Raw genomic sequence first — 72,089 nt, forward strand, 5'->3', positions numbered from 1 at the left:
CCACAACTTCTCCATGGTCAGAGCAGGTCTCATTTTGGTATTCTTGCATTCCAAGGCAGGGGAAAGCCATCACAAAGTTCCAAAAAAAGTGGCCTTGTGCATTTGGAAGTTTTGTAGCCACTGCTGATCGTCCCATCCCTGCATTACAATGCAGTCCCACCAGTCTGTGATTGTCTCACAGCACCAGAACTGGCATTTCACTGTGACAATAGGACCAAATGCCAGCTGTGGTTCCATTTTATTCAATGCAAGAGCTTGCCTGTACATCATGCCCCTTGGACCTCAAGGTGGAGGAGATTCCTCCTCCTCGTCATCTTCTTCCTGCAGTGCCATGCTAACACTCTTGAAATACTGCACCATTAGGTGCACCAAGGCAGATATCACCATTACAATGGTTTGATGTGAATTCACGCTTACGCTGCTGTGGCAGCTGCGTGGGCAGCCAGGGCCAAAATGGGTGCAAAAAGACTGTTTCTCACTCAAGGGTGAGGGAATAGATAAGCACGTTTTGGGACACTGACTATATGAACCCATAACCACCCACTGCACAGTTATGGTCCCAGCATGCACTGGGAACATAACCCAGAATACAAAGAAGCACAGGCACTGTGGGATAGCCACCCACTGTGCATTGCTCTCAAAGTAGATGATAGTCTCCCTAGTAGGGAAGCACTACTTCAAACTACATTGAATTCTTCCCTGCAACAGGGACACTCAAAATTGGGTGACCAGAAATCAACCATAATAGACTCAACTTCATCTCATAGTGTAGATATGGCTTAAATAGAACTTCTCTAAGCCCCACAATTCACTGGCACTTCAGTAAGGGTGTATCTACACAGCACCCTAAACTCAAAATAAGATAAGCAATTACGCTACGCTTATTTTGAAATTTGGCGTATCCACACAATGCCAAATTTCAAAATAATGTGCTATTTCAAGCCATTCCTTAACCATCTTGCAACGAGGTTTACCAGGATGGTGAAATAGCGCACCCATTATTTCAAAAAATATTTTGAAATAACAGGCAACTTGTTTAGACTCGGTGTAGCTATTTTGGGATACCTCCAGTATCCCGAAATAGCTGTGCAGTGTAGACATATACTAAATGACTAACTTTAAGCCTAATTAATGCAGAAAATCTGGAATTTAGAACAAGAAGTTCACTGAAGAAAGGCATAGAGTTTCTGAAGAGGGTTTAATATAGCCAGGGGAAAAGCTCTGACTTAACAGTAGTCCAATCAGCAGAAGAAAAGCAAGGAAAAACTTCAAAATGAATCAATGTAGGCAAAAAACAGGCAGAGGAGGAATGTAAAATGGCAGCTGCAGAGAAAGGTGGTGGTGGGATAAATTACAAACTGCTATTATGATAAATTACAAACTGGTTATGATAAATTCTCCATACAGCTGTTGCATGTGGTCTATTTGCACCTTGCAGCTATATCAAGGATCGGAACATATTTACAAAATGATATACTTTATCTTCACAAATTAATGGCATTACCTTAAACAACCTCTGTAAATGCACCATTTGACAAAATTACACAACTTACATAGGAAACCAGGATTTGACATGTCAAGTGATATGTATATATATCTGATATAATTTCATTTTTTAAAGATGCATTTTTATCATAATTTCATTTTTTAAATATATGCATAAAAAAAGCTCAGGAAACTGAAACAAAAAAAGTTAAGTAAAAAAAGTATATAAAATATAATGATCTGTGTGTGCTATTCTGAAATTGTTATATATACTTGGATCTAAGTTACTGATGCTTCAATCATTTCTGTATGGACCCAAAGGTCTGCTTTCATGAAGTGCCTTGCCAGCATAGAGACTAAATAAGTATGTTAATCCATGGGTAGATATTTGTACTATGTTCCTTTTAAACCATCCTGTGATTTGCATCCTTTCCTATTTATGATCTATTAAAAAACAGTAGATTAGTAAAAGTTTTGGCACTAGTCTCACAAACCCAAGCTAAAACACTTATGATTAAAAAATAAGGGCCACATATGCCAAACAGCTCTCCAGGTAAAATTTTCAAAAGTGTTTAAGTGACTTAAGACTCTTTTTCTTCAAATGTGACATAGGCACTTAGGAGCCTGAGTCTTATTGAAGTGTCTGTCAGATTTGAAAGATGTGACTCAGGCTCCTAAATCACTTAGGCTCTTCTGATGCCACTCCCATGATTTGTACGCCTTCTTTTTATTTATAATGAGGCAGATAAATCTTGTGATCTGCAAAAAGCCAGGACCAGCCACGATACAGAAAGATTAGTCCGAGTCCATCTAGTCCAGTAGTCTGTTTCTAACGGTGGCCAGCACCAGACGTAAGAAACCCATAATTGCAGATGTGAGATAATTTGCATGCCACGTGGGCCTCATCTTGATGTCTAGACATCAATATGAGTTAGAGCTTGACTTAGACTCCAAGGCTACGTCTACACTGAAAGGTTTTTGGACAAAAATGGCCGGTTTTGCGCAAAAACCTGCGGAGCATCTACACCTCAAATGTGCTTTTGCGCAAGTAAATCATCAGTAAAAAGGCAGAATAGAGGGCATTTGCTGGGTGTAGTAAACCTCCTTCTATGAGGCATAACTCCCTTTTGCGCTAAAGCTATTGTGCAAAAAGGCAAGTGTGGATGCTCCAGAGGGGTTTCTTGTTAAAAAAGCACAGGTGCTCTGATGGCCATTCTGTGAAAGAGCTTTTGTGATGCTCTTTGAGGTGTGGACGTGCTCTTGTGCAAGAAGTTTTTGCACAAAAACTCTTATGCAAAAAGCCTGCAGTGTATACGTAGCCTGAGACAAAAAGTTTATTATAATTTCCACAACATTTTTGTTGTAAATTATGATAACTCAGGGTAGTCTTTGGTGCTCATATAAATGTTCAGTCTCTATTTGAAACTAGTCACATTCTTGGCCTCTACGGTCTCTAAATAATTCATTATTGTATATACTTTTATCATCACACCTTGTCATAGGATCATGGCTCCTGCCACTGTGCCCCCCCCCCCCTTTGGTTACAGCTGCCTATTCCCTGCCTCAGTTTCTTTTCCCAGCACTGGTTTTCTCAGCTCTTTACATATCCCAGTCTACACGGGAACTGTGGATTAGGCCTTTGCCCAAATCACAACTTATATCACCTCTTCCGGGGTAGATCCATAGATTTCAAAGCCAGAAGAGACCATTGTTATCATCTTGATTGAACAAAATCAGTGGTGGAGCAGGGAATTGAACCTAGATGTCCCACTTTCTATGCCAGTAGCCTAACCAATGGATTATTCTTCCTTTCCCAAATTTTTCATTCTTTTCTTTAGATGAGTATTCCAAGCACCGGATCATTCTTGTCACTCTTCTCTGAAGCCCCTGTACTACTTCCATCTCTTTCTGGAGATGGGATGACCAGTATTGTACACAATATTCCACCTGGAGCTGCACCATTGGTTTTAGAAAGTCATCATCTTCTGTAATATTCACCATCCCATTCTTTATGCAGCCTCATGAATTGTTTGCTTTTCTGACTATAGGGACATATGAAGAAGAGACTGAGCTAACTACAATAATTCCCAGACCCCTTTCTTGGGTTGTTAATTTAGTACCCTGTAAAATGTATGGAGCTTCCCTCCAGCGTACACTATTTTGCATTTGTAATACAATATAATACTATTTATAATATAACCTCACTCTCACTTTCTCATTGTTCTATCAGGTAGAACTTTGGTTCAGTTGAAGCCAATTGCAAAACTTCCTTTTGACTTCAGTGAGGACAAGATTTCACCCTTGGCTGGTTGGTTGATTGTATAATCCCCTCCACACACACCCTTTCTTTAAGTAGCATAATGAATGTCAGAGAACTGGATTCTCTATTTCCTTACACAGATTTTAGGTTATTGCAGCTCCACTGATTTAAATGAATTTAAGTTGGTTTTATGCCACTGTAACAGAATCAAGAATCAGACCCAAAATGCATGGTGTTAAATATTTTATACCCAGCAATAGCTTCTGGGATATTAGAGCTTGAATATATTAAAGTATTCTGGAAATATTTTAATAGATTGTACCAGAAAATAACACAAAGGTTTTGTAAGTTTTTATAAATTTGCTTTGAGACAAATAACATAAAAAAACACCATCTCCCCCCTGTGAAATAAAGAGATACCAAAATCTTTTCTTCTGATGAAATCTAATGGAGAATAACATACTGATTCACAAATGACTTTGAGATCTTTTCATCCACTGAAATCTGACACACTTACATTTGAAATGTTGATTAATTTTTGCAGTGGCCAATCCAACAAGAGACCTTTGGCAGGTTTGAAATACTGCAGCAGCCTTTAATTTAGAGAAATTATTAGCAGGAGGGAAAGCAGTTTTGCATTATGCATAACTCAAACTTATGAAAAGAAACAAAGAAAATAAAAATCAAGATACTTACTACTGAGTGGGCTTACTCCTGAATTGATTTGCACCTCACAGCAGCTCTTCAAATAATTAATTGTCCTGAGGAAGTTTATATACAAATGTATCTGCCATTTTCTTTCTCCAAGCTTCTAACCTAAACACTAGCTAGAATATATGGAGATATATACCTATCTCATAGAACAGGAGGGACCTTGAGAGGTCATTGAGTCCAGTCCCCTGCCCTCACGGTAGGACCAAGTACCATCCCTGACATATTTACCCCATCTAGATCCCTAAATGGCCCCCTTAAGGATTGAATTCACATCCCTCAATTTAGCAGGCCAATGCTCAAACCACTGAGCTAGCCCTCCCCCCACAACTGCAGGTGCTTTAGGATGGATCATAATTATAATTATTGGAAAACAGTTATTCAAGTGTGAAGAGTGGCAAGTGAGAGCAATATTAGAAGTATTGACAAGTTGTTTGTGAGTTTGAAACATGAGTTTTCAGATCAGTGGCATCTTTGATGACTGCATATGTTACCCATTGTTTATATTAGTGCAGAAGCGAAAGAGAGTCTTTCTATTAAAGATCTTTAGATGCCACAGATGCAGCTTCTTATTTAGAACCATTTTTATGTTTACGTATGAGACATTTTCTGTATTTCAATTCCATCCATTATTTTTGAGATGTACATTTGCATGAAAATAGGAACTTAGTCCATCTTCTCTTACTTCTTAAAGTCATTAGTCCTCTCTGATTCCTAAATGGTTCTAGGAAAGTGGTTATGTCACAGTCTGATGAATAGGAAGGGCAAACTTCAATATCCATGCAACCTTATCAACTTCACTAGGGCAATTAACTTTAATGGAGTTGCTTGGCCATAGCTGAGGACTGGTTTTGTTAGTATTGCATATAGAGCAGACATGATGCATTCTTAAGAAACCAAGAATGAATATATTTGCATGTAAATTTTACTTGTAAGTACAAAATCAGGAAACACACATTGCCACTACATTCACACACATGCACCCCTAAAAATGTCAGAAGGGAAAAAATATTTGTGAATAGATTATTTTGGAAAAATTTCATGGGGGCCTCATGTTCCTTGGAATTCATTATAAATGCCCATATTCATTTCATATAAGAGTAATGAAGACCCTGGACACCAACTTCTCATCTAGCTGGAGGGTGCTCAACCCCCCCCCCCCACACACTTCCATTCCAGGCCCTGCCCCCATTCCAGCCTTTCCCCACCTCTGCTCCATTCCTACCCTGCCTCTTACTCACCTCCTCCCCTAAGTGCACTCCATCCCTGCTCCTCCTCCTCCTTCCTGGAGCTTGAACACTGTGAATCAGCTGTTTGCGGTCTCCAGAAGCTGTGGGAGGGAGGGGGAGAGTTGGTCAGTGGGGCCTCTGGTGTGTAAGAGGTGTGAGGGGAGGGTGGCAGGAGAGAGAGCTTGGCAGCAATGGGCGCTCCACACATACTAATTTTCCCCCATGAGTACTCCACAAACAGAAGCTGTGATTCTATTAAACCTGCTTGAAGACAAAATAACTTGTTCTGTCTGTTCTTTCCATCTCACTACAACCAATTGCCACGTTAACTAGGAAGACTTGTCTTACCACAGCAGATAGTTCCGTTTATGATACATTTTTGCTTCAAATAGGCACATTATTATCATCTTTAATGCAGAGATGTAGTAACTTTACTGAAGTATTAGACATATGCAGTACCACAGGGCTGGATTCTTGTTTGGTTTCCAGGGAGAATACAAGAGCATGCTCAGTGGTTCTTCTTGTATTCTATTTAAGCCAATACAGGGCTATTTTTGTTCTATTTGTGTACTGACTATAAGTATGCTTTCTACAGGATCTCAAAGGACTGTATTTATTGGGACATATATACTCATCTGATGTAAATCAGTGTAGCTCACTTCAGTTCAAGGGAGCTATGATGATTTACACTAGCTGAGATCTGAATAATTAACAGCATTTAAATACATTCCATAGCTCTTAGCGCCAAAACCAAGTAAATGGGTGGTGTGCTCTGCAGCTCCATGGGAAATAGGGGAAGGAATGGTGAGGAAAATAGCCCTTGTGACTCCTGCTGTCTCTACTCCCAGTGCAAGTGCATAGCAACAGATTCCTCTTCTCTGACCCATTCTAGTAAGGTGAGGTGACCTCCTTCTGAACTGGGCAGGATGGAACCTCTACATGCCCCCTGTGGGTGGAGAAAAAACAGCCTCGCTCCTGTGCTGGATGCACAAGGGTGGGACAGGATGTATAAAAAGTGGGACCTTTAACTCAGGGTATGTCTACACTACCACCCTAGTTCGAACTAGGGTGATTAATGTAGGCAACGAGGAGTAACGGTAGTTCAGAATAGGAAGCCTAATCCGAACTACCTAGTTCGTGCCGCGTGTAGCCGCGGGCACGGAGTCCGAACTAGCAGACATTTAAAAATGGCGGCGCCCGGCAATATGCAAATGAAGCCCGGGAAATTCAAATCCCGGGCTTCATTTGCAACTCCAGTTGCCTACATTACCACCCTAGTTCGAACTCGGGTGGTAGTGTAGACATACCCTCAGTTAGATGGGAGCTAGGGAAGGAGGTTGATGTCTCCAGTCTGCTGCAGAGCTCTGGAGCTGAAACTGCATGGTGTAGCACCCTGTCTCTAGAGGAGACAGACTGTCGAGAGGAGATGCCAGGACTGCCATCAGCAGTGTGCTCTGAGGAGACAGAGCACCGTTGGACTACTGAGACCTACACCTAAACTGTCGGAGGAAATAATTCAGGGAAACCAAATGTTAGTCTGGTTGTGTTGCTGGAGAGTAAGTCAGTGTGTTTTGATGGGATCCCCTCTAATCATCTGCCATTGTTACGACCCTTTTTTGGGACCCTGTGAAGCAGGGTGGCCTCAAGTCCACCTAGCTCATACTGTCCCCCCTCTTCACCTCTGAGATGGAAGCCTACTTCCCCTTGTCCAAAAGGCCTGTCACATGGTTTTGACTTGCCACAGATGGTATTTGCTGGCTGCATTATCCAGGAGGCCTAGGCTAATGCGGGGGAAGGGGGGAACCTCAGGCCCAGGAGCCGGATGTGGCCCTCAGCTTTCTGGGATGTGGCCTCTGAGGCTCATGTCCCCTCCCTCTCCCCCCAGCATTGGGGAGCCCACACTGGTGCTCCAGTCCCCTGCTACCTGATCACAGGGCTGGAGCACACAAAATCGACTAGGCTAGGCCCCCCAGGTTCTGGAGTGCAAGGGGAATGTGAGGAGTGTCTTTCTCCTTCTCAGTCAGGGGCCACCTCAGTGAGGGTTTTGTTTTATTTTATGCTTCTCACTTGTGTGTGGCCCCCGACTGATTTTTCTGTGTGTGAGCGGCCCCCCAACTCAAAACAGGTTCCCAACCCTGAGACTAATGGCTGCTCCTTACTCTGCCCCAGCCAGAAGGCTGTGGGCCCTGACTGTATTTGCTCTCTGCTTCAGCATGAAGGCTGAAACTAGAGTCTGCTTGATACTCTGCCCTGCTCAGGCAGCCAGGACTTTAGACTGTAACTGCTATTTGCTCCAACATAGGCAGAAGCTAAAAACTGCTTATTGAGTGAGCTGCCCCACTCAGAGGACTGGCCGTGGTAGATTGCTCACTGCCATCTGCCCAGCCAAGAGGCTGAGGTTAAAACCACGTCATACACTGCCCCCTGGCAAGCCAGCGTGACACACTGGTGCAGGAGCATACTAGCAATCAAAACAGGCCTGGGAAATGGGTTGATAATAGCCCTCCCCATGACGTCACCCCTGCGTGCACCTCAAGCCCTGCCCCGTGTCATGTCTGAAACGCAGCAGAGGTGGCGGGTTGGGCTCTGCGTGCCACATACAGCGCCGACGCGGAGCCGCTCGGAGTGAGGGGCAACGGCGTGCGGACACAACAGCCCACCGGGAAATTCCCGGTATCCTGTCGGGCCAGTCCACCCCTGCACTGGTGGCTAATTGCTGTGGTGGTATGCCACAGTGACTTGAAGTGGCCTCCCTCCAAACTGGATAGGAAGGAATGACTACACTCACCTTCTAAAATACCAGCCCTCCCACACCGAGAATAACTGTGCTTTTCAGCATGAAGGGACTATGGGCATTTGCATGGGTTTCACATCTCCTCTTCCAGGCATATCCAATCAGTAGAACTACAACTCAGTATGCATTCAGGACCTTCTGCATCCACAAATGTGGAACAGGACTTTTCCCTTGTTGCCTAAGTGATCATCCCACTTACCTTGAAGATGCCATCAGCTAGTTCATTTTTCATGTTTTTTTCCCCCTTGCTAGTAGTAAGTGCTGCCTGAGAAACGGGGAAACAATTTCCTCCAATATTTTTGTCAAAATTCAATCAGATGCTCCTTTTGCCCCTTCTGTTGTGTTTATTTCTTTTACCCATTTTATGCCCTGATGGAATTGAATCCCTAGGACAAAATTTTTAAACCTGTATCTCTAAACTTAGGCCCCTAAACCTGTGTTTAGGAACCTAAAGTACTGGCCTGATTTGCACTGACTTTAACACTAGCTGTGGTTGTTGCTCAGACCTTTTATTTAGAGACACTAACATTTGAGAAATTGAGGCTTAGTCCTTTATAAGATGGGATCTTTGACTGTAAACATTTTAGTGGAGAAAAGATATTTACCATCCCTGCCACTGCAAGGTGTCAAGCGCCTTCTGTAAAGTGCCAAGGGCCTTCAACTTAACATTCGAGGGCATTCAGTGCCTGAAAGGATGAGGGTCAATATTTTGAAAGGACTATATAAGTGATGTCCAACAAGAAGTTGATTCTGGTAAACCTGATGATTTCATGTAGAACAAATTGTCATCAAACTCTGCATGAGCAAATCATCATTCTCTCAACTGTAGTTTTCAGTGGAACCTGCAAATGGTACTGAAAGCTCTGCATTTTGTTTAATATGCACGGATAAAAGACTCAAACACTTTTTGAAAAAGTACAAGGTTTCCAAGACAATATAGAATACAGTGGATACAAGAATTTTAAAATTCAGAATAAAAATGCTTTTATTTATTAGACTCTATAAAAAGAGATTTATTATGTTATAGAATGAATATTATAAAGATGTCCAGAAAAAATCTCTAATCATGCACTGGGAACAATGCAAATGCATCCTTGCAGAATTTTATTAACTCTAATCTGTGGGTTCTCAATACAGGATCAGAGCCAAGGATGGCAATCTGGCCTTGACTTGAGTAACTCTTAATTCACATAGATGCGAGAGATCAGTATCATGCACTTTCTGTATATTCACAGAGAAAAGCGCCAGAAGGATTTTATAACCTGGCATTTAATGAGGTACAAAGATAACAAAAACGATAGGAAAGTTCATTATTTTCAAACATAAAGATGACAGGAAAATGCATATACATGTACTGTACATATTATCCAGCACTTATTAGCACAATTCGTGGCATATGTAATATGTTTGAATAAGTAGATCTCCTCTGGAGTAAGGACACTAAGGTTCAGGTTTTCAGGAGCTCAGCACCCAGCAGCTTTCTTTGTTTTTAATGGAAGATGGTGGATGCTGAGCATTTCTGATAATTATAATCTGGTCATCTCACTCAGATGCCCAAGTGGGTGCTAAGTATTTTTGAAAATATGGCCCAAAACATATTATTTTTCTACCCAGACAAGTATAACTTCAAAACAGTTATAGCCAATTGAATATTGGAAAAAATAATTTATGAATAAAATTATTCAACAATTGATGGAAATAATTCGTCCAATAATTTTTTGCAATGACAATACTCTGCTTCTTTCTTACACAAATGGGTCATATGTTTACTTAGCCCTGGTCAGCTGCAATTTTTCTAGATATAAAAATCCAACTAACCCTTAGCACCTGCTTACACCTCAAATGTTGCCTTTCTGTAGTAATTTATTAATATAATTGAGGTTGGCTAGATCATCAAGAACAATCTTTAAAATGATTACCGAACCCTTTTAGATAAATGACTTTGGCATTATTTTGCAACATTTTGCACTATTCCACCTACTTCATTTGATATTCTGGCCGCTACTGCTTCTGCTTTGTTTCTCTGTTTGTGGTAATGCATATCTAGGCTTTGTGTAATCATGTGATGTGCTGGTGTCACAGTCACTGCTGAAAAATGCATTCTCTGTACCTAGGAAGAACCTGTATAAATATTCTCAATAAATAAATAACAGTTGTCATTTTCAAAATATGACAATCTCCAGTTGCCTGTGCTTAAATTGAACGGCATGTCATTTATCCTAATAGATGTGAATGCATGTATAGGACATATGAGTGAGTCACCTAATTCTTATTCACCTCAGCCTTGGTCTCAGTTGGGGGCAAGTGCCTCTAACAGGGTTTGGATGGATCAAATCACAAGCAGAAAAATCTTGGTCAATTATAGACGCATAAGGCTAAAAGGGAGGTGTCTTTTCTCTCTCTCTCATTTTTTTTTAACCTCACAAAACACAGAGTGACCCTCCTACTCCTAGGCTTACTGAAGAAGCAAGTCAATCTCCCATCTGTGGAATTTCTGGGAATATCTTTTCCCCCTGTAATTTAACATGACTCAATTCTCCATCCTGATAATACAAGTAGTGAGAAAGGCTCCTAATCCTTTTGGCATACCCTCTTGTCAGCACCTCTTTATTTCACTGTTTTACAGGCTCAACATGTTTTGATTTACAATAAGCACTAAGATAACTGCAGGTGCCCTCTCTAAAAGCAAGGTTAACTCACCTGAGATGAATTCTTTTATTGCAAACAAAAGCAGCACATGAGCAGGAAATACAATTATTACAGGTGCTTCCCTGAAACTTAGCAAATGCCTTGAAATGACATAAAGCCTCATTAAATAAACAGGCCCCAAGGGCCTGATTTGTATTATAGCTGTAGAGAAAGGATTTAAGTCAAAAATAAATTAGGAGGTGGGGGGAAGGGAAACCTAATACTTGTAAGATAATTTGTAAGTGTTCAGAGCCCTTGCTATTTATAGAGCAGTAACATTACTACTGTGTGATCTTTTAATATATTTAATATACAAATGCATAAATAGAAGCTAATAATGCTCTAGACAGGATTTTTGAGCTAACTGATTTGTTGATAATATGCAAGACCCCATATATTATGTAATATACAATTCAAACCCTTTGTCTTAGCATTTAAAGCTTGTAATGGTCTGGTGCTTAAGCCCGCTTAAGGCCCTATCCTGCCAGGTACAGGGTACTATCTGGGAAAGGCTAAAAATGAAATTACAGCTCAGTTGCTACCTAAGCTCATTTGACATCCAAGTTATTTGCCCCTGGGCATATGCACTGCAGCCTTTCTAGGCACCCAAGTCTCTATCTCCTGCCTGAGCATGCACATTACTACCTCATGATAGACATCAAGAGGCCTCAGCTCCAGAGCAGTCCACAAACTGGGGAAGATAGGTGTTAGACTGCCCAAGTAGCAAGTGAAGGTCTCAGTCTGGTAGGCAACCTCCAAGACTCTATTGGATCAGGCCTCTCAGGCAAGTTCACACAAAACTGCTGGGGATGAGGGCCTTCCTGTCACAGGCTATATGCTTTATGGAACTTTGCCTATGAATATGCAGAACTGGAAAATACTTTATGCAAAATGCTTAAAGTAAGGTACTTTTGAAAAGTTGTAATCTACTGACTATGATTTTCCCATTTGTATGCATGTATCACTCCTGTATTTGAAGCTAGAAATATGAAGTATAAACCTGTTTTATTAATACAGTCATGCTAAGTGAGAATCGTTAAGGGTATTTCAGAAACTTGATGGCTCATTGATAAGGTCAATGATGTGTAAATGGGTTTGTTTTTTCCTATGGACCTGTACTTAGGAGAGGCTGTGAGTCCCCACAAGAACATGTGTTGAGGTCACAGGATATGGGGGTCCATCATCAATTTTGTATCTTTTCATTTGGAGGGAGGAACAAAGCTTGCCAGCAAACAAAGCCTTTCCACCTCTTGCACAACCTTTTTAAAAGAGGATCCCCTAGAGGGGACGCTGCCAGTCCTGAGAACACCTCTGTTTACCAAGATGTCTGCTGGAAACAACTGAAACTGAACATTAAGAAGGATTTGGCCCAGACTGGATGCTTTCCAGTCTATGAAGACAACTAGAACTGCTGTTAGGGTAAGGTAATACTTGTAGCAAGTTTCTTAGTATATTAAGCTTCATTGGCATGTTTTATTTTGCTTAGCAATTTACTTTGTTCTGTGTGCTATTACTTATAACGGCTTAAATACTCCTTAATAAAATCACTTACACTGGGGTTATTAAGTATAAATAATTATTAACTGGGGAGGGACAACAGCTGTGCATATCTCTCTTTACATAAGAAAGGGGCAAACAACATTAGTTTACCCCATATAAAACTTTATACAAAGTAAGATGGAATAATCTGGGGTTCAGGTCCCACTGGGGCTGTGCACCTGGGTGCTGAGGCAAGACCCTTTTAACTGAGTCTTCTCAGAGCTGACGTGATAGCAGTGTAATACAGACACTACTAAGGGCTGTGACCCCGTCTCTGTGTCAGTGAGGGAGGAGGCTGGAGGGCCTGGCTCAGGAAGAGAAAGTAAAGGGGGCATCCAGGAATGCAGGGAGATTGGCTCAGGGGTATTTCAGCATATCAAATGGCAATCCCAAGGAGGTCTCTCTGACTGAACTGTCACACTCCATCCACCTTTAGCTTAGTGATTAGGGTCTTCATTCAGAATGTGGGGATCTCCCACTTACTTTGCCACCTTGTAGATGAGCATCCCAGTCACTGGGCTATGGAAAAAGGTAGATCGAGTGTATAATCTAGTGCTACCTGATAGGTAGCAGATTCATGTTCCCACATCCTAGGTGAGTGCCCTGTCCACTAGGTTATAAAGGAGATTCTTTTAACCTTCCCCCTGCTTGTTTTGTTTTGAGTCCTGCATGCAACTGAGGCAGCAAATCGCCTTTCCCCCCTAGTTTGTGCAGAACTGGGCTCCCCTGTACAGCCCTAACCTAAGCCCACACCTTTTTTGGAAATATGTGCTTAGCACACACATCCCTGGTTGGCACCTCTCATTGGCTTGCTTCATCCATTCTCTGTCTAGTATACTGGCTTTGTGGATTGCAAACTAAGGAGCCTGTTTCCCCCATTGATTGTGTAAAAAGTATAGGTACCTAACTCAGCTTGGTGGAATGTTATTCCTGTGATTTTTTTTTCTAGATGCTTAAAAGTTAGGCTATGTGGAACTCAGCATCACCACAGCTAAGGTCCTTCATGGATCCAACCCTGAGTGCTCTTAGCTCCCATTGAGACACTTGAAGGGTGCCCAGACTGCCTCACATAGGTCTCAGTGCCTCTCAGGACTCTGTTCTAAAAGCCTTATCCTGTGGCCCTTTGTCATGCCTGCATTCCAGCATGAAGACGAAGAGAACGAGGAAGGGTTTCTCACATGAGGATGGGTTGTAGCAGGGGGTCTCAAACTTCATTGTACTGCGACTCTGTTCTAATAACAAAATTTACTACACAACCATAGAAGGAACAAGTGAAGCTTGAGCACCACTGCCCAAAGCCTGAGCCCTGCTACCTAGGAACAAAGCCAAAAGGCTTTAGCCCCTAGGAGAGGACATACAGCCTGAGCCCCACTAGTCAGGGCTGAAGCCATTGACTTCAGCCCTCCATGTTGCGGCTTGGGCTTATGCTTTGGCCCCGAGCAGTGAGGTTAGGACTTTGGCTTCAGCCCAGGGCCCAGGAAAGTCTAACAGCAGCTCTGGTAACCCCATTAAAATGGGGTTGTGACCCACTTTGGGGTCCCAACCCACAGTTTGAGATCTGCTGGGTTATGGGATCAGGTAGCCTAAGACGACTTCTCTGTCTGCAAGCCACCAAGACAGCTGCACTCAGAAGGGATACTGCAGGTGTCAGCCCTAGGGCAAAACTTCCTAACACCAAGAGCATTGGCAGTAGGTAGCCCTCAGAGGTGGCATTCATTACCTCCAGAGACCAAGCAAAACCTGAGCCTGACCATTGTTAGAGCATGGAATTAGACCTGTCAATTAGCTTAAACCTGCCTTCAATAGCAAGGGCTGGAAAGCCACTGACCTGCCCTGATTTCTCTCAAGTGTGAGGTTAAGTTTCTGTCACAAGTATTTTAAGCGAATGTCAGGGACAACTTAGAGCAAGAAACAAAAATTCACAAAAACCTGTCCCTGATTTTTACTACAGATACTTGGCTGGGGAATCAATAGAGCACTGCAGGAGCTTGCAGCTGCTTCTTCTGCAGAGCTGATTGTTGCTGCTGCTCCAGCCCTCCGGGGCTGACCCTACCCCAGCTGTTGCTCTGGCTGGCCTGTGGTCAGCTGTTCCAGCAGCCCCAGGGTTGACTGCAGCTGCTGTTTGGCAGCCTGGCAGTGGCCAGCATTGAGATGTTCCAGTGGCCACCGCTCCAGCAGCCCCAGGGCTGACAGCTACTCCAGCCCTGGTCAGAAGACCCAGAATCTGTGACCCCCATGACAGAATCATCCTTACTCATGAAAGAAGATAAAGTACTGAGAGAACTCAGTAAGCCAATGACTGAATCCATGAGTGGTGGAGAATAAGGTCCAGTGTGACCAGAAATGATTAGGGTGGGCAGGAATGGTGTCCCTAGGCTCTGTTTGCAGAAGCTGGGAATGGGCAACAGGAGTTGGTTCACTTGATGATAGTCTGTTCTGTTCATTCCCTTCACGGTACCTGGCATTGGCTACTGTTGGAAGACAGGATACTGGGACCTTTAGTCTGACTCAGTATGGCCGTTCTTATGATTCTTAAATTGTAATTGATCTCTAGCTAAAATGGTGATGGGTGCATTATAAATGCTTTAAAAAATTAAGTTAGAATGAGACTTTGCAAGGGGGGGCAGTGTGGTTCAGTGGATAGAGCACAGGATGGGGAATCCAGAAATTTTGGTTCTCTTTCCAGCTATGCCTTTCTTTTATCATGTGACTGTTTATTTGCAGGTCACTTTGCCTCTTTTTTTCTCACCCTTTATCTAGTTTGTGTATGTAAATTATATATTCTTCAGGGCAAGAACTGTCTCTCACATTTGACTGTACAGTTCTACTCACAAAGGAACCCTAATTTTGATGGTGTACTCCAATTGCTACTGCAATATAAATAATAATTTCCACCATACAAAATTTTCTTAGAAGCTGGCATAGTTTTATTTTGAAATTAATACTGCAGATGCTTAGCGTACAAAGAGAATTGAAAGTAAAGGTTCAGGTAACACCTGATGTATTTTGCTGTCTTTTGCTGACAATGTTAAGCACTGATTTGAAAAAGACAACACAATTATTATTATTACAAAGCTTGTTTCTTCCCTAAGTCACATGCAACTGGTTAAAAATATATATTCCCAAATTAATTTTAAAATATACTTAACATGGGGAAAAACAGAGGAATTGTAACACTTAATGGTATGATCAGGCAAATAACTACAATTATGTTGACAAGTGTATTGCACTAGTTTAGATACTCTGCCATGTGATCACTGAATTCTCCATTTCCTCCATTTTCAGCCCAAAAGGTATGTTTTTCTCATGATTACCACTCCAGGGCTTTTAATAACAAAGGCCCCACTCCTGTACCTAGTTGCATTTAGAAGGACTCTTCCAGTTACAAGAAGCTGATTGACTTCAGTTTGACTTGAATTAGACTCCACCCAGCTACAGGAATCTACCTGAAAAGAGACAGCTGCAGCTTCAGAGCCAAAATTATGGTACCAATTTGGGACATTTTTTCCTAGATACATTCTCCCCAACCTATGAGACTTAATGTTAATAGATAAGGGGTCAAAATTGTTGCCTGATCCTGTAGTCTTTGCAGACCCCAAGTTTTTACTATAGTTGGGGCAACTGATGAAGAGGGACATGGGATGGGGGGGGGGGGGGCATTGACACCATGTGACTCCTCCTTGTGCCACCCCTACCCCAGGGGAGGGCTGGGATATTTCCCACTCTGCCCCAGGAGAGCAGAGTGACCTAGGGCCATGTCACTCTGCTTTCCCGCACTGCTGCCAGTGAGTGTGTGGCTGGGAATAACCCCTGCTGCTGGCACTAGTCCCCTGGGCTGCCTAGAGGCTCTGGCTCTGCTGGCTTCTGCCCCCCCCATCTCTCCCGCCCACAGCATGGGGCACATGGCCCCTTGTGCCCCACTGCACATTACCCCTGACAGTAGTCAAAGAGTTTCTGCAATTCAAGAAATGCAGGAGCAGTCCTTTTGTCCCCAAAACAGGTTTACTCACACAGCTATAGGAACATCTCTCCACCCTAATCCACAAAGTACCTGCTTGAGGACTGATAAGCTGACAAGGCTGTATGCTCAATTAAATCTGCTCATCTCTTTTTAACAAGTGCTTTAAAATACTAAATTACGTGCTAGTTTCTTCATGCACTTTAACAATATTAGACTGAAGATGCCAAACTTTAGTAGCTCATCAGATTCTGAAGTCAAATACAAAGTTGCTTAATGATTCTGCAGTTCGACAGAAACTATAACTCTTAACTTGTTTTCTGGAGTAAAATATCTAATATGTAAAAGGCAGAGAATATTAAGGGTTTGTTCTTTGGAAGTATAAAAACACCCCAGTTCCAGTTGTAATCCTTAGGTTCTGGTCCTGTATCTCCCATGTTAGGTCCTCATGTTCCACAAATCCTGCACCAAAACCTTTTCCCAACTGTTCCAATTACACTCAGGTGGCAATTATTGTATTTACTATTGAGGGTGCCAGGTATGTAATTACCTCTAAGTAAGTGGGCTCATGCTCCCATATGGAGGCTGCTGACATCCAGGGCCTAAAAATGAAGATCAGCATCATCTTTAGCTATGATTACACATATAGCTGATTAAGTTGTTTTTGGATGAAAAATGAGAGACACCAACTCTGAAACTAAATTTTTTCAGTAGTGACAAACTGATAGCTCTTTTGGTTTTTGAAATCTGAACAAAAATGTATTTTTCATTTTTGATATTCCATGGGGGGGAAAAATGCAAAATTGTCTTGCTAATTTTTTTTAAAACAAAATGAGAGATATGGGAAATTTAGTTTATTACACGTGAGGGGAAAACATTTTCAAAAGTACTTAAGTCCTATGGACTTGAAAGAGGGTTCTGGTGCCTAAGTCACTTAACATGGGAAATGTTATCCAGTGGGATTAAAGAGATGAAAACAATATGGCTGAATTCCTCATGCTTCTGCTTTGGCACCTCACTTTGGGTGGGCTCTGGCTCCAGTTCCACATTGTGGGGTCATATCATAATTTTTGTTGTTAGAAAGGGGTTGTGGCACATTGAAATTTGTGAAATCCTGGTCTAGAGTACTCCAGATATAGTCATGGGTGACAGGAGACGGTCTATCCGTGTACGGCAAACTGAAGCCCCGCCCCTTCCACTCAAAGCCCTGCCCCTTCATGCAGACCATGCCCCTTCAACAACCTCTCCCTCCCTCCCAGCCAAGCCCCATACCACCTCAGCTAAGGGCCAGGGCTGCCACACAGCGCCAGGCAGCTGAGCACTGTAGATAGTTCTGGGAAGGTAATGTCTTCCCTTGACTACATTACCTGCTTCCAATGGATTTATAGATTGAACCTCCCTTGTCTGGCACCCACAGGATTGGAATGGTCCCAAACAAGGGAACTTGCTGGACCAGGGAGGTCAGGCATTTGGGCTCTCCTGGGGCTCCTCGCCTGGCAGCTGCCCTGGGAGAATCCGGAGACCTGATCTTCTCTGACTCACCTACCAGTGTTTGCTGCCCCCAGCCCATTCATGGGGCTCTGCTCCCTGCCCTCAGTCCTGCACTGGGTGGCAGCTGCTTCAGAGGTTCCCCGGCCCTGTGTGGGGTAGTGACTACTCCCTGGGATCCCCGGCTCCATGCATGGCAGTGGCAGCAGCAGTTGCTCATGGGGTTCTCCAGCCCCACGCGCTGTGACAGCTGCTCCCAGGGTTTCTGGGGACTGTGCACAGCAGGGCAGCTGCTCCCAGGGCTCTCTACCCCCAGGTCACTGCCTCTTCAGGCTGCCATCAACCAAAATGGCTCTGCTGAGTCCCAGCTGCTCTCAACCTCTGCTGTCGGGGCTCTCTGGTCAAGCAACATCTGTGGGCCTGCTGGACCAGGGAGTCCTGGATGAGATAGGTTCAATCTGTAGTTACTCAAAGTCTGAGATGGTGTAGAGTGCTCAGCAGCAGGTTTCTGGTGGCCAGTCTTCCTCCTAGATGCTGGGGAGTTGGATGTCAGACTCCTAGCTTGTCAAAAACCTCTCTGAACTTCTCCAAATTGCACACTAATATCTTTGCTCAAAACAAAGCATATAATTTACAATCACCCCTAGTGAGCTAACTACTTCTGAAGCATCAGCAGAATAGTTCATAGTTCTGCTTATCAGCAAACTTCAACTCCCAGCCAAAACACTCGTGATCATTGACACCCAGATCCAAGTTCAGTTGTCCACACTCCCTCCCACTTTCATGAATCTATCACTTTATCTATCCTTATTTGCAACACTGAAGCTGGGCAGCTGTTTTGTCTGTGCAGATAAAGGCCAATTTTTTCCTGACTACAAGGTGTTCTTGCTCCCAGTTAATGGCTGCTGAAATTCTTGTGGCTATGTCAAGCCCAGTTCTGTCATAAGAGTGACCCCACCAAATGATCCACCGAAGGACTGATTAGAAAGCGAGGAGGAGAACCAAGTGAGGACAGAGTCAGGGAAGGCAAGGAAGGACTCAGTTTTGAGCAGAAGAATCTGACTGATGGTGTGAAAAGCAGCTGAATGGTCAATAAGCAGGGAGTGAAAGACCCATTTGGCTTAGAAGAGGTAATTAGAAAAGTTGGAAAGAATCACTTCAATGCACTAGAGAGAATGGAAGTTGGATTGGAGAGGATCTAGTGTGGAATTAGAGGGCAATAACATTTGGAGAGGGGTCTGTGTCGGTCATAATATTTAGAGAGTCTAATGTAGAAATGGAGGAGAGGAACATTTTGGACTCTAATTTACCAATTTGCAACATGAGTATAGTAAATGCTTACCTACTTCAGAGGCAAATAGGGAACATTATGTCTGCCAAGTACTTGAGTTTCTATAATGGAAGGCACTGTTTAATTGTGAAGCAGACTATTCTTTAGATATAAAATAGATTTTATTTTCAACTTGAGAGAGATTCTACTATTTTGGGATGGGATTTTCAAAAACTGCCTGGGTTGGCCTAATTGATCCCATTGATATCAGAGGGAATTTTGCCAGTTCTCTTCAGAAAACTCATTGTCTTGTATTTTATCATTTAAAAAAAAAAAAAAAGCTAAGTAGGAAGTTATATTGGTCTAGGGAAATGCCCCATCTACAATAAAAATAGCACAGATTAGACACAAATGTTCTGTGTGCTGGCAGATGTGCTGTACACAGATGCTTATTTGCAAACAAAAAGGTATTTGCATCACCAGGCACTGGTGCTATTGAGCTATAATGGCGGAGCTGGCAACCTTATATCACTTTTGCTTGAAAATCCAATTGTTTGCAATTGTTGTTCCTATTTAGCATTGCACAAAAGTCATATTGTTCTCCATGTTATACTAACAAATGTTTCTTGTACTGAAAGTAAATCCGTTTTTTTCTTCTAACAGTCTGTCTTCTGTCTGTCTCTTTCCCTTTCTTTCTTCTCCAGAGATCAGTGTCAAAATAAATGCCAGAAAAACAAAACGCTTGATTTTTGTCCCCTAATTTCTCAGTTTTGAAAATCATTTGAAACCTAATGTGACAGATTTCCTGCCCTGTTCTGCTTCCTTTGTGGCACTTAAAGGTATCTGCATATGGTTTCCACTCTCTATGGGGATTTTCCCAGTGCATGCGGGCAGTTGAGCCAGTGTTGATGGCAATTGTGTCTTCCTTCCTGCAGTCTCCAACACAATGTGAGGGAAGGGGAGAAGGCCAGAGTACAATAGACTCCATCAGTCCCCAGCTGTCATCAGGCCCATAGACAGGCTCATAGAAAGCCATAGACAGCAGGTGCAAGTTAAAACAGCACCCAAACTACTCTGACTTGCACCAGGCTGGAGCAAGAGGGGTCAATGTCTCTGCCCTGCAGAATCTAGGCACATAAAAAAAATCCATTCAATTAAAATTTGATTCCAAGTTTTATCTGAAAGTCAGAAGTGATGTGTTCCACAAGTCAGTTATATAAAACTGTTTGCTATCTTATTGTATTCATGGTATGTATTCTTCCTCTGCTTCTCCCTTTGACGATGTACATGCTTCCCCCAGACTTCGTGGTACGTAAAGGAGCAAAGAAGATGAAAAGGGGGATGAAATTCTCCTAATGCAGTGAAGGCGGTAGAATAGATGAAGCCAGCCCAGCACACATCTCATTCTCTGACAATCTGCAGAAACCTCACCAAACAACTGGTATGTGGCTGGAGTTTTGCACGTTGGGAAAGGGGTGTGTGTCTAGGATGAAACACGGAGCAACTCCCTTACATTGCATACTCCCTGCTGTCATGGGCCACCTCCATACTTTATGAAAGTTGGCTTAAGAATATGAATGTACAAAACAGGCCGTGTAACCTATCATTCAAGAGCCTGTGATCCCCTGAATCTGTTTATCCTATTTTTGTGCACATATCATTCTTGTATGTATAGCTAGAAATATGAATTGTGAATCTGTTTTTAATTCACAATGTGCTAATGAGGGCCATTAGTGATACTTTAGGAACTTAATGGCTCAGTGATCAAGTCAATGACCTGTGAATCCAAACTATAGTTGGCCCTAGAAAGACATGTGATCATACTACCTGTTACTGGAATCCATTTTGAATTTGAAGTTTTCCCATGAGGATGGGGTAATAAATGAAGAGTTCCTTCCCTAAAGAAAGTCTCATTAAGGAATGGGAAGCAATCGGTCTTCATCTAGCTTTGGAAATTGCCTCACCACCCTAACAGGATACACATTGAGGCTAAGTCTACACTCTGCTGGTTTTTAGGCATAAATACAAAGATTAAGGGGAAGACTACACAACACACAGGCCCCATTTAAGTCAGTTCTTCTGATATTAATAAAATAACATTTATCCGATTTCCACCCATATGACAGCACTTTTAATGAGCAATGACAGTCCAGGAATTGAACTACTAAAATGCATATCAACAGAAGACCATTATATTGACTACTTTTTTGTTTTGGCTCCCACCTGCAGGCCGCAAACAAACAGGCCGCTTGTTGAGTAGCCCTGATCTAGAAGGTGCTTGGTCCTTCCAATCCAGTCAGGGGACTGGATTCGATGATCTCTCTTCCACTTCTAGATTCTATGATTGCAGGTCGAAATCAACATTCTTCAGTGATGCCATTGATAACTGTCTTCCATGGTTACTATCTTTAGGTATGGGGTGTCATGCTCAGCTGTAAAGGAGAGAACAAGTATCTGCAGGGCTTGTGAGGAAGTTTTTGCTGCAAGGAAGGAGGCAGGCAGTAATGTGAAGAGACTGATTCTTCTCAAGCATAACTCCAGATCTGAGTTATGGGGCAGATATCCTCACTGATCATCTCATTTCATTGCTTATATAGCCATGCTCCCTGTCGTCCCTCCAATTTGATAATGTATCAGATTCCTCACAACTTGGGCAGCTGTGAAGATTTCACACTGTTTCAATATTGTTGTAGCCATGTTGGTTTTAGGTTATTACAGAGACAAGGCAGGAGAGGACCTGCATCTGTTGACAAAATGTACAAGCTTGCTTCCCCAGACCTGAACAAGGGCTTCATGTGACTCAAAAGCTTGTACCTTGCACCAATAAGAGAGATTTCCTCACCCACCTTGGCTTTCCCAACACTTCAGATTTACCTTTTCTCCTCCCTTGGTAAAATCCATAACTGGGCTACATATAGGCTATACCTTGCACTAAGTTTCCAAACTCTTATGCCAAACATTTGTAGTTAAATACTGTGGTGATAGATGCCACGTAAAAAACCTAGGGCAATACAGAAATTAGAAGGTAACATTAATTCACTGCTTGTAGCCAGAAAGAAGGGAGGGTCTAGCTGGCACTGTTTTTATAATTACAACTAAACAGGTTTTATCATCAACAAATCCACATAATCTAATATTGAAAATCTAATCAAAGCTTGTGAAATACAGATTCCATCTCCATATGATGATGTGATGACCTATATAATGATGACTGATGTTCCTACTAGCACTGGTAACTCGGAGGGAAAATAGGCTTATGTGCATCATATTAAGATGTAAATAGCAGTGAACTGACAATAATAAAACCTTCCTCTTCAGTTCTGATCTCTCCGCCCCCCCCCCCCCATCCAGAATATGCTGATGAGATCTAAATCTATATCTATTTCCAAGGTAGATATAGATAATTAAAAGCAAACTAATCCTAATACACTGTAAAAATACTAACCCATCAAACATGCAATGCATTACTTTGTGATACTAGCAAAAACAAGAAGTCCACAGATTAATTTGGTATCAGTGAGATTCACCAAGGATGAATGATAATAGAGTCTAGTAAGGAAGTCTGGCACAATGGGTATAACAAATCAGCCAAAATGTTTGAAGTGGCTAATAATAACTCACTATGCTTAGGCATGGCTAATAGTATTAAAATAATGACGGGGGGGGGGGGGGGGGGGAGAGTGGGGGAGCCATAGGATTTATAGGACTGTCCCAAACTCAATCAAGGTTTGGCTTAACCAAGGATGACTTTCAGTCCACCTTAAGGTATTGTAGGGCATTCAGATGCCAGTATAATTTAGGATACAGAATATTTCAGTGAGAGAGTTAAATCCTCTCCATTCTTCTTCCTCATCATACCCATGCTCTCTCTTTCAAAGAAAAATAGATCTTTAAGTTAAAGAAGAAATTCTTGCTATCCAGTAACCTGTAATTAGATGCATGATTATGGAATGAGTTCCCGCTGGCCTGGGCCACTGTTAATCCATATGGATGGAGTAGAAAACATGACATAACTGTTTGTCGAGTCCGGATATCTCAGTTTTACTTAAAATATTCAAATTATGTGTCCAATTCTGCATTTGTACATCACAAATGTCCTTTGACATTGTGGATACTTGGAATACACAAGGACTGCTGGAATATGCATATGAATAGAAACACTAAAAATAGACTCGAAATCAAATTAAGATTTTTATAAATAAAAATTCAGACCAAAGCCACTTTTTTTCTACATCCACTATTTGTTCTTTTAAATCTCTCACTTTCTGCAAACCACTGAGATAAACATTTCTTAATTTACAATTTTATATCTTTGCAAACCTCAGTCCCTCAAATTGAGTGTTCTGTCAGCATATATGGAAATTACCTTTAAGGCTGCTCTAAATTATCCCTAGCAGCTTCAGGGATTGAGATAGGTAATTCCAGCCACCTTTGTGCTTTGTCCTCACCCTACTCTTTCAATTTCCATTAAGCAGGAGTTCTACACTGACAAAGGGTCTCTTTTTAAACCCAGATGGCTATATCTATAAATCGTACACATCCATGAATAAAAATACCTTTAGTTCAAATACATTATAAAAAAAAAAAAAGTACAGCAGCGCACACTTTGAAGATGCAAATTGATGCACACAGGATGTGCTAAAATGTTTCTATACTGCTGAACAGAGCCCTAATACGGTGTCAGAATGCTATGCCGTGGACTGAATCAAAGGCACTCTTTTATGTAAAGCCCACTTACTGAAATTGTGGTTCACAGATTATTGACCTTTTAGACTCTAATGGCATCTTCTGAGCCATTATTTATAAAGAAGAATATGTGTGCCATCTTTCAACCTTTAAATAAATGTTTAAAACTTTTAAAAGTTTTAGAGCACAAAGCAACCCTTTAACTTTAAGTTCAGTTTTCTCACCATCCCCCCAAAAGCCATTAGTCCACTTTGGGGACTTGTAGGCTGTAAAATGTCATTCTAAAAGGCAAACACATTTTCGAGTTATTGGAGTTCAAAATATGTCATGAATGTATCATAGATAATAGGACTGGCAAAGACCTCCCAAGTCACTTAGGGTATGTCTACACTGCCACCCTAGTTCAAACTAGGGTGGCTAATGTAGGCATTCGAAGTTGCAAATGAAGCCCAGGATTTAAATATCCCGGGCTTCATTTGCATCTTGCCGGGCGCCACCATTTTTAAATCCCCCTTTGTGCGGACTCCATGCCTGCAGCGGCACGTGGCACGGAGTAGGTAGTGCAAATTAGACTTTCTAATTCGAACTACCGGTACACCTCGTAGAGAGCCTAATTTGAACTACCTATTCCATGCCGCGTGTAGCCACAGGCATGGAGTCCACACTAAGGGGGATTTAAAAATGGCGGCGTCCGGCAAGATTCAAATGAAGCCCGGGATATTTAAATCCCGGGCTGCATTTGCAGCTTCGAATGCCTACATTAGCCACCCTAGATCGAACTAGGGTGGCAGTGTAGACATACCCTTAGTTCAACCCCCTGCAAGGAACAGGACCATTCCCTGTACTAACCTCACTTGGAATTTTATCTTACCTTTATTAGAGGTATTCAGAAACAGGTAACTCAAATACATAACCAGTTAGTCAATTGCCTCGTTCTGCTTCCTCTTACAAATAAATGTTTTTCTGTATGTAAACAGATTTTTTCTATCTTCAGATTTTGCTCTTCTTTTTATCACCATTAACCATACACAAATGTTTCTTTCCATCCCTCATATTAAATCTTTTCAGTTATTTTTACTTTATTTTAGACAGCACTGGCACCATCACTTGCTATTTGGGTTGTCAAAAATTTCCCATTATTCCTGTTTTCAGTTGCTTATAACCTTGTCATATTTCAATCATTTGGGCTGACATTATCCATGTTGGGTGTCTATTTCTGGCTAAAAAAAAATTATTAAATTTAGCCATTTCATAGGACAAGACAAAAATTTTTTGCCTTGTTTCCATTTAAAAATCATTTTGAACAACTTTTTGAATAACTCTAGTGCCCGATTCTTAATGGCAGGAACTTGAAATTTGGTGATGAGCGGGTGACCTTCATACTAGGAATATGCCTTTTGCTGTCCCCGTGAATGTCTGGCCAAATTTGACAAATGTATAAGCCCTTGAAAACTTACATTTCACATGTTTCACAGAGACTTAATTTTAGCAGCCAAAATTTCTGAAGATCCTATCTGCACTGAGCATGATCCATCCCCTCACAACTCCTAGTGCTGGCTAGACTGAGGCTGCGTTCTCCCCACAGAGCCAGTGAGCATGCTCCACTGTGAAACTACTAGGGCAAAGGCAGATTTTCCCTGCAAGAGTTAAAGTAGACAGTGGATGGTCAAAGGCCCCACAATAGTCAGTTGAGGGACTCCCTGTGTACCCAATGTTGATTCTTATCTGAAATAACTTTTCATTTTATACTTCTGTTTCCCAGTATCCTTAGAGTTCATTCTGGTGTGTCACTAACAGAAGGGAGGCAGGTTTCATTTGAGTTGCAATTGACTATTTCCTTGTTTCTATGACAACCCACTGAAGTACATCAATACCTATATAATCCAACATAGCAGACCTAGTGAGTAGAGGTGTCACATGACTACTTAGTTCTTGGAATACCTGCTAGCAGTGCTTCTTTGGTCTTTAACTGTAGAAGGAGAAAGCGTCAACCTATTCATAAGATCACCCCATACAAAGCCTGGTGTGTACCAGAAAATATTAATATCTGGCAGATGAAATTGCTCATTCCATAGAGTGTGGGATACTAGTGTTGAAATATCCCAACAAATTTTGATTTCTATAGCATCTGTCTAAACAGTGGATGAAGTATTTAAAATAAGTGACTCTATCCTTACATTACTTGGATCTTTCACTGAGCAAACACATCCTTTTGTCATCCAGGTGGTCATCAATTGATTTCTTTTGTAATTTGATTTCCCTTTTCCCTCCCAAGATTCTGTAAAAATGATGTGTCATTCTTAGGTAATAGTCTCTCTTCTTCAAAAGTTTGGTTATATGTATTAATCTGTTGAAGCAAAAGTAGCATCTTTATTTCTTGGTATAAATAAGTATTTGGTGGTAGGAGAAGCTTAGTTTAGCACACAGTGATTCTTCAGTAATGTGCATTTTGTTCCATCTGCAGAACTTTGCCTTTCTAATTCAGTGAGTGATATCATTTCTGACTTTTTTTAATGTAGAGATGTGATTGCACATATCTATAAAGGGCTTTCCAAACATTAGTTATATAAATAAATGATTTTCTTATGCCGTGCTTACCTCATGCTTGTGTTAACAGTTCTCTTTTTTGCAGTGCTATAGCTGTGTTGGTCCCAGGATATGAGAGAGACAACAGGGATGAGGTAATATTTTTTACAAGAACCAGTTTCTGATGGTGAAAAAGACATGCTTTCAAACTCCACAGAGCTCTTCTTAGGTTTAGGAAAGGTCAAATAAGAGATCTGTGGAGCTTAAAAGGTTGTGTCTTTCACCAACAGATATGTTGGTCCAATAAATATTACCTCACCCACTTAGACTCATTCTCTTAACACAAATGTGTTGAATATTATAGATTTTCTGCTTATGCAGACAGACACTTCAAAGGTCCCTCCCTGGGTATATAGCATGCCTAACACACCAAATATTTTCCTGTATTCATCACACATCTTCCTCCCTGTTAACCAACTGCTTTTGAGATTTCACCTTTTGTGGCCCCATCACTGGATATGTTCCCTTTAATTATTTGCAAAGTACACACCAATGCAACATGTTAGAGAGACCAAGGTAGGGGAAACGGGATACAATGTCTTACTGAAATTGCCAGTGAAATGTCTTTCTAATATGTGTGTATACAGAGCCAACCACAATGGAATCCTGATCCTCAACTGTGTCTTCTAGACTACCTACTACAGGCAGTCCCTGGGTTACACGGATCCGACTTAAGTTGGATCCGTACTTACGAATGGGACTTTTCTCGCCCCCGGGGACGCGGGTGGCAGGACCGCCCAGACGCGCCGTGGTCCCGCTGCCCGCATCCTCCGGGACGAGAAAAGCTGCTCCGCGTCTCCCTGGTCTGCTGGCGGAGGGCGGGGGGGCGGCGGGACCCGGGCGGCGGGACCGCGGCGCATCTCAGTCCCGCCGCCCACGTCTCCCTGGTCTGCTGGGGGGGGTGCAGCTAGTGCGCCCCCCCCCCCCCCAGCAGACCAGGCTTTTCTTGGGATGCCTGTGGTAGAGCAGCTGGGGCGCTGCCGGTTAGTCCCGCAGCGCTGCTCTCGGCGCTACTGGACCAACCCGGCAGCACCCTAGCTGCTCTGCCCCAGGCGTCCCCAAGTCAGCGGCTGCTGAAACTGACCAGCGGCTGACTACGGGAAGCCCGAGGTACGGCGCTGCGGGGACCTACCGGGAAGCGCCCCAGCTGCTCTGTCCCAGGCATCCAGATTCAGCCGCTGTTGAAACTGATCAGCGGCTGATTCCAGGAATCCCGGGGCAGAGCAACTCTGCCTAGCGCTTCCTGTAGTCAGCCACTGGTCAGTTCCAGCAGCGGCTGAATCTGGACGCCAGTTCCAACATACATACAGATTCAACTTAAGAACAAACCTACAGTCCCTATCTTGTACGTAACCCGGGGACTGCCTGTATAATACAATTTGCCATCTTAATCTTATTATTTATTTTATTGTCCTTCAGTATTATAGTGGGGATTTTTTTTAAACAAGCAGCCTTCAAACATCCCAGTGCCCCATTTCTCCGTGAATTGCTGCAAGCAGAAAATGAACTTGGGAAGGACCTTGCGAATTTTCAGTGCAAAAATGTAAATTGCTTTTTGACAATCTACCCACAGTATCTCTAAATTTGAAGGGTCAGGGTTTATTTTTGCTGCTTCTGTGATCTTCCTGTTCAGCCAGAGGTCTTTTGTCTCTTTCATGTTCGCTATGTAGGCTATTCCCTTGTCTGATAGCACTCTCCAGGATCTTTTTCACTAGAATTGTCATTAGATGTTTTCACATGGATGGTAAATTGGTCTATCATTTATAAGAAGGCATTCTTTTTTATATGAGGATAGTTGTTCCTGGCACCATCAATCTTGGACATCCATTCTTCAAACATTTATTAAGGTGTTCAAGTAAACACCAGGGAAAGTGGTTGGATATTTCAGCCAGCATCCATGCATCCCATTTGGTCCAAGTGCTTTCTTATTTTTCATTCCTCTCAGGACCTAACCTATTTCTTTCATTTCTTTTCTTGTGTTGGCTTTTTTTTTTTTTTGCTCACATTTTTAACCCAGTCAGCTATGTAATTATGTTGTGCAGCGTCAGATTTCCATCCAGTAGCACTGAAACACTTCCATATTATTTATTGCCTTCCTGGTTTTTTTCTGTTCTCCTTTTAATGTCGATCTGATCAAAGAATTGCTCAGAGTCTCTCATTAAGAGTCTGTTCTCTTGATATTGACAGCTTTGTGCTGCAAGCCTATGACTCAATGTGATCAGCTTCCATTTGATTTGTTCCTTCACGGCTCTTACATTCCTTTCCTTCAGTTGCAGGACCATTTGATACAGTTTTCTCTTCCAGGGATATTTCTCATCCAATGCACTAATATCTCATTAAAAATGCATAATATTCTGGTTTTACCTATATTTCTATATGGGGTTTGTGGCAGGCCCCTCCCGCTTACCCTCTTAAGTCCAAGGTCCTCTGGCCTGAGTCCAAAACACAGTCCACGTCCGGTCCTTTAAGACAAGGCCAAAGCCAAGGCCCCTGGCCTGAGTCCACAACACAGTTTAAAGCTGGCACTTTAAGACAAGGCCAAGGCCCTCCAGCCAGAGTCCATAACACAGTTTAGGGTGTAGCAGGGATGCACCCTCAGGTAGGGGGACCCGGACCCACCCTACTCTACTGGGTCCCGGCCCAGGGCCTTGTAAGCAACCGGGTAGCGGGTCACTCCCTCAGCAGGGCAATCCGGCCAAAATTCACCAAGATTCTCTGGGTGGGAGAGGAGGCTCCTGCTCCTGTCCTGGGCCACTTCCTACCTGGTTCCCTGGTGTTCCTTCCCCTGTACTCCCCCAGCTTGCAGCAACCGCCAGGCCGGCGTCTCCTCGGCAGGCAGTACATGGGTCGCACCAGCTCACCTCCGCGTCCCCTCTGGCCTCCCCTGGAGTCTCTGGCAACAGCTGTGCAGAAGCCCATTTCACAGGTCCTTCTCCTCCAGCTGTCTCTCCAGACTGAGTCCTTCCCCTTTTATAGTGGAGCTACAGCCCGGGCATGCTTGGTAGGGCTGTGGGGAAGGGGCCTCTGCAGCCAGGTAACCCTGGCTGGGCCCTGCAGGTTCAGTGCAGGGCTGCCTCACCCCATCACAGGGTTCTTGTATATAGGGAACTTATTGGTGGTTCACATTCTCAGCAGGCATAGATGTTAAGCCAATGAGTTACTACTATTGCTAAAGCATAAATTAAATCATTCAGCTGACTCTACTCACTGGTTTTACAGATTCCTTGAACGCCTCATTAATCCAGTCTTTGCTGATCTACACATTTCATACTTGGTAGCACTAGTTGGTGCTCAATGTCTCTTAGATGCCGCATGATCCCAGTCAACAAATCATTCATATTTCCTGCAGATTTGTCCTTGATATTTCTCCCCTTTAGGGCTGCTGTTTATCCGGTATCATTCCTTCTGCTAATATGTTTCCATGTGGTACAAAACTACGAATCTCTCTCTTTTCAGGCTTTTGATCTCAGTTTGCACAAATTCTCCGCTTCCAGATAAAGCTCCCAGTTTCCCAGGAGTCTATGCTTGATCATTTCTTTCTAACTGTTGTTTCTCTCCTTCCATTGTTGGAAGATCCATTCCCTCCAGTCTCTCTCTTCCTGTTTGGGTAAAATCCAACATCAGATCACTTTGTGGTTTGCACTGTAAGTTCATTTCACTCTTTTGTCAACAATGATCCCTGAGTTTCTTGTTTGTTTGGACAATTGCATGATGTTGAATTGGGGTGTGCCTGCTTCCCCGAAGTATGAATTGTGCTGAATCTGCAGGGTTGGTGTTTCTAGAAATGCGGAATGAAGAGAAAACACACAGTAATAGGCAAGACTATGTCTATATCCCTAAAAAGGAAGAGACCCTTTCTGAGAGATACTGAGTGCCACTGACCTCAGAGGGAGTTGAAGGTATTTAGAACCTTGCAGGATTGGGCCCTAAACTGATCTTCTCCATAGCTGTTCTAGCTCTTGCTACTGAAAGGAAATATATTTCCATTTTGATGACATTTTACTTGTAAATGTCATCCTGAAAAAGCCTTCAAAGACAGATATGGATGTTCAACATTTCAGAGGCTTAGGTCCAATGTGTGAGTCCTGTCATGCACTCCTATCTTGGGCAAATATCCAAGGAACTTACATAAGAATGGCCATACTGGGTCAGACAAAAGGTCCAGAGAGAGTGAACAGAACAGGGAATCTTCAAGCAATCCCTCTCCTGTAACCCATTCCCAGCCTCTGATGAGGCTAAGGACACACAGTGATTCCTACCCATCCTGGTTAAGAGCCGTTGATGGAACTAACCTCCATGAATTTAACAGAGTTCAAGAAAGAACTAGATAAAGTCCTGGTCTTCACAACATCCTCTGGCAAGGAGTTCCATGGGCCCAACCATGCACTGTGTGGGGGAAAAAAAAGCTGCCGTTTGTTTGTTTTAAACCCACTATCAATTCACTTTCATGTGATGATCCCTATTTCTTATGTTATGGGAACAAGTAAATAACTTTTCCTTATTCATTTTTTCCACGCAAGTCATGATTTTCTAGACCTCTATCATATCCCCCCTTAGTCTCCCCTTTTCTAAACTGAAAAGTCCCAGTCTTTTTAATCTCTCTTCATATGGGATCCATTCCAAACCCCTAATAATTTTTGTTGCCCTTTTCTGAACCTTTTTCAATGCCAATATGTCTTTTTTGAGATGAGGCAACCACATCTGTATGCAGTATTCAAAATGTGGGCGTACCATGGTTTTATATAGAGGCAATAAGATATTTTATGTCGTCTGCTCTATCCCTTTAAAAATGATTCCTAACATTCTGTTTGCTTTTTTGACTTCCGCTGCACACTGAATGGATATTTTCAGAGAACTACCCATAACTATTCCAAGATCTCGGCCTTTCAGTAGTTGTAGCTAAATTAGTCCCCATAATATTGTATGTATAGTTGGGATTATTTTTCCAATGTGCATTACTTTACATTTACCAACATTAAATTTCATTTGCCATTTTGTTGCCCAATCACTTAGTTTTACGAGATCTTTTTGAAGTTCTTCACGAGTCTGCTTTGGTCTTATACATCTTGAGTAGTTTAGTATCAGCTGCCAATTTTGCAATCTCACTGTTTTTACCTCTTTCTCCAGATCATTTATAAATGGATCGGTCCCAATAAGGACCCTTCGGGGACACCACTAGTTACCTCTCTCCATTCTGAAAACTTGCTATTTATTCCAACCCTTTGTTTCCTGCCTTTTAACCAGTTATGAATCCATGAAAAGACCTTCCCTTTTATCCCATGACAACTTACTTAAGAGCCTTTGAGGAGGGACATTGTCAAACCTTCTGGAAGTCTAAGTACATTATATCACTGGATACCTCTTGTCCACATGTTTGTTGACCCTCTCAAAGAACAGTAGTAGATTAGTAAAGTATGATTTCCCTTTACCGAAGCCATGTTGACTTTTCCCCAACAAATTATGTTCATCTATGTCTGACAATTTTATTCTTTACTGTAGTTTCAACTAATTTGCCGGGTATTGACATTCAACTTACCAGTCTGTAATTGCCAGGATCACTTCTAGAGCCCTTTTTAAATATTGGCATCACATTAACTATCTTCCAGTCATTAGGTACAGAATCTGATGTAATGAATAGATTGAAAACCACAGTTAATAGTTCTGCAATTTCACATTTGAATTCTTTCAGAACTCTTGGATAGATGCCATATGGTCCCAGTGACTTGTTACTGTTAAATTAAATGGGAGTTTTGTGTAAGTGAGGACAATGGGTAAAAATTTCAAAAGCACCCTAGTGATTTAGAAGCCTAAATCCCAGTATCAAAATTGATTGAGGAATATAGGAGCCTAAGTTTCCTGGGTTTAGTTAGGAAAACAAAACAAGCAAATGCTGGCTGAAAATTTTGGCCACCAAGTTTTTGTATAAGTACTGGAGTAGAGGGGGTCTTAAATACTACATCATGTAGGCTGCAATGCCAAGGGTGAACAATGTAGGTTAAGGATGCCAAGGTAAACTAGAATTTCCTTGTTGCAATCAGTATATATGCCAGCTTTGACATTAGTTTGCAACAGCATGTCCTGTAAAACATAAATTTGCTATATACAGCCTATATAAATATCATAGTTTGAATCTGAAATTGAATTTTATGAATGGAAAACGAAACTTATGAGTGATAAATGTGGCATTAGAAAGTCTTAATTCACTTCAATCAAGTGATTAACTTCTGCCATTCCATAGTGCTCAATTATTGTAAAGTTCTTTGGTGACATTTAACAATTAAACCTTAGACCTGGGACTAATTTTCTAAATCTTTACAGCTCTATAAAATTCATTATTATTTTATATGCCTTCTCTGAAAAAATGGTATATAATCCCAGCTGTTTCCCTTAAAATAAACTCAGTCTCTGGGTACTAAAATGACAAGTTCTGGGCAAACTACCAATTCTTAGTCAGTCTAGATCTCCTGAATAGCTACTTTCTGCAGAGCAAAAAGTTTCTTTGTCTCTTACAGTGAAAAGGTCTTGGAAAATGGTTTCACTAGCAATGGTCAGGTCAAAGAAAGAACTGCCGTCAGTACTGTTTAGACACAATGCCAGCAGGGAATGTGTTCTTTATAGGCCAGATTCTCAGCCGGCATAAATCAGCTATGTGTATGTGCTTTTCAGAGATTGCAAAATATCCACAGAATCATAGAATACTAGAACTGGAGGGGAGCAAGAGGTCACTGAGTCCAGTCCCCTAACCCCATGGCAGGACTGAGTAACTTCTAGATCATCCCCGATAGATGTCTATTCAACCGGCTCTTAAATATCTCCAGTTATAGAGATTCCACAACCTCCTTAGGCAATTTATTCCAGTGTTTAACCACCCTGACATTTAGGAATTTTTTCCTAATGTCCAACCTAAACCTCCCTTGCTTCAGTTTAAGCCCTTTGCTTCCTGTCCTATCATCAGAGGCCAAGGAGAACAATTTTTCTCCCTCCTCCTTGCAACACCCTTTTAGATACTTGAAAACAGCTACCATGTCCCCGCTTGGTCTTCTCTTTTCTAAACTAAACAAGCCCAATTCTCTCACCCTACTCTTACAGGACATGTTTTCTAGACCTTTAATCATTTTTGTTTCTCTTCTCTGGACATTCTCCAATTTCTCCACATCTTTCCTGATATGTGGTACCCAGAACTGGACACAATACTCCAACTGAGCCCCCATCAGCACAGAGTAAAGCAAAAGAATGACTTCTCGTGTCTTGCTCACAACACTTCTGTTAATGCATCCCAGAATCATGTTTGCTTTTTTTGCATGTGTCACACTATTAACTCATAGGGTATGTCTACACTACCCTCCTAGTTCGAACTAGGAGGGTAATGTAGGCATACCGCACTTGCAAATGAAGCCCGGGATTTGAATTTCCCGGGCTTCATTTGCATAAACTGGGCGCCGCCATTTTTAAATCTCTGCTCGTTCGAACCCCGTGCCGCGCAGCTACACGCGGCACGAACTAGGTAGTTCGGACTAGGCTTCCTAGTCCGAACTACCGTTACTCCTCGTGGAATGAGGAGTAACGGTAGTTCGGACTAGGAAGCCTAGTCCGAACTACCTAGTTCGTGCCGCGTGTAGCTGCGCGGCACGGGGTTCGAACGAGCAGAGATTTAAAAATGGCGGCGCCCAGTTTATGCAAATGAAGCCCGGGAAATTCAAATCCCGGGCTTCATTTGCAAGTGCGGTATGCCTACATTACCCCGCTAGTTCGAACTAGTGGGGTAGTGTAGACATACCCATAGTTAGCTTGAGGTCCACTATGACCCATATATCCCTTTCTGCAGTACTCCTTCCTAGACAATCACTTCCCATTCTGTATGTGTGAAACTCATTGTTCCTTCCTAAGAGGAGTACTTTGCATTTGTCCTTATTAAACTTCATCCTATTTACCTCAGACCATTTATCCAGTTTGTCCAGATCATTTTGAATTATGACCATATCCTCCAAAGCACTTGCAACCCCTCCCAGCTTGGTATCATCTGCAAACTTAATGGCATAGAGAGTACGCTTATTATCTAAACTCATTGATAAAGATATTGAACAGAACCAGTCCCAAAACAGACTCCTGCAGATCCCAACTTGTTATGCCCTCCCAGCATGACTCCCAGTGAACCACTAATAAGTACTCTCTGAGAATGGTTGTATAGCCAGTTATGCACCCACCCTACAGTAGCCCCATTTAGGTTGCATTTCCATGGCTTATTGAAAGGAAGGTCATGCGAGATCATGTCAAATGCCTTACTAAAGTATAGTTATACCATATCCACTGCTTCTCCCTTATCCAATCAAAGAAAGCTATCAGATTGGTCTGACATGATTTGTTCTTCACAAATCCATGCTAGCTGTTTCCTATCACCTTATTATCTTCCAGATGTTTGCAGATGAATTCCTTAATTACTTGCTCCATTATCTTTCCTGGCACAGAAGTTAAACTGACTGGCCTGTAATTTCCTGGTTTGTTCTTATTTCCCTTTTTATAGATGGGCACTATATTTGCCCTTTTCCAGTCTTCTGGAATCTCTCCCGACTTCCATGATTTTTCAAAGCACTTGAAATGTGGGCAGTTTGCATTTCCCTGAAATGGGTTTCATTTTCATGACATTGTTCCTATTGCGATGAAAACATTTAAATTGCAAATGGCCCTATTTATGTGGAAAATTTTGTGAACTAAATTATTGCCCTACTGAGAACGCACATGAGATGCCATGATTTTCTGGTTTTTTAAGCAACCATGTTGCTATTTATTGACATGTCACAAAAACGCAACATACAAGAGCGTGAAAATGGGGGGAATAAAACAGTAGGAAATTCAGTGAATCGTTTCACTAACATTTTTCAGAAGTTTCTCATGACCCTAGTATTTTGGAATAGACTAGCTTTCATAATGACAAATAAATAATGTGTATTCTATTTTTAAATGATCTCTTTAAAACAAACGCTGTTAAATAATTTGGGCTTTGTGGTTGCTTTTTAAAAGCTGGGACTTTTTTTGTCTGCTTCAATTTTATTTTTAACAGAATTTTCATGGCCTCTAGCCACAGAGCCAGCACAGTGGGTATTGGGCCCAATTTTCTAGTGGTAGTCTAGAGGGAGAAAGGGCAGTAGGGATCTCTCTAAGGGCATATCTATCCTGACCAGAAGATCGATGCTCTAGACGTTGATCTTCTGGTGTTTGATTTAGCAAATTTAGTATTGGCCCCTAAATCAAATGCTGAGGGCAGCCCCTGCCAGAATCCAGTACTCCTCCTTCTGCAAGGAATAAGAGAAGCCCATGGGAGCATTTGTTCCAATCAGCCTCCCTCTGTGTGGGTGCTGACATGGCTCAGCTCAAGGTAAGCCGACGCCAGCTACGCATTTTGAGTAGCTGGAATTATGTACCTTAAGCCGACCTGCCTAGTCTAGTATACACTCCTGTACTGGACTGGGCAAAAACAGAGTCCTGTCATCCAATGTTACCGCTAATCCCATACATGTGCTGATTTTTTTCCCATCCATGTGTGGAATATTTTTTGTGCACCAAAGCATGTGTAAATGTGCACCACCAGTAGAAGCACAAAACCTAGCTATGGGCACTCTGCTAATCAGCTGGGTGGCATTTAAATCTCTGAGTGGCCGCACAAATGCACAGTTTACAGAGAACACTACTTTTACGCACGCACGCACACACACCCTGAGCAAGACAGGGAAGGCACAACTGGCTAGTTGCAAGTGATTGCATCCTGTAACAGGAACACAGCCACTGTGTTCCTCCTGTAACTTGCTGATACTGTGCCTAGTAGGGATTTAGGGCTAGATATTTAAAGGCACTTGGCTCTAAATACCACACCTCAGTGCTTCCCACTGGGACAGGACTGAGCGTTAAAGACATAGTGCAGGGGTGGCCAACCCGCGGCTCTTCAAAGAAAAAATTGCAGCACCCTCACCTCGTGGCTCTAAAAGGGGCAGCATGTTTCTGTCTGAAAGAGACAGCCGGAGTCGTGGCATCTCTACCATGCAGACTTCAAAATGGTCACCTTCAAAATGGCCATCTTAAAAAGGCAATGCCTGCTTGCTCTGTTCTTAAAAGGGAGGCAACCAGGGTGTGCTCTCTCTTTTTTTTTTTTTTTTTTTTTTTTTTTAAACTCAACAACTCTTTTCCCTCTGCTCTTTGTGCTATATCCACCACTATTTTGGCTCTCCGTCTGTAATGGGTTGACCACCCCTGGCATAGTGGATTTAAATGCTACCTCAGTCAAGGCCAGGAAGGATCACCACCAAGGATAAGAACCGGTTCATTCTCAGTAGCCATGGTTGTCTGGCCATACTGATAACAAGGGGGCCAATTGTGATGAAGCATTTTGTGATATGTCATCCACTAGGATCTGGAACGAGACAGCCGCCAACTCATTTCATGTAGACAATAAATAGTCAGAAAGAGCCTTTGCAGTCAGCAGCAAACAAACCTTCATTCTTTACCCACTTGTTTTGGACTGTAGGTTAGTCATTTCCCCCTTTAGATTAATGGTTCCCCTGTGGTTTATGCCACCTCATGGAGGAGCTTGGCAGCAATCTACTTTGTACTGTTTCCATATGAATTCTGTTCATACTACAGACAAATGGCCTCAAAGCAAACCTGACCCTTATTTGAAGTTTGGGATAAATTCTGTGGTAATCTGCTTTCCAACATTTTGGTGACAGAATCTGAGCTGCCTGCTCTTGTCACAATTTGTCCCTTTCTCAAACTGTTCTGCCCAATGTTCACTGCATATCTGCGAAGCTTCAAATCTCACACTTTTGGCGCTTTCCCCAGAGATTTTTGGTCTCACTGCCAGGGAAAAGCCTGTGTCTGATCTGAAGATTCAAGCAAGCAGCCATGGGATCAGCAGAGCAGGGTAATGGCATGGAGTCTGCCTGCCCCCCACTTGCTACCCTTGAAGAGTGCTGTGAGGGAGGTGGAAAGCTGCTAAGTCCCGCCAAAGAATGAGACTGCTGAATCCCTCTCAGAGTAAAGAGAGAAGGATGAAGAATATGGAGGCCTTCAAAGAGTCAGGCTAGAGAATGTTTATCTGAACTGAACCTCAGAGATTCATTTCCGGGCACATGAGATTATTGTTTTCACATTCTACAGTGTAATAAGCCACAAGACTTCAGAGGTGACACAAGTGCAGTAACAAGTTTCTGTGTGACAACAGTACTTACTGTTGCAAGACGCAGCTTTCTCTGGCTACATCTACATTGCAGGCTTCTTGCACAAGAAGCTTTTTGCGGAAGAGATCTTCTGCAAAAATTTGTTGCGCAAGAGCGCGTCCACGCTGCAAAAGCACATCGGAAAAGCAATGCGCTTTTCCACAAGAGAGCATCCAGACTGCATGGATGGACGCGCTCTCACAAGAAAGCTCTGATTACCATTCACAGAATGGTGACCAGGACACCTGTGCTGCTTCCGATAGGCTGTTTTTGCACAAAAAAAAACCCGTTTCCCATCCACACGCACCTTTTTGCATCTGAGCTCTTGCGCAAAAAGGAGTTATTCCTCGTAGAAAGAGGAATACCTACACTGCAAAAACCTCTCTGTTCTGTCGATTCACGTACATTTACTTGCACAAAAATGCGCTTGAGGTATGGACGCTTTGTGGGGTTTTGCGCAAAAACAACTATTTTTGCACAAAAACCCTGTAGTGTAGACATAGCGTCTAAGACCGCGTAGGGCCATAAGAAACAGCATTAAAGCAGAAGGGAATAAGTAAGAATCAGATTTTGTATCAGGCTCCTGGGCCACTGCGGCTCATCCAGATACCACTTTACAGCTCCAGTCATCAAACCAGCAGAACCACAACAGGCTCTGGTACAAGCCAAAGGGGAAAGTGCCCATTGTAAAACTGAATACAGCTGCTTGTATAATAGCACTAATTGCATATTGCATCGCAGAGCTACATTAGTAGTGAAAACAGTTATAAAACCGACAGACAGTGAAACATGACTCACCATGGAATTGCTGCCAGCTAGGCAAATTCTCACTGGCCGTGGTTCAACAACCCACACCTGCGTTTTCTGAATAGTAAATATATAATGAGACATAATTGCTAGAAAAATATGCAGCACTCCAAATGTGACAACACACTACTTGTTTATTGGGATAGTGAATGGTGTATAATAAGTTTGACCTGAAGTACTTCAGAACCACTGGGGGTCACAGTCAATGGGGAGGCAGACAACAGGATTCTGAAATGTTTAATCCACAAGAGGTTGTCTGTAACATAGCTGACTGCTGCTACAAAATGGCAGACAAAAGTGATGACAACTCCTTCTAGCCACTGACTCAAAGGAAAGCACATAGAAAGAAGGCATAAACAATACTCATGTTTTAAAAATCAGATATTTATAGCCTAGCTTAAGTACTCAATAAAAAACAGCTGTAGAAAGAGAACTTCATCTCTTCCTACTGCTTACAATCCCTTCTACCGCCTCCCCCCAAACACTGTTTTGCTAGAGTCTTTTTACAACTGCTCTTATTTATTGTCCACAAGTTCCCATGTGAGATGGTCCTGAGATGTGAAATTCAGATGAAATTTGGAAATGTTTGGTTCTGGGATTTTGGTTTGCTCTGTTAAGAGGTAGAAACTCTTTGCTTCTCACATCCTTGGACCTTCTGAAAGACATTGGAAAATGCCCTTGGTGCTCCAATGGCAACGCAGGCAAGCTGTTGCTTTTGAGATGAGTTTAATGCCTGTCTCTAGTCAGGGTCCTTGGAGTTGGACTGAAATCAGGTCCATTGATAACTCTCTCATCAGCTTTAAGGTAACAGATTCCTTTCACCAAATGCCACCCCTGCCAACGAATCCATTTATAATATCTAAGTAATTTAGCTTGTAGGAATTATGCTTCTATTACAGTTCAATCATGCATGGTGGCCTGATGCAGCAAAGGACTTCTGTGTATACTTAACTTGGAGCACATCCACAATTCTATTGACTTCCACAGAGCTGCTCAGATGCTTAGTTAAGCCCACGCTTTGATGGATCAGGTCAGAGGGCTCAGTGTCTTCAAGGACTAAAAAACAAATGTTAATTTGGGTCCCTTCCAGAAACCCCACACCTCGCCACAGATGCTTTGAATCACCTGATTTGACATCACAGCTTCGCCCAATCACTGTGTTTTTATATTATTAGTCCTCTGTGCACTGTGTTTTTGGAGCTGTTTCTTCTAAGAATAATAACAAAATTACTCCGGTTCATGGCAGGTAGATAGCCTCGGTGGGTGGGATCCAGCCCACTACTCTGTGCTCCAGAGGCTGATGCCCTATCCTTGAGTTCACTGGAGATCCCACTCTACCTCCTTACACCTTCAGCAAGTCCCTTTTCTCTGCTTTCCAAATGCAGGAGCCAGCTCCATCCCAGGGGCCTCCAAAAAAACACTTTTTCAGAAACTCCTGGGCTATGTCTACACTTGCAACTTCTTGTGCAAGCACGGCCCTTCTTGCGCAAGAATTCCCAGAACGTCCTCACTGCCCACCCACTCTTGTGCAAGGAAATTTACAGTATGGCGCGGTAAGAGAGGACTTCTTGCACAAGAGCTACACTCTTTTTTTACAGGTGTAAGCCCTCTTGCGCAGCAGCTCTTGTGCAAGGGGCAGTGTGGACGCTCAGCAGGGATTTCTTGCGCAAGAAAGCCCTATGGTTAAAATGGCCATCAGAGCTTTCTTGTGCAAGAGAGCATCCACACTGCCATGGGAGCTCTTGCGCAAAAGCACAGCTGACACATGGTAGTGTGGACGTTTTCTTGTGTAAGACTTCTTGCACAAGAATCCTTGCACAAGAGGTTTTTGTGCAAGAAGCCGCCAGTGTAGACATAGCCCTGATGTTTACCCAGCACTAAGGGATTTGACGTCATGGGTATTGCCTTTCCATGGGATTGCACCTACTAGTTTAACTTTTACAGTTAAAGTGAAGCTCACAGCGCCCCACTCCCACCCATCTCCACCTACCGGAGTGGCCAGGGGTGGGAAGGAAACTTGGAGTGTCTGCCCTGTTGAAGGTGGTGGGACTAGGAGAGGGGTAGATAATAAGCGGCCCGTGAGCCGGATCCGGTTCACCAGGGATAGTCCCTAGCAGGCTGCCAGACACTTTATTAACCTGCGTGTCTGCAGGTCTGGCTGCTCACAGCTCCTGTTGGATGTGGTTTTCTGTTCTCAGCTAAGGGGAGCTGCAGGAAGCAGTGGCCCAGCCTGCACCACTTTCTTCAACTCCCAGTGGCTGGGAATGGCGAACCGTGGCCAGAAAGAGCCACAAGCAGTTTAACCTGCAGGTGAGTAGGTAAATAAAGCATCTAACGGGCCCCCCAGGGCTAACCCTGGTGAACTGTGTCTGGCCTTTGGGCTGCTTATTGCCCACCTTTGGACTAGGGCTGTCTGCCCTGCAGGGAGGGATAACTGCGGGCTTTGACTGTGCAGCAGAGATGTAGGGGCAGAAGCCCCACACCCCAGCAGGCACCACCTGACAGGGCAGGTTGTAGGTCTAGAATGTCTGAAGACTATTGTATGTGGCTTGACGTGTCAGTAAATGTGGCTATCTCTGCTCTATACCTTGTGGCTACGTCTAGACCGGCATGATTTTCCGCAAATGCTTTTAACGGAAAAGTTTTTCCATTAAAAGCATTTGCGGAAAAGAGCATCTAGATTGGCACAGATGCTTTTCCACAAAAGCACTTTTGCGGAAAAGCTTCCATGCCAATCTAGACGCGGTTTTGCGCAAGAAAGCCCCGATCGCCATTTTTGCCATCGGGGCTTTTTTGCGCAAAACAGTTTTTAGCTGTCTACACTGCCCCTCTTGTGCAAAAACATTTCCGGAAAAGGGCTTTTGCCCAAATGGGAACGTTAAAGCATTTGCGCAAGAAGCACTGATTTCAGACAGTAGAACGTCAGTGCTTTTGCACAAAATCAAGCAGCCAGTGTAGACAGCTGGCAAGCTTTTGCACAAAAGCGATCGCTTTTGCAGAAAAACTTGCCAGTCTAGACGCAGCCTATGGATTTAATTTTTATTGCTCAGTACCGAGGGATTTAGTTACCCCAATTTCCCCTTGTTTTGGGTTTGCCAAGGAATCTTCTCCCTGCCCTAATCAACATCCAACTTCATCATTTTGCCCAATATTGGGGATTCTGGTTCTGTTGTTTATCAAGCTGTTTTGGGGGAACTTTAACTAAAACACAACACACAAGAAAGTGACAGATTTCCCCCTCCCCCAGTCAATCCCAGGGGCTGCTCCTGTGATTAATGGTAATATTGAATACATTTCATGGTGATATGCACTATATAGCTGTACAATGATATAGTATTAAGAGCCTGGTCCCACTTCAGTAGGAGTCAACAGTCATTTACTTAATCAAGCCCAAGATGAAGACACACACAGCTAATTTGCTGCTCAGATAAGTAATATTCCTTTCTGCCATGAAAGCACTAGATGGTATTCATCAAAGCTCAAATATATATTACAGGATAACAGGCAATCTGTTTTCTGTTTAAAGTATAAGGCACAGGTAGTAACAGGTCATAAAATTTGCTTCATGTAGAAGATGAAAAAAAAGTCTATTATTTTCAATCTCCAGGAGAGGTGTATTTAGGGGCTACATTCTCCCATCTCTGCTCACGCTGAGTACACCCGCTTCATGAAATCCTGGTCCTGCTGAAGTCAATGAGAGCTTGCCACTGGCATGAGTAGAATCAGGATTTCACCCAGGAAGTTTAGCAGAACTTCTTGAAAAGTAAGGTTTTGTGTAATGGGAGTGTGCCAGATTCTGACCACATTTGTGGTGGTGATTAGTGCAGCAGACTTTCTCCTTTGGTGATCTTAGCTCAAATTCAGGTTGCAGAGGAAATTAGTTTGTTGGTCTCAATACTGGTCCTACCCCACTTATTTCTGTGTTCAGCTCACCCAATTTGGCACAAAGAAGCAAATATGGTCTTTACATGAGGAGCCCAAGATGGAACTGTCAGAAATGTTATAGCTCAAGACTGAAATATATATAGGCAAAGTTGTGTGGGGAATTTCACACAGCAAGTGCATGAATTAACGGCCCAGTCTCATGCTTGAAGGCACTGTAATACTCATGCACAACTAAGTGAAAACTTCTCGACATTTCAATTAAGCATCTCCTGTTAGGAAAGAAAGAGGGAACATCAGTGTCTAAGGACTTTAGTTTGATACTGTGGTACAAATGACTAAAGCATGAACATAGGGCAGCTGGAAGCCTAAAGCATTGCTTTGTTAAATCAGGTATTAAATATGTGGTGTGTTAAGCTGAAGGATTTAGCATGCAAAACTGGAACATTTGTTCTATTGTTTGCATTTAATCTACACATGTTAAACATTAATATCTTTCCGGTATGTATTAACTATTACAATTGCCCTGCTGTAATATGTGGAGTTATATAAATAAAAGCCACTCTTCTCTAGAAAATTTGTAGGGGCTTAAGTGTAGAGCATTAAGAAAGTAATCATTTCTGCCAAGCTTTGGAAGATAGTCAGAAAGTCATGTTATCAACTTCTTGTTGGCAGGGTGCTGGTATTGCTTCAGACCCAGTGCCAGCCAGGGCAAACAAATAACCTTTCATTCCCATGCCACATCAGTTCCCCAGTGCTGAGTATTTCTGCTCAGACAGCAATATTTGAGCAAGCTGCTGAGTTCTACACTAAAACATGAGGGACCAAAGAGCTGCTCTTTTTCAACATTTCAGAGGAGCTGAATATATTTAGGTTAAGTAACTGTGATAATGTGAGGCAAAGATTTCCTTCGCATAATCTTGCCATAACCAAAAAAATGCAAGCAGCATTACCAGTCATTTAAGAAAACTAATGAATTTCCGAGGGAAATTAGAGAATAAGTCCTAAAGTATTTGGATTAGGGGATGTAATTCTGCAAACATTTTGCATATGTGGCAAAGAGTACAGTGGATAAGAGCCACATGCTAAGAAATTTCCTAGCCTGGCAGCTTTCCCTTTTCTTTCTGCCTTGACTGGCTACTTCTGCTTTTACTCTTGGTACTCTTGGGAAGTGTTAATTTCCCTCAGGTTTCTCTATATTAGCAGCAAGTGCCAATCTTCGTTGGGCCATATAGGGAAGACCAGTGCTTACTCTTTGGCCTGCTATTCAGGACAACTAATGCAGGACCTGGTCTGTTTGTATGCAGTTTTCTCGCTTCTTCAACCTTGGAACCCAAAACACCTTTGCTTTCCATCTTATATGAATGTTAATATCAGAGCAAATTGGGTGTAAATTACAATGTTTTGCACTCACTTTGCTCTGATATAAATCACTACCCCAGATGTATGGCAGTGGTTAATTGGGCCTGCCATCATCAACAGGAGAACTCCAGCCATGGTCAGGTCGTGGCAGAAGGTCTGCTGACTAAAGATATGCTTAGAGCTGAAGAATGTGGTGCGTACTAGAAGAAACTATCTTTCAGAAGTTTCCCCATCTTCTCTGGATTTTGATGCATTCCCAAGTAAAATCAACAAACCAAGACCAGATGTGTCTAGTATGGCAAAGTCAGAGGGCCCCACTTAAGCTGTTGAAATTACTGAGAGCTTTAATGATCTTAAAAATAGGAAAACACTGGGGAATTCTGGATACACTAGTGGAGTCTGTCAGTTCAAGAATGAAAGTGTGGTTCTACTCTGAACAGCTGTCTCTTCAGAAGTGACATTGTGGGGTTCCCCATTTATTGTGTCTCATTGATTTCCCTATTGAATTTGTTCAGAAAAACAAAAATGTTTTCCTCTCTAACGGCCAGACCTGAAAATTAAGACTGGGGTTAGGAAATGAAACTGGATGAGGATGTGCGACAATGGTACTCACTTGCCCTATGGGTCCCTTCCTTTTTGTGCAGCTTCACCAATAATCAAATCAACCCTCCTTTATCCATGCAACCCACCTTCTTTAAATTGGGTAATCTTCACATAGCTCAATATTTTAAACCTGCTCTTCTTCCAGCTAATCTCCACAAAACTGCAGGTTCTTTAGATGCTGGCAAACCTTTAGACTGTGAGGAATGCAGATTGTTTTCTCCCTATGTTTGGAAGCGGCTTGGCTTTGCTGCTTGTTTTATAACACTGATCTAACAATATATCCCCAAAGAATTCAATTTTCAGTGTTAAAAAGGCACAGGAAAAGAGCTCATGGGAAAAGGGTGGTTGCGTCTGAGATTACAACACTTGACTGAAACTCAGGAGATCTGGATTCAATTCTCAGATATGCCAGAGGCTTCCTGTGTGACCTACAGCAATTATTTTAGGATTTGATCCAGACCCTCTGACCTCGGTGGGAGTTTTCGCATTGATTTCAATGGATCACGTTAATCTCACTGTGCCTCAGTTCTCCATCTATAAAATGGGGAGAATAATGCTTCATTATTTTCTGAGGCTTTGCCATCCCATCTATTTAAATTGTAAGAAACTAAAACGGAAATGTGTTTCTGACATAGATCTCGTATAAGCCACTGTGGAATGTTGTTTGTGAAGCGAGTGAAGGAAAGCAAGTAAAAGTGCAAGTATAGGGAGGGGGGAAAGTGTGGGAAGAGTGGAGGGAAAGTTAGAGGTAGTTTGGGCAACTGGAAGAGGCATAGAGAAGAGCAAGAGAAGGCAGAAAGAGCATCCATTTATCACCTGTGTAGGTTCATTTCACTGAAGGGCCAAGAATCACATAATCATAGATCTGTAGGCTAGAAGAGATCTCAAGAGATCACCTTTCCTTCCATCTCCCCCACTGAGGTAGGACTGAATATACCTAGGGCATCCCTGACATGTTTGTCTAACTTGTTCTTCAAATTATCCAAGAATGGGAATTCTGCAATGTTCTGAAGTTAACTATTCTGGTGCTTCATTCTCCTGATGGCAAGTTTTTCCTAATAACCAACCAAACTCTCCCTTTCTGACGATTAAGCTGATTATTTCATGTCCTACTTACATAGAGAACAGTTGAACATCATCCTCTATATACTAACCTTATGCATAGTTGAAGACTCTTACCACATGCCCTTTTAGCCTTCTCTTCTTTAGATTAAACATAACGAGTTCTTTCAACCTTTCCTCACTGGTCATTTCCTCACTTCTGAACATTTTTGTTGCTCTCCAGGAGAACAGCAGCAGAAGGAAAAGTAGCTGCAAGGTCCAATAGAATAGGATCAGCTGCTCTGTTTCTTTGAAGACCATCAAACAGCTTCTTTACCCATAGCCCTTCTGAAGCATTGGAGAGAAAAACTACTTTGGAGAATAGCTGCTGCAAATGCAGCTCAAGCCACAGACTGAAATTTGTTCATATAAAACATGCAACAGATAATTTCACACGACAAATGACCAGAAATCCAACTCTGTTTCTAGACAGACAAAATTGGCTCCATTCCTCTAATAAATTGTCCCCTAAGCATTGTTCTTCCAGCTGTTGGGTGTGTATATTTTGGATGTTGTTAAGAAGGTGTCTCATAAGGCCCTGTTAGGTTGCTTCTCAGTATTTTAGCAGACATCATGGAGAAAAGAAATTCTGGAAGCTGGGGTAAAACCAGAAATGTATACAAATAGAATTAGAATGTATGGTTTGCTGTCTGTATCTTTAATAAATGTTTGTCTGCAATGAAATGTAATTAGCATGTGAGATAATGCAGTTTGCCTCATTTAGCTTGTCAGTGGGTTTATTAACAAATTCTGTCAGTTAACTATACTCACTAAGCAGATGCATTCACCATACACTGGCTAAAAAACACCACAAACAACAGACTGGAACAGGTGCAAAGATTATAATGGGATGATAGATTTGCCAATTTACCAGCTCTAGATGTTGATGACAATGAATGTTTTATTTAAAACAGTCCATATTGGCAAGATTTAAAAAAAAGAAAAAACAGCTGAGGGTAGGAAAAACATATAGCAACCCAATTTCATAGTAAATGTTAACTTCTCACTTAGGGTAGGTCTATACTGAACACTAAGTCATACACTAAGGTTGCGAGGACTATAACGGGGAATGGCTCAAACCCCAAGGCCTATTATGACCTGGGTCTAAGTCATTTTGTAATGTGGATGTAGGTCATGCAGCTGACCAAAGTCAGAAGGTCTGTAGAGTTCAGAATGAATGCATTAGCATTGCTGAGAGACTTGGGTCCAGCAATTGTAAATCCAGGTTTACAAGGACACTGATGAATGATCTTGGAAACACTGAGTCCACCAACCTGGTGCCCCACAAAATGGAGGTTAGTGTGCAATGTAGGCATACCCTTAATGTTTTAGCACTGAAAATGCTTGGATGAAATTTTCATATTTCTGAAGCTGAATTATGTGGAATGACCAAAATGCAAGAAGCATTTGTCAATTATCTTGCTGTTTTTGAAAAATAGGGTGATTTTGACAATGTAGCTGCCAGTTGTGAAACCAATTCATTTAACCTCATCGCTTCTCCTAATCTCTGCTGTGTTGTTCTTTTTGTAATGTCACAAATGTTACATAAAACCAAACCCTCCATTTCTACTTGTTGTCTATGAAGTTTCTGGAAAAGAATAGAGCAGGTGACTCTGGTTGCCCTAAGAAGACAAAAAGCAGACAGTGGGGGAGTTGGAGGCTTACAGTTGGGAAGGACAAGATAGGAGGACAGATGAGTAAGGAAGAGAGTCTTGGCATTGGGGTGAAGGGTAGCCATAGGTTTGATCCACTCTGTTAAGCCTTCATATTTTATCTGATCCCAATATTATTATTATTATTATTATCAAGGCTTGCCGAACCGCGGCGAGCCCCGCTCGCCAGCCACGCTGCCTGGCGATCTGCGCACGCGCAGATTGCCCAAACCCGGCTCTTCCAGGTTGCAATCTACTCGCCACGGGCAAGTAGATTGCATTATTTGTCAAACCCTGATTATGATTATTATCATTATTGTTTTTATTTATACAAATATAGGGCCAGATTTTAAAGGTAATTAGGTACCTAAAGAGTAAGGCCATGTCTCTACTTGCTATGCCAGAGATCTCTGGATTTAGCGGGTCTAGTAAGAACCTGCTAAATCGAAGGCTGACGGTGCCTCCAGTTAGCACCGGTACTCCACATTTTGTGAGGAGTAAGGAAAACCAATGGGAATGTTTGCTACCATTGACCTCCCACTGTGGAGATGGCGCTAAGCTCGGTTTAAGGTATGTCGACTCCAGTTATGTTATTTACACAGCTGCAGTTGTGTACATTAAGCCGACCTTCCAAGTCGAGTATAGACCTGGCCAAAGATCTGCACTGAGCTGGATTTCCAGAAATACCTGGGCACTAAAATCCCAGGCTGTGTTGAGACTGCATCCCTTTTCCGTAAAAGGGATGTAAATTAGACACATCGCAATTGCAAATGAAGCGGGGATTTAAATCCCCCTTGTTTCATTTGCATAAAAATGGCTGCCGCTTTTTTCCGGCTCGGAGTTTTGCCAGAAAAAAGCGCCAGTCTAGATGCGGATCTTTCTGAAAATAAAGCCTTTTCCGAAAGATCCCTTATTCCTCTTAAAATAAGGAATAAGGGATCTTTCAGAAAAGGCTTTATTTTCCGAAAGAGCCGCATCTAGACTGACGCTTTATTCTGGCAAAGCTCCAAGCCGGAAAAAAGCGGCAGCCAGTTTTATGCAAATGAAGCGGGGGGATTTAAATCCCCGCTTCACTTGCAATTGTGATGTGTCTAATTTGCATCCCTTTTACGGAAAAGGGATGCAGTCTAGACACAGCCCTGGTGAGAGAGTCCTTGCCTTGAGCAGCTTACAACCTAACTAGGTAAGTCAGACAAAGGAAGGTTCAATAGCTCCATTTTACTTTGAGGCACAGAGAGACTAGCCCAAAGAATCTGTGTTAGAGCTAGCAGTGGAACCAATAGCAGCTGAGTAAGAGGCTAGTGCCTTAACCACAGGACCATCTTCCTCTCAACATGCTTATCTGAGCCCAACTTCTAACCTCTGGAGGTTCTCCAGCAGCCATGCAGAACAAAGCTCACTAATTATTACTAATCATTTTAGTGACTCATTGTAAGTCCCTCTGACACTATTTAGGTCTCGAAGAGCAATTCCTCTTGGATTTGGTTTCTTCTTTTCTTCTTTTTATATAGGACCAAAATCTTTACTGATTTACCTGGTGTAAATCAGTGTAGCTCCATTGACTGATGGCAGTCAAAGGTGCTATTCCAGTTTCCACCAGTTGTAAATGTTGCCCATCATGCAGTCTCTGTTACAGATCAAATGTTACTATTTCAGGCTGCTATTTCAATTAAATTATGCTACCTTTAAATAGAGGTAAAAGTAAGCAGGTTTACCACAGTGTGCTGCTCTGGAAAGAGCTGGCGGGGGTGCTTACTGCAAGAGGAGGCAGCATACTTCCAGCTGGGCTCCTGGGGCTTTTCTGCAGGCTGCCGCGCTAAGCAACAGGTAGGTAAAAGAGGCTGGCTGGGGGCATGCCCCACACCAGTCCAAGGACTGCCCGGACCCCAGGCCACCTCCCCATGGTATCGATTAGGGAGGACGGGGGAACTGACCCTCCTCCATTTTCTACCGATGCTGCTTGTTGCTTGCTGTTCCCCTTCCATCACTGTCAAGGAGCGAGAGCACAACACATCTCCCTCCTGGCTGGTGGGGGAAGGGACAGAGGACTTCCACTGTGAGCTTTTTCCCTCACTCACTGACAGGGGAAGAACAAGCAACAAACAGAATCAATAGGAATTAGAGTGGGGGGCTTTAGCATCCATTGGCCTCCCTAAAGGGCTCCCTTGTCCCTATGCACTGCCTGCCATGCCCCAGCACCTTGCCCTGAGCCCTCCCATATCCATAGCCCCTTGCTCTTATTCCCATACCCTCACACACCTCTGCCCTGAGCCCCTCCTTCCATGCCCAACCCTGACTTCTGCACTCCCCACATCCGCTGCCCTGACTCCAGCACCGCCCATCTCCCTACCCCCTGTTCTGAATCACCCTCCACACACACACACGCCAAACCACTCCATGAGCCCCTTGCACTCTATCCCACACTTACGTTTCTTACAGGTACTGTCATATTGCACTCCCATCCCTCTGCTCTGAGCACCCCCCACCATGAGGGAGGTAAAAGAGCGGTACCTGTAAGAAACCTAAATTACTTCCCCCCCGGATTTAAATATAAGAGGCTGAATTCGGTGTAATGGGGGACAGCTTTGTTGACTGCCACAGGGTTGCATCTGCTTACACAAGAGCTGAATTTGGCCCAGTCATTTCAGACTGGCATCACCAATGTGAAGATGTGGCTCTGAATGCATAAAATGTCACTGTCTTTAAAACATAAAGGTGACACTTTCAATTGTCTAAAAGAGTAACTGCATTGAATTTACATTTAACAAGACTTTTACAGTATATCATTTGAATATTAATTGATTCTCGTGTGTATATGTATTGAAGTTGAACAGCTACCTTAGCGGAAGAGAATGGGCCAAATTCATCCATGATGCAACTCTGTCGGCTTTGGTGGAGTTTTCCACCAGGAATTTTTCTGCCCACTGTAATAAGCACTAAGCCTTCAGGAACTCATACACTGCACACGTCAGTACAGTACAAACGCTTAGGCTGAATTGTGTCTAAAGTTCATTTTGCTGAAGCCTTGAGTTGATGTCCTGTGAGGACATACACCACACCACCTCCTTTCTTTCCTCCCCTAACATTTTTGACGTTCTTGAACAATTTTTTAATGGAGGCACCTATATTCTAGTTTCTCTCTAAAGCCTGCTTTGGGGCCAAGCATTCTTCATTCATAAAGTTTAGCCCTTTATGGATCTAAGACTGCAGCAATTGGCATATCTGGTCAGAGTAATGGGCACTCTAGTCCATATCTGACCTCTAGCAGTAAGTGTTAAACTGAGGGTTTTTTAACCCTTAAATACATAAGCCATGATTTCAAAAATAGGAATGTACTAATAGACTCCTAAATCCAGAGTAGGTCAAAGTAAATGCCTGGGAGCTCAGCACTTTTAAAAATCAGGCCAATTTCTTAGGGATCAAAATAAGCATTTCAGAGTCTGATTTTAGACACCTGTTTTGTTTGCTTTTAATATTGGCCATGTGTCATCTTGCTATTAAGTTTATACTTCCCATAATGAATCTAATCAACTGAATGTTATTTCAGTTGTACTTATGATTTTATTCTCCTACTCTCCAATGCCTGGGCATGTCTGGGATAGACCAGTTCTGCATTCCTTGCTCATCTTAATCTCCCCTAGGCTTTTTGGGCTTTGGGCAGGCGAGCAAAGAATATAGGCAGAGGCCCATGTAACTTGTTAAATCAAGTATTGCTCTTAAAAACTGTTGTATATGCATGTGTGTGTGACAATGGCTGCATAGCAAAGAACAAGATCAAGTGATTTGAGTTGAAGTGAAAATTGTCATTAATTGAAAGTATTTTAAAAGGCATTTTTATTGATGAAACATTATGACTAGAATGTGTTTGATTTAGACTTCCTTTTTATAAATTTAGATTTACAAGCAGTAATAATACATATAAAATGCTAATTTTAAATATTTTCCCCATTGAGGAGGTACTAGGGTGAAGTCTCAGAGAGCAAAGATTTGCATATGAAAAATTGAACCTGGTTACAAAAGAACTGATCAGTCAAAAGTTGAAAACTGGAATTTGCATCTCCTATTAGAATAGCTTTCCTTGCAATCCCACAGAGCAAAGAATAGTAATATGTAAGGAAATGGAAGTTCCTGTCATATCTTATTGTCTCATAGCCATTGCTCTGTACTAGAGATTGATTTCAACCACAAATTTTTGATAAGTAGCTGTATTTTCTCACACTTTTGGCTGTGGCTTGAGAAATAAATATCAGGGGTGAAATCATGGCCATGTCCAAACACCCACTGACTTCAATGGAGGCAGGATTTGACCCTAGGGTTCTGTTCAGATTGCATTTTTGTTAATTGTTTGAAATCTTAGGATTTTCCTATTTAATAGGTAAAACTTAATGTAGAAGGATTGAGGGATTAATATATTAAACAAAATAAATATATTCCTCTTCACTTCCCTTGATAGACTTTTACCCCTCATCTTCTGTAATAGCAGGAAGGCTTCCGCAAATCAGTGCTTCCCGCAGCATATTCTGAAAGCAGTCAGACTTTGACCTAGTTGTATCTTCTCTGGCAGCTCATCCCATAGTAGAACATATTTGACAACAATGATTTTCTCACAGCCTTGATCCTATGGTTTTTACCTGCATTTTCTCAGAAAACCTGTCTCCATAGTAGTGCCATAGATGGAAAGGTGGCTCCTAATGTCACTGGAGCTAGATTCATTGCTGGCCTTGAGGATGAAGACCAGAGTCTTGAATTGACACTGAAAGCTAATTCAATCCAACTTCAGACAATTTTGTAATTGTCTATAACAGTCAATAATGGATCACTCAGTAGCAGGAGCCAATTATAGTATTTGGATGTTTAGCTGCCTGATTGCACCCGCAGGCTTGTGCCAACATCTGATTCAAAGTACAAAATTAAAGGCTGGCTTGAGGCACATTTTGAAAATTGAACTCCAGAATTGTCACACTGGTGAGCTTGGATCATGCAGGTAGATGGGAGATGCACTCTAGTAAGTGTTTAATAATGACAGGGAAAAATCAACAAGTTCATGAGCAAAACGAAAGTTTTCTCTTACCAAAATCTTCATTGGAGATCCAATTAGTTCTTTAATGTGTTTACAATTTTGTGTGTCCTGGAACTGAGTCTGTCAGCTGATTTGTATAAAATTTTCTGTGTTTGTAAATATAATTCTCTTTTTCATAGGAAAGAATGTTAGGGACTTGATTATATCCTGTACTATCTACAATTGAAAATTAGCATAAACACCAGAAAAACAACTTCTACATCATGAAAAACTATCCATAGTCCTAATACTTTACATTTACATTATGAGCTCATGAGCCAATATAAATCAGCATAGTTATTCTGGCTTCACCATTTTACTGATTGATGTAAACCAACTCAGAATCTCATGGATAGTCTATAGCCCTTTCCATCCATGGTTCTTTAAATGTTTCACCAACATTAAGCATTAATTAAACTAAACTTCGTCCCTCTAAGGAAAGTAAGTGTTACTATCTCCAATTTGCAAAATCTCCTTGCCTGGAGTTGTGTCTTTTCCATGTTCATAGAGTCAATCGGTGGCAGCATTAGTATTCAAATTCAGGAGCCCTGATTCTCATTCCCCTGCTCTACTCACTGAGGCTATGTTTAGACTGCAGGCTACTTTTGGAAGAAACTTTTCCAAAAAAGCTTCCAAAAGAGAGCATCCACACTGCCAAAGTGCATTGAAAAAGCGATCCTCTTTTTCCAAAAAGAGCATCCACACTGAATGGACGCTATCTCTCATTTAAGCTGTGATTTCTATGGACGGATAAGCCACCAGGGCACCTGTGCTCTTTCCTCTTCTTTCGAAAGAACTCCCTCTTCCTCATCCGTACACACCTTTTTCTAAGAGAGCTCTTTCGGAAAAAGGTCTCTTCCTTGTAGAAAGAGGTTTACCAATGTCGGAAAACCCCCTCTGTTCTTTTGATTTTTTTGTTGAAAGAACATGATTGCAATGTGGATGTACGTGATGGGTTTTTTTGAAAAACGGCCATTTTTCTGAAAAAACTCTGTAGCGTAGACACAGCCTGAGTCATGCTTCCTGTCAAGACACAATAAAAAGAAAGAGGCCATATGACAATATTACTGGCTGTCCCTTTAAGAATTTGTTTTTTTAAATTTCTGAGCGTGCGTGTCTCATAAGTAGCTGTCAAGTTAGGCAAAATGGAATGGAGAGGGGAGAGCTACATGCCAGAGGCCAAGTTTGTCTGCTTCCATATAGTCTAGTTCATGCAGTGACATTTTCAAACAAAGCATTCAGTTTTTTTACACTTGTAATGAAAAAGCATATTTTCCCCTTTCAGTCTGTGAACTTCTCTTTTGCCAATGACTTCAGTCATTGTTTATAATGGTCAAAGCCTAAGGGCATAGAATAGAGCAATTCATTTGTAGATAGGGTACAAGGCTTTAGTGACCACTAAACAGACTGAAATTATTCTTCTATGATGCTTATTTGAGACAGTCTTCAAAAACATGGATAGTTCCAAATTTAGATCCCACATCTGGATTGAGATCCAAGTTTGCATTTCACATCCATTTCTAAAGCAGGCTGAGGGTTGCACACCAAATTTTGGGGAAGTTTGGGTGCAGATCTGTATTTTGAAGCCCCAATTTCCGAAGTATGCACATTATTAAAAGAGACACAGGGTCTGATTCATGGATCATATTAGAATCCGTCTACACTTAAAATTTTTATTGACACAGTTATGATATGTGGGGTGGCGGGAGTTTGTGTGTCTGACATAGCTATGCTAGTAAGAGCCCTCGCATACAAGCAGTTATACCTATATCTGTGTAATTTATTGCCTGAACAAGCATAAGCCATGCTGTTATATACATTTTCTTGCCAGCATAACTGTGTGAATGCTAGGAGAGTATTGCCAGTTTAAGCATGCTGGCATAATGAAATCAGCAAAACTTTTAGATCTAGACAAGGCCTTCCAAAAGTTTTGTACCACCCTGACAATGTAAAGCAACCTCAAATCAGGTTTTATCTGTCCTTTCCACTCAGGAGATATGCCATTCTAGCAGTGAATAGGGACTTGTCTATACATAAGTTTTGTACCACTTCAGTTATATCATATTAAAGCTGTATAGCTAAATCAGTCCAAGCCTCAGGTGTTAATGCAGTTACACCAATCTATTACCAACGTAGCTTAGGCCAATAAATGCAGGTATAGGCACCTATATATTGGTATAACTGTGCCCACACATGGGGTTGTATCTGTATCATTAGAAAATCACGCATCAGTACATAGATGAGGCCCACATGGCTACAACATGGGCAGCCAGCATAGGGTGGGAGGACATGGCCAGTGGAAAGGGGGAAATGCTGCAATATCTATGTAGTGATAATCCACTGCTGCCAGAGCTAACCTTACAGGCCACGGCAGTAGGCATAAGAAACCAGCCTTTACTCTGCTCTGCTCTTTAGACTAAACTATTTATAAAAGTTCAGATGGGTGCCCGACATCTAAGGATTAAGGAATGCAAGGTGCAAATGTAGTTTTAAAGCCGCTTGTTTTCCTTCTTTCTCATTAACTTGACCTGAGAACTCTTGGTCATGACGTTTAGATCCTCCTCTAGAGTTCATTTAAAAGATTCTGGTTTGGGCCTTTCTCTGTTCTTGTGCAGTATGACTGTCACTCTCCTGAATTAGGGCCTCACTGACTAAGTTATGCTTTTATTTGAGATTTTTGTATTAACAATTCACTTAATAGAAGAGTGAATCATAGAAAACTAGAATTGGAAAGGACCTCGAGAGGTCATCAAGTTCAGTAGCCTGCCCTCATGGCAGGATCAAGCACCGTCTAGATCATCCCTGACAGCTGTCTGTCTAACCTGCTCTTAATATTTACAGTGATGGAGATTCCACAACATCCCTAGGCATCTTATTTCAGTGTTAGGCCACCCTGACATTTAGAAAGTTTTTCCTAATGTTCAACCTAAATCTCCCTTGCTACAGTTTAAGCCCATGTTTCTTGTCCTATCCCCAAAGGTTAATTAGAACAATTTTTCTCCCTCCTCCCTGTCATAGGGTATGTCTACACTACAAAGTTAGTTCGAACTAACGTCCGTTAGTTCGAACTAACTTTCATAGGCGCTACACTAGCGCTCCGTTAGTTCGAATTTAATTCGAACTAACGGAGCGCTTAGTTCGAACTAGGTAATCCTCATTCCATGAGGATTAAGCCTAGTTCGAACTTACTAGTTCAAATTAAGGGCTTTGTAGACCCTTAATTCGAACTAGTGGGAGGCTAGCCCTCCCCAGGTTTCCCTGGTGGCCACTCTGGCCAACACCAGGGAAACTCGTAGGCCCCCCTCCCGGCCCCCACCCCTTAAAGGGGCACGGGCTGGCTACGGTGCCCTGCCAGGTGCAAGCCTGCCAGCACCCAGCCAGCAGACCCTGCACCTGGCATGGATCGAGCCACCCACCCGATGCCCCCCAGCCCTCCCCCTCTTCCCGGGACCAGGCTGGCGGCTCCCGGGAGCTTGCCCGGGACCGCAAGAGGCAGGCACCCGCCTGGGCTAGTGCAGACATCGTGGACCTTGTCCACGATCTCCGCACTAGGCACAGGAAAGTGGCCAGCTAGGGCAGGACAGCTGCCAGCCTGGCCACCCAGGAGCAGGTGTGCATGAAAATCAAGGGGGTCCACTGAGACCCCCGACCCTGAGCCCTGCGCTTACAATGGCCGTCCTGGGTCAGACCACAGGTCCATCTAGCCCAGTAGCCTGTCTGCCGACAGCGGCCAACCCTAGGAACCCTGGAGGGGATGGACCGAAGACAGTGACCAAGCCATTTGTCATGTGCCATCCCTCTCCAGCCTTCCACCAACCTTGAGCAGGGACACCACTCCTACCCCCTGGCTAATACCACTCCATGGACCCAGCCTCCATGACTTCATCTCACTTCCCTTTAAACTCTGTTGTAGTTCTAGCCTTCACAGCCTCCTGCAGCAAGGAGTACCACAGGTTGATTCTTTGCTTTGTGAAGAACAACTTTCTGTTACTAGTTTGAAGCCTGCTACCCATTCATTGCCTTTGGTGTCCTCTAGTCCTTCTTTATGGGAACTAATGAAGAACTTTTCTGTATGCACCCTCTCCACCCAACTCCTGCTTTTAGAGACCTCTATCCTGTCCCCCCTCCGTCTCCTCTTTTCTAAGCTGAAAAGTCCCAGTTTCTTTAGCCTCTCTCCATATGGGACTTGTTCCCAACCCCAGATCATTTTAGTTGCCCTCCCCTCTCCCAGCCTCTCTCTTCCCCTCTCCCACCTCCTTTTCCCAGTCTCCCCCAGTTTTGTTCAATTAAGACAGATTCCATTTTTGAACACAATTGTCCTTTATTTTGTACATCAAGAAAAGGGGCTAGGGAAGGGTAAGTGGAAGGAGGTGAGGGAGGAATGGGGTACGAGCCCCCGATGGGGAGGACTGGTCTGGCTCTGCGGGCTTCTGGTGGTGGAAGCTCTCCTGCAGCCCCCCAATTGCCCCCTCTCCCCAGATGGCAGCCTGCGGCAAGTGCAACCGGGCTGATGGCCGAGTGCTGTGATGTGCCCAGTGTGGGTACTCCGGTTACTCCAAGCCAGGACTGCTTTGCAAGCGGGGCACCCCTGAGAACTGTCTGTCCGGGGTGGGGGTTGGGACCCTTTAAGCGCAGCCCTCGGCTAGCCTGAGACAGCATCTCCACGCTCTAAGTCCTCCTCTGATGCCCTGCCGGCACTGCTTCCGGCCATCCTTAAGCCCGGTTCAGGGTCCACTTAATGTGGACATGCTAGTTCGAATTAGCAAAACGCTAATTCGAACTAGTTTTTAGTTCTAGACACGTTAGTTCGAATTAGCTTAGTTCAAATTAACTAATTCGAATTAAGTTAGTTCGAATTAGTGCTATAGTGTAGACATACCCATACTCTTTTAGATACGCGAAAACCTCTATCATGTCCCTTCTCAGGCTTCCCTTTTCCAAACTAAACAAGCTCCAATTCCTTCAGCCTTCTCTCAAAGCTCATGTTTTCTAGACCTTTATTCATTTTTGTTGTTCTTCTCTAGACCTTCTCCAATTTGTCCACATCTTTCTTGAAATGCGGTGCCCAGAACTTGACACAATCCTCCAACTGAGCCCTTATCAGCGCAGAGTAGAATGGAAGAATCACTTCTTGTGCCTTGTTCACAACATTCTTGTTAATGCATCCCAGGATCATGTTTGCTTTTTTTTGCCACATTGTCACACTGCTGGCTCATGTTTAACTTGTGGTCCACTATGACTCCTAAATCCCTTTCTGCAGTACTCCTTCCTAGACAATCACTTCCCATTCTGTATGTGTGAAACTGATTGTTCCTTCCTCAGTGGAGCACTTTGCATTTACCCTTATTAAACTTCATCCTATTTACTTCAGACCATTTCTCCAGTTTGTCCAGATCATTTTGAATTATGACCCTGTCCTCCAAAGCACTTGCAACCTCTCCTAGCTTTGTGGCATCTGCAAACTTAATAAGCGTACTCTCTATGCCATCATCTAAAATCATTGATGAAGATATTGAACAGAACCAGTCCCAAAACAGGCCCCTGCAGAACCCCACTTGTTATGCCCTCCCAGCATGACTGTGAACCATTAATAACTACTCTCTGAGAATGATTGTCCAGCCAGCTATTCACCCACCTTATAGTAGCCCCATTTAGGTTGCATTTCCGTGGCTTATTGATAACAAAGTCATATGAAACCATGTCAAATGCCTTACTGAAGTCTAGGTATGCCACATCCATTGCTTCTCCCTTATCCACAAGACTCATTATCCTATCAAAGAAAGCTATCAGATTGGTTTGGCATGATTTGTTCTTTACAAATTTATGCTGGCTGTTACGTATTACCTTATTACCTTCCAGGTGTTTGCAGATGAATTCCTGTATTACCTGCTCTGTTATCTTTCCTGGCACTGAAGTTAAACTGACTGGCCTGTAGTTTCCTGGGTTGTTCTTATTTCCCTTTTTATAGATGAGCCCTATATTTCCCCTTTTCCAGTCTTCTGTAATCTCTCCCGACTGTCATGATTTTTCAAAGATGATAGCTAAAGCCTTCAGATATCTCCTTTTTCAGTTCCTTGAATATTCTAGGATGCATTTCATCAGGCCCTGGTGACTTGAAGACATCTAACTTTTCTAAGTAATTTTAACCTGTTCTTTTTTTACTTTATCTTCTAAACCAACTCCATTTCCACTAGCAATGCATAATAAAAGAAAATGCAACAAGCCTATGATATTTACAATAATTAGGGCCCTACTAAATTTACAGCCATGCAAAGTGCATCATGGACCATGAAATCTAGTATCCTTACAGGAAATCTGTCCTTTTGTATGCTTTTACGCTATATTATACAGCTTTCATGGGGAAGACCAGCATTTCTCAAATGGGAGGTTCTTACCCAACAAGGAGTTGTAGGAGGATCACAAGGTTATGTAGGAGGGTCACAGCACTGCGGCCCTTACTTCTGCACTGCCTTCAGAGCTGGGCAATTGGAGAGCAGTGGTTGTAATGCTGGCTGGGTGCCCAACTCTGAAGGCAGCACCCAGCCAGCAGCAGTAAGGGTGGCAATACCATACCCATGTAACTCTTACTTTTTTAATGCTGCTTTCAGTGCCAGGGACCCAGAAAGTGACAGCTGCTGACAAAGGTCCCAGCTCTGCAGACAGTAGCACGTAAGTAAGGATGGCTATACCATGCCATGCCAACCTTACTTCTGTGATGCTGCTGGAAGTAGCTCTGCCTTCAGAGCTGGCGTCCCAGCCAGCAACCATAGCTCTTCAGCTGCCTAGCTCTGAAGGCAGCGCCTCTGCCAACAGCAGTGCAGAGGTAAGGGTAGCAGAGCGGCAACCCCCCCTCTATAATCTTGCATCCCTCACACAGCATCTTTGTGCGTCTGGACACCTACAATAACAACACTGTGAAATTTCAAATTTAAATATCTGAAATCATGAAATTTACCAATTTAAAAATTCTAGGACCATGAGATCGATTAAAATGGATCATGCATTTTGTAGGGCCCTAACAATAAGAGCATACAGTACTGCTAATGCAGCACATCATTGCAAACCCAGTAGTAACACTGTGACTTCAGCAAAAGTTACTGGCACAAAAAGGAACATAGATATTCAGAAACAAGGGAAATACCCCTCCCCCCCAAAAGGAATAAAACAGCTAATTTTTAATTGCTTTTCTTATTAAGCATACAAAGAAGCACTTTCAATGTAGTCCTTTGTTTATTAAAAGTTTCTGAGGTGCAGTAGAATTTTGTTTGCACACAAAAAGAGTTCAACCACAGAAAAATACTAATTATGGACTGGATGTTCCTTTAAGAAGATTCACAACCTTAGGGAGACCTAAAAGAGGATCGTACATCAGACCTAAGCCCTGCACAAGTTTCCTAGGGCATGTCTATAGTAGGGAATTATTTCTAAATAACTTTTTAAAAAATAATAACTCCCAAAATAACTATTTCGAAATAGCGTGTCCACACTACAGGGAAGCCTCAAAATTAGTCCCAGGCAGGCTCCCTTAATGTGGACGTGCTACCTTGACTTAGAGCCCAAGGAAGCACTGGGGAATAATTACTCTGAATGACTCTGGGGAGTAGCTATTTCGAAATAGCAGCAGTGGAGCATTCACACTACTGCTATTTCGAAATAACAATTTTGAAGGAAGCATTATTCCTCATGCAAAGCTGGAGTTACTGAGAAATAACCAGTCCCTTAATAACGAAATAATGGGCTTTGTAGTGTGGACACTTCACTTAATTCAAAATGAGGGGAGTTATTTCAAAATAACTCCCTAATTTAGACCAGGGCCTAGTGCTCAAGAAGTTTCAGAAATTAGGAAGGTGCAACCTGTTCACTGTAATGTATAAAGGAACCATAGCTCCAACTTTTCACCTTATACCCCAGGAGCACTTGTATGAAGCAGCTCCTGTTCAACACAGGTTGTCCAAAGATGACTTGTGACATATTTTGTTCACTGTTCTATTGCATACATTAATATAAGAATCTGAAATAAAAATGTACAAGGTTTTTTGCACCCTTTCCTCCTCTTGTGCACCTGCATATGAGCCAATTAGAGTCTGGCCTTCACTTCAAAAATTATATCCAAGCTCATCTTCCAAATATATTTTCCATTGTAAAATGAAATGCCTTTATTCCCTGCTGGCTGTGGTTGGTCTCTTTGATTCTATTTGTTTGGTTTTCCTCCTAGTCATGACTCTTTTCCCATGATCACTAATATGGAAAATGTGGTAACCTGCAGTGTGCCTTTCCAGCAATGTTGAGGATTAAAGCAATCAGATATTTAGGAAGGATAGTGTCTCTCCATACAAGCACCATCAGTCTAGCTAGTACCAACTAACTTGTTGATGATTTAAGGCCAGATTTCTGCCAAAGCTAAAATTATTACTGAAACCTGGCCCAGATTGAAGGCACTCTTGCTTTGAGTTTTCAAACCAAACTTGACAGATGTAAATTTGCAGAACCAAAACAGCCTTCTTTTTTGTCCTTAATAGAGGTGGGCCAAAACCAGAAACCTTGGCTGGCACTTTGGGGTTTGAATAAAGACCTGGAGCTTCATCATTCCTGGATTTGGTTTCACGAAACTAAACCCAGACAGACAGACAAGCTTTTGCAAAATCCCTATAACCCCATTTTTGCCATCTCTACTTACAGCTAATTGATTTGTGTAGTTTAATGACACCACCAGCTGTTACAATGCACAGGATAATAAGAATAACAGAAACCAAACTGAAACTGCAAGTTAAGCTGCTTATTATATAATTTAATTAGACTCTGCTGCACTTTCTCTTCCAATTCCCAACTTACAAGGATTGAATTGTTAGGTACATTTTTCACTTTGGGGTTCTGAAAAGTTTATTTTTGCCTGGCAAATGATTTTAAAACTGAGGAAAAGCAGGTCGAGCGGTGGTGAAATAAAATAGGAAGTATGCCGTTTCTTCTCACTGGGCCGGGTATCTGCATGGCTCCAGCACACAAAGAGCTGGTGTGAATTTCAGGTCCTGGGCCTGTGTTAAATCAGGCCAGTTGTAGAAATTAGGAATGACATGGTTTACCCAGTGGTCTTTGCTAAAGAGCTTTTTTTTTAACTTCTACATCAGATGCTCATAACTTATTGGCTCCATTAAGTCACATGTGTCACTGAGTTAGGAAGGAAGGAAGGAATATGTTGTTATTAGCTAGTCCTTTCCCCCTTTCTCTTTTTACTTCTTTGCATGTGGTGTTTCTCCTGCAATATCTATTAAACTTGTGCAACCACAGAATCCTAATGTAGTAACATGTTTGAGCAACAAGGACTCTCTTTTGTCACTGAGGAGAGAGTATTGAATTTGTGTATGCATATGTGGGTCCACACCCCTTTGAGCTGATTGACTGATCGAGCCATAACACCTATTTCACTTTTATGTCACCAGGTCATTAGATGTCTCTCCCTTGCTCTTCTCTTTCTTTGGTTTTAAAGTCTGAATTTTCTGAGCAGGAGACAATCATGAGTTTTGTTTTGTTTTGTTTTTTTTTAAGTGAGTAATAGTCACAAACAGATATGTCTGTGTGATAACAAAAACTGTCACTGCTTCACATGGAACATGTGCTCTCGGGATTCGAAAGAACAAAGAAATCCTTAGTGAAAAGCAGTGGGCCATGTGTATGCTGTCATTTCTGTGGCACCAGTCAGAACTCACACGCCATTTTTCTCATATGCCACTTGGAGAGATAAGTGAAAGAAGTATGTGAACAGTTTCCATTTATGGGAGGAGTTAATACTTGAGCTATTATATTTGTCTGCATTATTTGTGCTGCACATACTACACCTGTCCCCATGCTCGATGAAAACCAATGAGAGAAGCTTTCTTTTGCTAATATTGTGTCTGATCCTGGAGGTGTTCCACAAACAAATCTGAGAATCAGATCCATTCTTTCTCCTTAAAAATAATCCCATTTCAGGCAGATCCTGCTTTCCTGGCACAAACAAACCCGAATCTTGTTTTAAGTTAGGAGAAGAAGAAGCTGCCTACCAAATTTGGTAGCCCTAGCTCTTACCATTTAGGAGGAGTTCTTGAACAAATGGACTTGCAGATGGACAGATGCACATTTCTATAATATATTGATTGATTTTTTAAAATTGTATTATTACATCTGAAACTATTAGGAATAGTCACAAAAGGAGATTATAGTCCCAGATTGATCAGTGCAGGTAAACAGGCTGGACCTAGCAGTTGTAGAATAGGACAAACAAAACTATGTTGCTTGATATTGCTGAATGAGCAGATGGAAACATTAAAAAAACAAGAAGAGAAGAGGGCAAAGGCGAAGGAACTTTGCCATGAGGTGAGACAATTATGGAAAACTCAGAGATGATCTCAGTGATTATTGGAGCACTTGAAGTGATCCCTAAGGGTCTGACTGGACATTTCAGGAACACTTTAGGAGTGCATAACCATGAATAGCCTCTAAGACACACCCTCTTAGGCACTGCAAGACTTTCAAGGACAGTCACAGGACAATGAAAGTCACAGGGATTCTGTGAAGGGTTTGACAAAACTCATAACGGTCCAAACCTATGGAGTTGACTCATGGTCAGGATTTATTGGTGACTTGTGGGGATAAATTTTAGATGGTAGTTTTCCCCTTTTTTGTGCTTAAAGATCTTGAATGTTGTGAAGGCTGCTTATTTTTTAAAAAATCCAGTGCTGTAATACTGAGAGTATAACACTACTAAATAAATATCTCCAGCAGAATCAACAATATGTGAGGCATTTTCCAAATGTATAAGAAAGTACAGTTCCTGTCCCAAAGAGTGCAAGGTCTAAAAGAGCTCTTCAGGAAACTCTTCCCCTAAAGTTAATGGGAGTTTTATCTAATTTAGAGAATAATAAAGACCACTGGATTTGGCTCTGTGCTATCTGTAATGAGGTTAAATGAAACACCAGGCTCTTCTAACTAAGATTCCATCATGGAATATCCAATATTTAGACTTTAGCCGTGGAGAACATGTGTAACTCCATGGCTTATGGAGGGGGGAGCTTGTTGGGGATACAAATGGTGCAACTTGCATTTTACATGTCACAGAGCACAGAAGATTGGAAACCATCATTTTTCACTGAGCACTGATCCCTATGCAGAAATAACTGTAACATGGCTTTCCTAATACCAGCTTATTATTATTTAAAATGACCAGCTTGGAACTCTTGATTTCTCTTCATAATGCTGATGAACAGAAAAGTTATGTGACGTCTTTCCTTTACTTTGAGAACTTTCCCTCAACAGACAGAAAAACCCCTACCACACACATTTGAGCAACTTAGCTGAATGATGATTACAAGCAATTACATGTATATATAAGGTATGTGGGGGAAGGGGGTCGTTTTGTTTTATTTTTGGGGGCTTTAATCTGGACTACTTTTAAAATTGCCCTAGACTGGATCTGTTTACAGGCCATTTTATAATATTTAGGCAATATTAATTAGGTGAAAGAGGGGGTAGCAGGAAGAGTATTCTTCACAAGAGCCTATTGGCTCTGGACCTTGGTCTCAAATATCTGTGTGGACCATCAGGGCATCCTGTAAAAGTGATTATATGGTAGAGTATATCTGCAGTATAATGGTGGTAGTCGGGGGGAGGGAGGGGGGGGAGAAGGGAGAGTGTTTTGTTGCAGTATTGGCCTGCATACTAATCTTTAGTCTATGAGACCACAGCATTTATCCTTATATGGATGTGAGACTAATTATTCCCAGGCCTCCTAGAGCTTACGGGTAGTTATCTTTTTCTCTTGTTACATCCAAATGAATATATTGCATGTGCTTAGAGCAATAAACCCTGTAGGGATCTGGTGGATAATTCTGCTATACAGGGGAGGTGAGATTTGCTACTGCATACAGACTCAGGACTGAATTCTGCTGACCTTGCTCACATGAGTAAAAGCCAAGTCCTGCTTACCTAAGTTTAGTCCTGCTAGTTGTAGGGTTCCATAAGTATGGAAAAGCTCTATATGAAACCAAACTGTGTTCTGTTCTCTTTTATTTGTTTATATGTACTGTCACAGCACCTACCATTCCACGTGGAACAAGAACTCATTGTACTAACTGCTTTACAAACACAGAACAACAAACAAAACACCCTGCACCAAAGCACTTACAATCTAAATATTCTCGTTTCTAGGAAAACACATCACAAAAAAGAAATAACCGTAAGTTTTATAGTTTGATTTGTGCCTTAACTTAGGGTCCGGTGTTGCATCTATGAAAGTCTCAGGAGTTCTGCCCATTGGCTTAAATGTGAGTAAGAACAAGCTCTGATGTACTGAGTTAATGGACCACTATGTTTGGTGAAGAGTAAGTATATACCAGACACCCTTGTTTTCACACTTGTCCAGAAGAACTGCGGCCAGCTATCAATCAGAAGTCAAGTGAATTTACTTTATATGTGCATTTCTGATTGCAAAGCTACCTTTAAAATTTGATGCTCTGTGTGTGCTTGTATAGCGTTCCACATTCTTTATCATGAGCACCATCTGTGGATACCGATTATCAAGGCATGTCAAAATGCTTCACACTGAATTGCTTGTATTAGAAGATGGCTATAAAGTTCTTGCTACACTTGAATTTCTGAATGATTTTGTGTACATATAAAAACATCTCCCTGAACCACACATCATGTTGATCTTATAAATATTATTTTGAAAGTTTACATTTCCCTTGTAGGCCCTCTATGATTTGTGGGGAAAAGAGTAAGTTTCCTTTTATTCCTCAGTCTATCTCCTGTAAAATGAAAAAACACTCTCAATCAAAAATAACCTGTTAGAGATGAAACTCTTTGTAATTATGTCCTCTGAAGTCAGGTAATTGTTTGCATATTTTATAGAGAAATAAAGAGGGAAAACATTTGTTCAGTGCAACTGAATTTTTTTTTTAATTGGTTATCAACATCCATTACATTCACATTTTTATAAACATTTTATATTACTTGTGGCCAATTATTTTCTTTCACACAAGAACCCAATCGCTCAATCAGACAATGGTACACACACTGAAGAAGGGAAAGTACAGTATGCTAATTGAGATCTGATTTGGATTTTATTGCAATATGGTCTTTATTAAAGATAATCATCTACAACCTATGAGTTAAGGCAATGTTGATTTCAGTCAAATCAATCTTTGTGTATCTCTCTGATGCCTCTGTGACATTTCCCAACAGGAAGTGGCTAAAAGCCCAAACGGGAGTGAGCTAAGATTAAGAAACAACACAGACATCTTGAAGGCACTCAGTCTGTAGAATAAGATGACAGCAACCAGAGAACCCTGAGGCAGTTTTCCAAGATGCCTACTCTCTGTGTGCCAGCCATCTGTGTTCATTTAACGTCCCTGCCTGCCTCTGTGTGCGTGTGTGTGTGTGTAACTATAAGGTAGTAAGCGGGGGAGGGACACAACTTCTCAGGTTGCAGGCTTGAGTGTGGGCTGTGTTGTGCACTAAAACCTTCTGCCTGGACCTTCTCAAATAAGGCAACATCATCTGATGGTCCCTGAAGAGGAGCAATTTCACCGAGACCAGCTGCAGGGGGCATGTTTAGTGTATTCTTTATTCAAAGAGAAAGATGTTAAGCAGGAAATTTCAGAAGCACTCTTGTTCGGAGAAGGAGAAAGGAGGATCAGGAGAGAAAATAGAAACTGGAAAACATCCATGAAATTAGTCCCAAATCATTGCCTATCCTGTTCATTTCCTGACAAGCTGTCACATACTGTGCAGCAGGTTATGCAAAGTCTCCTGTGACGTGTATTACCCAGTAGCACACCCGTGAAAAATAACGTGCCATTTTTACTTCCAGCTTTCAGACAGCACAACTATTTCATTTGCTTTATTTGTATTTGTAATTTAATTTAGAAAGCAATTTGATTTTTTAAATGGTAGAATGAACATGATATCGGGCAAGTGGATAATTTCCAGTCTTTTGCGCTCTCTCTCTCTTCTACCACTAAGACTGAAATGTGGTAACAGGAAAAACTATAGGTCACACATGAACTCTTATGGGAGTGTACTGATTAGAACCCTGATCCTGCTGCTGGCTCTGCGTGGGTTCATCCCTGTCAGAGCATGGAGGGTCACTGAAATAAATGAGGCTCTCTATGTTTAAGATGTACAGGATATGCTTTCACAAAGATAAAAGTAACCACATTGTCCTTTTGCACAAAAACCTTTTTTGAGGCATAAGGATCTTGCACAAAAGGGTTTTTTTGCACAAAATGGACCCATCTACACTGCTTGTTTTTGCAAAAACCTCTTGCGCAAAAAGCATCGGCAGAAAATATGGAAATGACAGCGCGACAGATGCTAATGAGTGCTTCATTAGCATACTCTCTGCTGGCAAAAGCCTGCAGTGCAGACATAGCCTAAATGTAATGAGCCAAATTCATCCCTGCTGTAACTCTGCTGAGTTCAGTGAAATGGCACCAGAAATAAGTAAGACCTGATGAACTCCAACGGTCTGTCCAGATGGAGCAGAGTGCAAGATCAGGCCCTATCATCCAAAAGTGTTAGTTTCTAAAACTTATTTCCTTCCTTTGTGGCCTATATTAAGGGATAACGGAAAGGAAATAAATGGTAACATTTTGCTTGGGATTTTTTCAGAAATATGCCTGAACATTCCTACAGCTGTGAGAACAGTTGTTCTATTCCGATTTTTCTCCTCCTGTATTTTTCACCCACTCCCTATGACCTAATTCTAAAAAACATTTCATACTCATCCAGGCACTAAGTGATGTTGCAACCATAACACCCACTACACAATGGAAGGCACGAAGAGATGAACCGCCCACATACAGGTTCAGTTAAATGAGACCCTTCTTATGCTAATAGGCAGAGGCAGGAAGGAGCTCCTAGGAGGAATGGAGACACTGCAACCTTAAAATACTCACTTCACTGCAGAGGGAAAAGAGGGAGGGGAGAGGTTTATGTTTGTATTGTCCTTGAGCAAGTGCAGATTCTCAGACACTAGATTCTTCAGTTCCAGGAGACAGGCACTGCAGGAAATTGGTTTTAAGGGATTCTTAAATGTTATACTTCTACATAGGCCATGGTATCGCCTTCTTCTGTCTCCATGTTAGACTAACAGACGGAGGGAGGGGTGAACCAACTTACTCCAAATGCCACTTATTCATTTGACTATCAGAGAGATACCCCCTATTGGGAACTGTAATACAAATGGCGGAGAAGGGAATTTCCCAGATAGTTTGGACCAGGTGCCAGGACAGGCCTTTTAATGGAGTTTCATCTCATCAAATTGCTCTATGCTATTACGTTATTATTATTAATATTAACTGCTCTATGGACCAGCTGCCAGCAGAGGAGCATTGAAAGGAAGTATAAGTAAGTAAGTGCCCTATTGGGGAAATAGATCAACAATATAGCTATGTATGTTCAGATTTGTGGGTGCGGTGTTGTATGGAATATTAATGGTGGAAGATTCACCCAGATGTGCAATACCTATCCAGATGTGCAATACTCTGGTGAATAGGAAATCAGGAACAGGTATGTGCAGATGTAGGGGCTGGATCTCATCCATACTCTCATGTTCACTGTAAGAATGTCCGTGGTGAGTCACGAGCTATCTTTGTAGCTGTTACCCCACAACAACATTAACAAAATGGCTCTGCTGTAGAATGACTTTTGCATTAGCCTTCGTTGCTCCCTACTCAACCCATTTCCCTAACAGCTTTTCTCTGCCTCCCTTCTCATACACAAAGATTGCTTATGCTTTATTGTTGTTTGTATTACAGAGGTTAGTTGGGAACCTCCCCTTCCAAGACTGGATCCCCACTGTGTTGTTCTACCCTGCCCGGCTATTTTGGGATACCGGATGTCTACCCTATGTCTACACAAGCCATCCGTTATTATATATACAGTAGCCCAATGTCTGTGACTCTGTAATGCTGAAACACTGGCTGTTCCCTCTGGGCAGCGCTGTTGCCTCCCACCATGGCGCTCGGCAACAGTGCCGCCCAGAGGGAACAGATAGGGGGCGGGGCCTGGACGAGCGTGCGTCTTTGATGTCAGGAAAGGGCGCTGGATTCAAAAGGAGGAAAGCGGAGCAGACAGAGAACACGGAGGAGGCAGAGAGGAGAACGGAGGAGATGGAGGACAGCGAGAGAGAGTGAGAGATGCAGCAGGAGAGAAACACAGAGATAGAGGCAGGAGGTGGATGAGAGCTGAGAGAGAGGGAGAGCGAGGCAGTAGGAGGAGAAGAGAAAGAGAGACCGTTTGCACCACTTGCTCCCTCATGGCAGCCCAGCTGAGCGGTGCAGAAGTCAGCCGAGCGCCACGGCATGAGTCGAAGGGGGGTGGGGCAGTTATGTACACGCCCATGGGGCATGTCCTGGACAAGCATGCATCCCCGATGGAGACAGAGGAGAATGGAGAGAGAGTGAGAGGCAGGAGGGGGAGAAGAGGGAGAGAGAGGCAGAAGGCGGAGGAGAGCTGAGAGAGAGAGGGGAAGCAGTAGGAGGAGGAGAGAGAGAGACGGAGTGAGAGACCGGAGGCTCAGGAGAGAATACCAACATAGAGGAGAGACCTGAAAATCCTGTCTTATGACGGGCTAATTGGCTAGTTTTGAAATATTTTTCAAAATAACAAGCGCAGTATTTCATCATCCCAGTAAACCTCATTGCTCAAGGGTTAAGGGATGGCTCAAAATAGCACATATTTCAAAATTTGGTGCTGTGTAGATGCGCCAAATTTCAAAATAAGCAATTTCAAAATAGATTTGAAAGAAGAGACGTAATTGATGTAGCGCAAATGGCATATCTTATTTTGAGTTTAGGGTGCTGTGTAGATGCACCCAAAGTGAGAGACAAGTCCCTGAGCCCAAAGAATTTGTAGTCCAAATAAACAAATGGTACGAGGGGAAACTGAGGCAGAGAGCGGCAAAAAGACTGACACAGCAGATAGAACCCAGATCTCTGCAGTCCTGCTCCTGAGCCCTGTCTGACCTATACTGAATGGTGAGGAAACCAAACTTCCGAAGCAAACTCTTTTAAAAGAAGAATTGCAAGTGCCAGGAAGAAATCAGCCTTGCTAGTAGGCAGACAGCTCATGCTTTATGTAAAATAGGGCAGCATTCATTTTTCATGACAAAAAGTCCAATTCACTCTAGGTGTAACTCCACTGAATCTAATGAAGTTACACCCAAGATAAATTTAGCCCAGAGAGCTTAAAATCTTACTTAATTTATGGCAGTGTGTTGGTTTTGTCTTAATTTCCTCACTTTCACACAGGAGTCCCTATGCTTTACACCAACTGCCTCCACTGGTATATATTACAATAAACAGTGTTGCTATCCTAATTAGTGATCTATCAGCCCAACACAGCAAATGGCAATGACTAATTCATTGCTATGTCATGTGCAAGTAAAGCACAGAGGAGGGTCAGACTAGGCCATTTCCTTTCCAGTGGATTATCCTGCACAAGGCAAGATTTCAGAGAAGGCTTTTCCCATGGAGCAGTTTTAATCTGTCTGTTGCCTGCATATAAAAACAAGTTCAACTAGTCCAACAGGAAAATCTAACTCTAGTTTCTAACAAGCTAGTTCTACATGTATGCCCATTACCAGGAAGTGTGGTCTGTTTTGAGTTGCAAGTTGATGGCTGTTATTCGACCACTTAGTACAATTTATATTATCCATGATTAATACCCAATAGCATATGAATATACCTACAAAAATAAATTGGGTAAAGTCATCCCAGGGGTAATTCCCTTGAATTCATGGAACTATACCAGGAATTAACTTGACTTATTATTTTAAATAACTTCAACAATCTGGATTCATTTAAATTTTTCTTAACTTAATTTCATCACAACTAAAATATGTTGTTTAAAGTCCATATTATTCCTTTACCTGGGACAACAGTGTTCCATTTTGAAATGTGTATATACAGCCAATAAAACATCCTTAAATTTCTGGAGTGAAATCCTGGTCCAAAGAAGTCAAGCCAAGCTTTCATCCTCTCCTTAATGTTGTAGGCCATTCTTAATGTAAATTATATGTATGCCATTGGCTTACTGGAGTTACCCCAGGGCTAATTAAATCACTGATTTGTTGGAGAAGTTTTTTAACAAGGTTTCTGGGTTCTTTACATTTTCTGCATGATAAGTGTGCTATATATCGATATATATGCCACATGTTTTCCTAAAGGAGTTCCTTGTCAAGGATCTTTCTATTTAATAATGAGTGATAAGAACATGCCTTAAATGAAAAACGTAATTATCAATGAGTTTATGTAACTTTACTTCCTCCACAAGCAGGCTTTCCCCTGACATTGCAGCCAGATTTTATATAGAAATTTCTCATGTGACACTAGTTGACAAATACATTAATTCTTTGATAAACAAAAAGCAGCGAGATTTGATTTATGGTGTGTCTATAGCAGTTGAGAGCAGAATTTACATTTGTTTCAAAATGATATGCTTAAAGAAATAAAAGCAAGAAGAAGATTTATTATAAAGGCAGAACAAGTGAAAGTCCTGATCTCACTGAATAAATGGAACATTTAAAAAAAAGAGCCCTAATTATCCCATTGGTTGTCAAATAAAATTAGTCTTTATTAGTATAGCTGCATATTCTACCTTGGAAAGGTTCTTAAAAAGATTAGACTGCGTTTTTCTTTAATTATAGACAATTAAGTGCTATGGGACTTTTACATCTGGACTTGAGAATACAAGGTAACATTTCACTTGAAAAGTTTCATATCATTTAGGAAGGAAAAAGATACAGTCTGGTTACCTTACTTTCAGTTAAACCTCAAAGCAGAACTCCCTACAGCTAGAATTGACACCAATTGAAACTTACGGCTTTGAACTATAGACTAATGCCCACAGTTGACATTCCCAGATGCTGTCACAACAACACAGATCTGGTTGTTAAAAACGTCAACCCCCAACTCACCCTCCCCAACAAAAATAGCTACAGAGAAAAATATTCTATGCAATATTTTCTTGCAACCGGCCTGTGGGTTTTTTTTTTAATCCATTCACATTTCTAAAAGTTCTGTCATTCCTGGTTTTAACATCAGAAATATATTTTGCTTGCTAGTAAGTAGCTATGATAGGAAATGACCTTTTTACTGTATGAAATAGTAGCAGTATCAATTAGCTATGACATTTTTGTTGTTGATCATTTTGTAACATAAACATACAGCAAGAGAATGTCGGCTAATTTTCTCCAGCTACTGGCTTTCTCAATTTGTGTTCCCATCACTATAACATCCTAGAGTTCCCTCATCTGGGTTTCTGTAGGGCAGGGCCTCCTGTGAAACAAAGCCAGTGCTGACTCCAGCTCTTGTATTTACTATCAAACTGCTAGCGCTTTTGAGTGCGGTTCATGCATGAATGAGGTGATCCACAAAAATCATTATTACATTCACTGGAGCTAAGGGACTATCAGCATTTCTATTGACACCTCATGTTTCAGGTGTTTAGCACTTTAAAAAAGGGGTTTTAACACATAAAAATGGCTCTTGGGCAGAAGTTAGGCATATGAAATCTATCAAAAGTGGCTGGGAATTTTTCTTTGGGGATGTATATGAAATAAGTGGGTGCAAGTGGAGGGAGCTGCAACTTTAGACTTAATAATTGCTTGTCGGGTTGGATGGAAGTTACTGGGATGCTCTTAAGGGATTCACACAGCTAGAGTAAATCCCCATACATCATGCAATA

At 42.2% G+C, this 72,089-nt stretch overlaps 1 long non-coding RNA gene across 2 annotated transcripts; it reads left to right on the forward strand.

Annotated features, from left to right (window-relative positions):
* The first annotated feature begins 12,311 nt into the window (after positions 1–12,311).
* Positions 12,312–46,571, forward strand: LOC142826841 (uncharacterized). 2 transcript variants are annotated; one of them, XR_012901102.1, is made up of 3 exons: positions 12,312–12,586; positions 20,723–20,863; positions 45,841–46,571. It is a non-coding gene; the product is annotated as an uncharacterized LOC142826841 (long non-coding RNA). The 2 variants fall into 2 exon arrangements; XR_012901103.1 differs by lacking the exon at positions 45,841–46,571 and adding an exon at positions 21,835–24,459.
* Positions 46,572–72,089: the final 25,518 nt, after the last annotated feature.

The sequence above is a fragment of the Pelodiscus sinensis genome, chromosome 2 (assembly GCF_049634645.1).
Source record: "Pelodiscus sinensis isolate JC-2024 chromosome 2, ASM4963464v1, whole genome shotgun sequence".
Taxonomy (NCBI): domain Eukaryota; kingdom Metazoa; phylum Chordata; order Testudines; family Trionychidae; genus Pelodiscus; species Pelodiscus sinensis.